The sequence below is a fragment of the Ochotona curzoniae genome, unplaced genomic scaffold, assembly GCF_017591425.1.
Source record: "Ochotona curzoniae isolate NIBS_2020 unplaced genomic scaffold, NIBS_Ocur_1.0 contig_883, whole genome shotgun sequence".
Taxonomy (NCBI): Eukaryota; Metazoa; Chordata; class Mammalia; order Lagomorpha; family Ochotonidae; genus Ochotona; species Ochotona curzoniae.
In genome coordinates, this window is record NW_024466599.1 from 17,950,337 (window position 1) to 18,002,062 (window position 51,726).

The window sequence follows — 51,726 nt, forward strand, 5'->3', positions numbered from 1 at the left end:
CTCCCTTGCAAAACATTCTCACTTCCTCCTGCCCAGCTGGAATATCGAGGTCGGAAGAGTCCGTTAGACAGAACACCCTTGTTGAAGGGAGGGAGCCGATCACAGAACACCTGGGCCAGCCCTGGATGCCTCAGCGCCACTAAATCCCACCAAATAGGGGTTTGCATTCCAGTGAATGAACACCCTGCTGTGTTAGGGCAACAGCGGAAAACCCAGGCCAAAAATACACTAGCAAGAAAATAAACCACAAAAATCAAAGAAACTTTGATTTTAGACCCTCAAAGCCATGAAGCCTTGCCAAAACAAACTAGAACACTCATGAAATGTGTCACTTAGAAACTGAGAGTCTTAAGGGGATCCCTTTCTAGTCATGGAATAAACCAGCCGATATTTTGATTGTGAGATGTTTAGATGTGTTGTTTTCTGTTCTTGCTTTTTTCAGTTCAATAATCATAAATTTTCCTATTGCTTTCTCGCACACAAAAAAGAAATATACAAAATGGGTATTTTACTTGAATGTGGGTTAAGTGTTTTTTTCCCCTTGGGTCACTTAAAAAAAAACTTTAGGGAGATGTAGTACAGTGGTTTAAGCCTCTGCTTGCAACGTCAGCACTGCATGCCAGAGAACAGGTCAGTCCCAGCCGCTCTGCTTCCAATCCAGCTCCCCGCTAATGCACACAGGAAGGCAGTGCAGGCAGAAAGTGTTGGAATGGATTCTGAGCTCCAGGCTTTGACCTGGCCAGACCTGTTGCAGCCATTTGGGGAGGGAACCAGGAGAAGGAAGAGCTCTGTCACTGTCTTTCCCTTCTCTCTCACAAGCTCTCTCTCATGTGCACACACTCTCTCTGATGCTCTGCCTTTCAAACAAATGAACATTTTAAAGGGTCAGTAAAGAATGGTCCAAGAAATGAACTATTACTCAGCAGTTGTAGGGTGAAAGTAAGGGTTTGAGAATATGGCTCCTGAACTTGTATGCAGACATTTAACCCCCAAGGTGATGTGAATGGTACCAACAGCGTGGACTTCAACCCAATTACCTGTGTTTGAGGGGTGCGCTTAATGGGAGGCCCTGAGGTCGCTGGGGTTTTATGCTCTTGAGGTAGTTTTTTCCAGAGGGTTGGCTGTAAAAACTGAGTTGGACCTCACTTCTCCACTTCCTGGTTTGTCACATGACTGCTCTCTCGCACAATTCATTACTGTCACCCTCCAGCCTCATCAGGTAGTCAAACCCAGCCTGCCTTATTTTGGACTGTGAGCTTCCAAAACTGTGAACCAAAATAAATGTTTTTCTTTCATTAAGTAGTTCTTCTTGGGCATTTTATTATAGTGATGAAAATCTAACAGAACAAACAAACCACAGATAATTTGATAATATCCTGCCATGTAGAAATTAAATGGATGACAAAGCCAGTACAATGGCTCAACTGGCTCATCTACCTTGCAACACCAGCCCCCCATATATAAGCGCTGGTTTGTGTCTTGGCTGTGGCTGCTCCACTTTTTTTTTTTTAAGATTTATTTATCTTTTTATTGGAAAGTCAGATATACAGAGAGGAAGATCTTCCATCCAATGATTCATTCCCCAAATGGCCACAACGGCGGTAACTGAGCCAATCTGAAGCCAAAAGCCAGAAGCATTTTCTTTTTTTTTTTTAAAGATTTATTTTTATTATTTTTTCATTGGAAAGGCGGATATACAGAGAGGAGAGACAGAGAGGAAGATCTTCCATCCGATGATTCACTCCCCAAGTGAGCGCAACGGGCCGATACTATGCCGATCCGAAGCCAGGAGCCTCTTGCGGGTCTCCCACGCGGGCGCAGGTTCCCAAAGCTTTGGGCCGTCCTCGACTGCCTTCCCAGGCCACAGGCAGGGAGCTGGAAGGGAAGCGGGGCTTCCGGGATTAGAACCGGCGCCCATATGGGATCCCGGGCGTGCAAGGCGAGGACCTTTAACCACTTGCGCCACCGCGCCGGGCCCCAGAAGCATTTTCTGATCTCTCACACGGGTGCATGGTCCCAAGGATTTGGGTCATCTCTGACTGATTTCCCAGGCCACAAGCAGGGAGCTGAATGGGAAGTGGGGCTGCTGGGATTATAACTGGTGTCCATATGGAATCCTGGTGCATGTAAGGTGAGGACTTTAGCCACCAGGCTACTCTGAGGGGCCCAGCTGCTCCACTTTTGATCCAGATCCCTGCTTCTGGCCTGGGAAAGCAGTGGAGGATGGCCCAAAGCCTTAGGACCCTGCATCACTGTTTGGAGAGTCAATCAGTGAATGCACGATCTTTCTCTATCTCTTCTTTTGTAAATCTGCCTTTCCAATAAAAGTAAATAAATCTTAAAAAATAAAAAAAGAAATTAAAAGAAGGATGGGTGTTGGGCATAGTAGTTGAATCCCAGCTTGGAACAGCTGTATTTCTATCACAGTTTCTGGTTCAAGTTTCAGCTATTGTATTTCTGATCAAGATAATAGACGATGATTCAAGTACTTGGGTCCCTGCCACCCACTTGGGAGACCTGGGTTGAGTGCCAGACTTTTGGTTTTGGCCTGACCCCAGCCCTGATGATTGTAAGCATTAGGAGAGTGAACCTACAGATGAGCAATTTCAGCTGTGTCTCTTTGCCTTTCAATTACAATGAAAAATCCAATAAATACAAATTAGAATGAATGAACTAGATCTCAGTATATGTCAACCTCAAAACTATGCTGAGTATAAGAAAAACGTTATGAGGTTAGAAATGGTACAATACCACTGAAGTAAGTAATGCACATACATAATACTGCACTGAGTCTGAATACTATTGCATATAATGAAAGTACAAAAACATGAATGGAAATGATACACAACTTCAAGGAGGTGATTGACTCTGGGGAAGAATAAGAAGGTGAGGGAGAAGATTCATAGTTGTAGCCTGAATATACAAACTCTGAACCCATGAAAGTTAGAATCTGTTTATGTACATGCCAAATACAGTCCCTTCCATGTGCTATAGTTGAGATGGATGAGGACGACGATGATGATGATGATAAGCAGATGAAGGAGCTTCTGTTTACAGACTGCCCCTGCTCTGGACTCAGATGCCATGTAGTTTATCCTTATGCCTTTTTCGCTGAAAGGTAGGTTTACGGCCACATTAAGACACATGACTTTTTTTTCCAGTTGAAAAAAATAAGTTATTTATGGATAGTGAGTGCTGGATCTTTTTTGAACATGCACATGCTGGTCTAACAGCTACACTGCCAGAGGAAATGAGCTCCCGGTCTGGGTCCCCAAAGTCCCATCCTGTGGGTCAAGTTTCTGCAGGATGCCCCTCCTCCTCTCCAGCACACACGGGAGTCCAGAAGGGCTGTTTCCTGTGATTGCCTTCACGCAGTCTGTCTACATCACGATGCAGGCACTCTACTTCTCCAATGTCTGGTTCTTGAAGAAAAAGCACCAGCTGGGTTGCTCACGGTCAGGGACACATCCCCTTGCCCTTGCCTCTGTTTCTGGCCTACAGGGGGGTAGTGATGAGAGCAGGTTGGCCAGAGCTGGAGCCGCTGTCTGCCCTGCAGCCTCTGGCATCAGCGACAGGGCACAGCTCAAGTTGCAAGTCTCTGAGATAAGGGAGGGATGACTCTCCCTTCAGGTTTAGGCAGATCAGGGTTTCAATGTTTAAAATAGAAATTAAAAATAATCCCCATAATCAGCAGCTCAAACAATACTGCATTTCCAGTTTCTCCCGCCCAGACTTCTCACATAGTGATCACATTCTAGGTCTTTCCAGGAAGTGAAGGGAGAGCCTAGGCCAACCCTTTGTCACCTCTGGGTTAGGCCCTAGGAACACCCACTGGAATCCACTGGCAATGCTTCTCAAAGGCAGTAGTATGTGCACAGCCTCTCCAGGAAGTCTGCAAGGCTGCCCTGGAAAGGCTGTGTAGTTTTTGAGTAACAAGGAGAGACTCAAAGTGACTCTGGCCAAGGCCAGGGAAACACTTCTGCCAGGGTTGCTTCTGTTAGGGTCCTGCTGTTGTTCTCTCCCAGCGCCTCCTCACTCTTCTTGGAGTCACCTCCCAGGAGCAAATAGGGAACAACTTTTATATCCTCTCTGTGCACATGCCGAACTTCTGGTCTCTGGCTGTGTAGAGTTCTGCAGCCTAATCAATACCATTCTCCCTTGATTTAATTCTCATGACCTGTATGCAGAAATGGTGTCAGATCACGCCACAAGACAGTCACTTACCACTCCAAATCAGATATCAATTTCTTTTTGTTTTTAAAATTTATTTTATTTTTTCAGGGTTGCTTGTGAGCCCCAAAATTAGTTCAGATGGACAGAGACTAATAAAGGTCAACTAGTTGATAATCATGCAGCCTGTACTTCACTGATCAGGCTTCCCATCTGGCTTTTCAGATAGACAGAGAGAGACAAACATATAGACATAGAAAGGCTGGAACAGTCAGGGAAATGGCCAATTAGCCTATAATCGCTCAGCCTGTACTTACTGGTCAGGCTCCCTGTTTGTTTTTCCTGGACTTTACTAGGTAGGATGTAGGGTTAAATTCTTCCTCACTCACTGGGTTGTTGGGGGTTTCCCTGCTCACCTGCCTAAAACTTTTCTATTCTTCAATTGTTAAAATGCAAAGTTCTGTAAAACCATGCTTAATCGCTATATACTGCAAAGTTGAAACTGTGGCTTAATTTTCTTCCCCCAAAAAACTATCAATTTATGTCTGTTAATGCTAAACAAGATGTAACAGTATGGAAACTTTGATGTTAAGTTTGTGCTTAGCTGTTATATACATGAATGGATGTTAATGTTGATGCTTCCACTGTTCCTGTGCCATACTGATTTAGGTTAAACTCAAAAACATGTTAGCCTGGGAGAAAAATGGGTTTATAGTAACTGGTTGTGTATATACTAAAGTTGATATGTCAAGGAATTATTTACAGGATACGGTTAAGAACTTGCATTTTCTGTCTACGGCCATACCACCCTGAACGCGCCTGATCTCGTCTGATCTAGGAAGCTAAGCAGGGTCGGGCCCGGTTAGTACTCTGATGGGAGAAGTTGCATTTTCTAACATGTTGGTCACTCAATACCATGTTGATTGGCTTCAAAAAAAAAATAAGAAATTATGCCATTTACAACAAGGTGGTCCCAACTAGACACCATTTTGTTCAGTGAAATGAGTCAATCTCAAAAGAACAAATACCATATGTCCTCTCAATCTAAGGAAACCATCATGGAAAGTGTAACTTCAATAATCTGATCCATACTGGTTTGTTAAAAAAAAAAAAGATTTTATTTTTATTGCAAAGTCAGATATACAGAGAGGAAGATCTTCCGTCTGATGGTTCACCCTCCAAGAGGCTGCAATGGCTGAGCTGAGCCAATCCGAAGCCAGGAGCCAGGAGCTACTTCCGGGTCTCCCACGTGGTGCAGGGTCCCAAGGTTTTGGGCCATCCTCGACTGCTTTCCCAGGCCACAAACAGGGAGCTGGATGGGAAGTGGGGCTGCCAGGATTTGCTTGGAGGTTTCATCATGTAGGCATAGTGGATTATGAACTCAAACCCAGCTCCTCTCCCCTCTCAGGAGGTGTGGCAGAGACTGGGTTGACATTTCCAAGCCTCTAACCACATGGCTGATTCCCATGGCAACCAGTCTCCCATACAAGGTAATCCGGAGGCACCCAGTCATCAGTCATCTCCTGGGCATATAAATGCTACCACTGTGCAGATTCCAAGGGGTTTAGAGCAGTGTGTGTGCCAGGAAACTGGAGCAGAGACCGAACACTTCTTACAATCCCAGCCAACTCAGAGGCGGCAAGGACCTTTCCCTAAGGAGAGGATCCTCCTTCCCCCATGTTTTCCTTGCTTTTTGTATGCTTTCCCTCTTTTCTATAGCCTATATGGGTTCCATATCAACAAATCATGCGTGCTCTTGGAAAATTTTCCTGAAAAAAATATGCTCTTATTTCTGGCCTACTTTTTCCACATGTCATTGGGTCTTATTCTGGGTAACTCAGATAAAGTCAGATATACAGAGAGAAGGAGAGACAGAGAGGAAGATCTTCTGTCCGATGATTCACTCCCCAAGTGGCTGCAATGGCCAGAGCTGAGGTGATCCGAAGTCAGGAGCCCAGAGCTTCTTCTAGGTCTCCTACACGGGTACAGGGTCCCAAGGCTTTGGGCCATCCTTGACTGCTTTCCCAGGCTGCAAGCAGGGAGCTGGATGGAAAGCAGGGCTGCTGGGATTAGAACTGGTGCCCATATGGGATCCCGGCACACGCAAGGCAAGGACTTCAACCACTAGGTTACCGCACTGGGCCCTTTAAAATTTTTTTTTCTGAGAGTTTAACTTTTCTGCCAAAGTTAAATTCTGAATGATTTCAAAGTTTTATGAGGACAAAAATGATTCCTACTCAACGGTGAAGATCCCTACATGGCTGCATGTTCAAACTAAAGTTGAAACAATTGTGGTTACATTTGGTTACCTCTGTAGGCATCAGGTGAGGCTAACTAACATTGCAAACAGAGATCTTATTTCTCAGGGAAGCCACTGTGGCTACTCATCTGAATGGTTTATATTGGGATGAGAGTTTTGTTTTCATTTAAGTGTGGTAGTGTGCAGAGGAGGAGGGGGAGGTGTGTGTGGGAGGTATTACTTCTGTGATCATAAAACACAGAGGCTGGACCATCACCAGAACTTCAAGAATGCTGATGATAAGGCTGTGTCCAGTGTGCTTGGCTCAAGATCAGATTCAAGAATAATGTTCCTTGTGTAATGCTTATAATGGAGAGACAATCACTTATCTTTCAGACAAGAATTACAAGTATGTAGACAGCCTAAATATACGAGTGTGAGCTGACTCTTGCCTCGTGTCACGTTGGGCCCCAGGCTCTCTCTAACCTTTATAGGGCCTCTCGAATTTGAACAATTGCTGAGACTACTGGTTCTGTGTTCAAAGGTTAAAAGTTAAAAAACGGCGAGACAGCTTCGAAGGGGCTGGTGGGAAAGACCTGACACAGAGCAGCAGGCACACACGTTCCTCCTTCGCTGACACGGGACCCAAGAGCTACTGATTCACGCTTGGCCTCAGTGTATCGCACAGGCCGTGGGCTGTGCCACAGGGTATGATTAATGACCTGCTTACACAGAGTTCCCTCTACATTCTTACCTAGGAAAACTACTACAGGAGAGGACAAACAGGCAGATAACCCCACCCCCTCGAGCTGGACGACTATAACCAGGGAATTCTCTGCAGCAAGAAGGAGCTTAGTGACTCTATTGAGCTCTCGCCTGGTTTTTGATTTTGAGTTTTTCTTCCAGCCTTGATTTAAAACTGACCTGGAACTTCTGTGTTGTTATTGACAACTTAGCTTGATAACTTGTAGAAACAGAGTGCAGTGGAGACATTAATCAGTTAAAAAGTTGATGATCTGTGCTTTTTAAAAAGGTATTTGATTGAGTCCAGTGCAATGGTTCAGTGGCTAAATCCTTGCCTTGCATATGCTGGGATCCCATATGGGCACTGGTCCATGTCCTGGTTGTTCCCCTTCCCTGTGGAAGGGGAAGCTCCCTGCCTGTGGCCTGGGAAAGCAGCAAAGGATGGCCCAAAAGCTTTGTGACCCTGCACCTATGTGGAAGACCTGGAGGAAGTTCCTGGCTCTTGGCAACAGATTGGCTCAGTTCTAGCCCTTGTGGCCACTTGGGGAATAAACCAGCACAAGGAAGATCTTCCTGTCTCTCTTTTTCTCTATAAATCTGCATTTCCAATAAAAACAAATAAATCTGGGCCCAGAGCAGTGGCCTAGTAGCTAAAATCCTTGCCTTAAATGCACCAGAATCCCACAGGGGTACCAGTTCTAATCCCGGCAGCTCTACTTCCCATCCAGCTCCCTGCTTGCAGCCTGGGAAAGCAGTCAAGAATGGCCTAAAGCCTTGGGATCCTGCACCTGCATGTGGGAAACCCCGAATAGGCTCCTGGCTCTTGACTTTGGCTTGGTTCAGTTGCAGCCATTGTGGCACTTGGGGAGTGAATCATCAGACAGATCTTCCTCTCTGTCTCTCCTTCTCTCTGTATATATGACTTTGCAATAAAAATAAATAAAATATTTTAAAAAAACTTTAAAAGATGCTTAACATGTAACACTTGTTTTTATGGAAGTCTATTACAATTATTTCAATATATTATATAGTAAAAACTAGTCAAATCAGGTAGTCACTATTTCCATTTCATCTCTATGTCTGGCGCCTAAGAGCTCTTCTTTTTTGGTACTTCATGTAGCATATAATATATTAAGATGACTTATTGTCACCCCACTGAGCTGTAGATCTGTGCTATTATTTTTAAAGATTTATTTATTCATTAGAAGAGTTACAGAGACACACACAGATAGTGATCTTCAATCCCCTTGTTCACTCTCCAAATGGCCACCCTGGCAGTACTGAGCCTGGCTGAAGGCAGAAGCCAGGAGTTTCTTTCTGGTCTCCCACATGGGTGGAGGGGCCCAAATACTTTTCCTAGGCCAGGGAGCTGGACTGGAAGTGGAGCAGCTGGGCTATCCCTGGCTTTTGGATGCTGGTATAGCAAGCAATATTTGAATCAGCTGTACCATATTGCTCCCCCCTTTATCTATAATTCCAGTTTCATTGGAAGCAAATTGGGCGACTTGTGGGCAAGATACACACATACCTTTTCTATTACTATGTTCTTTATAACTGGAACAACCATCTGCCTGGCCTACAGTCAAGAGGGATCTAGGAATGTTACACTATTTTGAGAAACGGATTTTGAAGCTAAGGCATGGCTTCTATCTTAAAGAAAGAATACATCTAATGTCTTTTGATAAACTTAAGACCTTTCTCATTGTGAAGACTTCCAAAACTTATACTGGGATTACTAATTGTATTAGCCCTTTAACTTCCGTTTTTCCAACTCTATTTATCTAAAATACTCTTCAGTTTAAACAAAACAGGATTTCCAAACATTGAAACTTTTTAAAAACAGGTTATATTACAAAGATGACAATATTGCTTCCATAATGAATTGGTTGATTTCTGTGACAATCATTCTGGAAGGAAAAATGCCTTTAGTGCATGAGACGTGGAAGAGATAAATTGTAATGGATGAGGAGGCAGACAGGGAAACAAGGCAACAAAAAGCCAAGCTCAGCATTGAGGGATAAAACAGCTCAGTGCAGACAGTGGAAAAAACCGGCCAACATAAAGCAGCTGCTGGCGGCTCTGAAGTGCCTTCGAGATAAAAGCTTCCTAGAAGGAAACTTAGGAAACCACTGAGAAAGATCCATTTCCTTGACAATTTTCTCTTTCAGGGTCAAAGTTCCTACTAGGGTTTATCCAGGCCTTAGATTCATGGAATTCAGGGAAGATGACATCTGCCAATTAGTTGAACTGGCTTAAATAAAATCATTTAACATGCGCTATGTAGTTACAGTAAGGAAGGGTATCTTTTTTTCCAGATGAGCTGATTTAGAGAGACTAAGTAAAACAGTTTCACTAATTTCAGACTACATAGAGATTGAGGCTCTCACTTTTTAAAAATGGGGGAACTGGACCTAAGTGAAGAAAGTTGTTTGGGATAAAAGAGCCAGTAACAGACTTGACAGCAATAATACTACCAATAATACAATTACTACTACTACTAACAGGGTTCTGTGTTGTGTGTTGGTTTAGGACACTGGAGCTCAGTTTCTGCTAACCTTCAGCAGGGAAGCAGCAAATTCCAACAGCTCTCACAGAATTCAAGTTGCTCTTTGGGAGAAATTCTGAAGAAAATATGTAAGGGGTTGGGTCTGCTGGCATCTGAAGGTATTACCAATAACTGCCCTTGATGAATTATTATTCGTTTGTACTCCAATCTTGTTTTATGGCTCTCTGCAGGTAACTGTGTTTTGCATGAATGAGGTTTATATCTCAAGGTTAAGTGCAATGCTTGCATTTAATGCCATTCGATGGCAGGTGTTTTCCCTTTTATTCTATTTATATTGATTAGCAGAAGCACGGTAGAGGAAATCAGCTATTTCTCATAAATAGTGGCATTTCTTGGCTGCACAGACTGATAAATAAATTGTCCCCGGCTCTGTCTGGATTCAATACAAAAGCTTGCCCATTTAGTGGTCAGGAGTGATTTAATTATAGTCCTTGCATAAAGGAGGAATCTTGGGGGAAGGATGCAGTTTCTTAGTTCTCCTTTCCTCTGAGCCCATTTTCTTTCAAAACCCGGTGAAATCTTTCTATTGCCTTTCTCCACAACTGGTCCTTCACAACATATCCTGATCACTGCACATATCCAATGAAATGAATTGATCATGCATTATTTGTGAGTAGTTGGGCAACAGGACTGTGGGGAAATGAAGAGGTATCAAGATACACATTTCCCCCTTGAGAGCAACTTTGACAAAGGACATTCAAGTGTATTGATGATCTACCTTGTGCCAGAAACACTAGATGAACTGCTATTGACTTACATCCTAAAGATGTTATCCTTTCAGAGGGGAAATAAGACATAAAGCAAGAATAATGGGCTTCATATATTTTGGGACTCCAGTAAGTGTTGAATAAAGGAAGGTGAGAAATATAGATGGTACCTCAAGGGGCCAGGGTAGGGCACAGCCATCCGTGCCTTGCATGCACCAGGATCCTGTAAGGGCGCCAGTTCTTGTCCAGGTTGCTCCACTTCCCTTCCAGCTTCCTGCTTGTAGCCTGGGAAAGCCATAGAGGATGGCTCAGGGCCTTGTGACCCTGTACCTGCAAGGGAGACACGGAGAAGGCTCCTGGCTTCAGATCAGCTCAGCTCTGGCCATTGTGGCCACTTGGGGAGCAAGCCAGCAGGCAGATCTTTCTATCTCTTCTTGCTGTATATGTGCCTTTCCAATAAAAACAAAGAAGCCACCATATGGCACAATATTGAGGTTCCTTGGTTCCCAATCAGGGGCTGCCTACTAGGGGATTTGGGTTTGTGATAATTGGCTCTGACCTGGCCCAGCCCTGATTGTGATGAGGGCATTTGGGTAATGAATTTGTGGATAGAAGATCTCTGTCTATCTTTTAAAAAAAAGTTAGTAAACTACAGGAACTGAATAAAAACATTTAAAAAAAAGGAGGGTCCAGTGTGATGGTTCACGCTGAGTGACTAAATCCTCACCTTGCATGGATGCGCTGGGATCCCATGTGGGTGTTGGTTCATGTTCCGGCTGCACCATTTCCCATCCAGCTCCCTGCTTGTGGCCTGGGAAAGCAGTGGAGGATGGCCCAAAGCCTTGGGATCCTGCACCCCAATGGGAAACTTGGAGGAAGCCTCTGGCTCCTGGTTTTGGATTGGCTTAGCGCCAGCCATTGTGGCCACTTGGGGAGTAATTCAGAGAATGGAGGATCTTTTTATCTTTCCTTTTCTCTGTAAAATCTGCATTTCTGATAAGGAAAATAAATCTACCAAAAGAAACAACAACAACAACAACAAAACAACCAGGGGAGTGGAGTCAAGCCATCAGGGGATGTTTTTACAGACCCAGAAGCTCACCAAGAAGGTGGCTTAACTGCTTTTGCTGTGATGCCTCTGTACGGGTTATGCAATCTGATTACATTTTCCTGAACTGAGAAGTAGACCAGGGACCTTCCACTGCATTATGCTGTCATGATGGTTGGCGACAATGTACGTCAGAGTTCTCTGTTCAGAAGGCGCTCTATTGAAAGTAGCAACTCTTATTAGAGTTGATTGTCACCAGATACACAGTATCCAGGGATCAACTGGGCTCCAGCAAACGTGTAAACACTTCTTGCCATGGCATGTATGGACCAGTCGGGGCTGAGATCAGCGCCTGGATCTGCTGGGGAGACTGCAGCTGTCTCAGGGACAGTCTGCTCTCTGGTCGGAAGCCGACAAGTGATCAGAAGCAGGTGCAAGGCTCACAGGTGCTGAGGGCCCCTTACCCAGCTTCTGAAGTTTTTTATGGGGCGCACAGAGCCTCACCCAGCTAGTGTAGGAGCCCAGCCTGCTCCACATCAAACCAGGCTTACCAAGGTGCCACCGCATACAGCAGGGCGGAGGAGCGGGAGCCCCAAGGCCGCTGTCCATAGACCTGTTCCGGCTGGCTCTTCACCGCAGGGAGGGGACGTCCTAACCGAGGCGACCCTGACCTGGCCCGCAGGCACTCACACCCCGGGCCACGCCTGGCAGCACTGTGGCTCCACATTCCCACCCACGTGCCCACCCAGCGGCTTAGGACCACACAGAGACGCACACACACACACACACACACACACACACACACACACACACACACACACACACACACACACACACAGGAACACACACACAAACACACAGAGACGCACACACACACAGGAACAGACACACACACAGGAACAGACACACACACACACACACACAGGAACACACACAGACACACACACAGGAACACACACACACACACACACACACACACACACACACACACACACACACACTCCACCTGCCCCTAGAGGCCAAGCAGCAAAGCCCACTGGGAAATTGACCTTGCGCTTCCGCTCCTTGCCTTACCTCAGCTCACCAATTTTGACGCTAGCGAATGAAAAGACGAGAACAGCCGGGGGGCGGGACTTAGAGTTGTCCGATCCGCGCCGATTGGACTGCGACGACGCCAAGCCAGGGGCCGCAGGAGAGGGCTTGGCAACCCTCTCTCGGTGGGCGGGGAGCCGTGAGGGCTGCGCATGCGCGCTGGCAGGCGACGGAAGAGGCCGCGGCGGCGACGCGTGCGCGGTGGGCGGAGCGCGGATCCTCCAGCCCTCTTGGCCAGCCCAGGTCTTCCCATCCTGGACCGCGGCCGGTGTGCTGTGCTGTGCTGTGCGGTGCTGTGGTGCTTCAGCGCTTCGTCGCAGGAGGAGAGTCGCTGCCGAGTGGGCGCTCGGCTTTCGCGTCGTCATGGCTGGCTATGAATACGTGAGCCAGGAGCAGCTGGCTGGCTTTGATAAGTACAAGGTAGCGAGGGCTGGCGGACGCCCCTCCTGTCCCTCCTCGCCCCGGCCTCGCCCAGGCGGCTGAGGGGCCGGCGCGGTCCGTGTCACCTTGTGCCGCGTGGCTCCGGGCGGGCTCCGGGCATGGGGAGTGGGGAACAGTCTTGCGAGTCCTGAGGTTTCGAGGGCAGGGAGCACCCCCACGGAAAAAAGGGAGCCAGAGGATTTTCTGATTCTTTTGAGTTTCCCTGGAAAGGATGCCATTCTCCCAGCGGTGCATTAATTGCTTTCTATTTGAATGGACCTCTCACCTGCCTCCCTTGCACTAACGACGTCGGAGACGGAGGTTATCTTTTGCGGGGTGGAGTTCGGGGAGGGGAGTGCGTACCTGAGACCACCCCACTGGTGCGCTGTCCCCTCCCATGGACGCCCGGGAAGTCAGCTTGCAAGGGAAGGACCCTGGTCTGCTGCCTGCTGCCTACCGGCCTGGTGCCTAAGGCATTTGGCCCTCCTGGGCAGGGCGCTTGAACCCCATTCAGCTCCCCTTTGACTTGGGTGAGCTGCGGGTGGGAATTTCTTCCGTGCAAAGGATGGGTCCGGGTTTGGGAAGCGCCTGGCACGTGATGATGATCTCCTTCGTGCTACTGGTTAACTTTCCTGCAAATCTGGGGTCTCCTTTGCTGAACTCTTTTTCAAAGACTGGCCACTCAGCAGCCAGACAGCCACTACCTGCCACCCACCATGATGAGTTCCATGCTGCTGTTAGTAGGGGGAATGAATGAGTAACCTGAAAAAAGTCTTAAGGCTTTGGCTAAACTGGGATTGGCTTTGGCTAAACAAACAAACAAACAAACAACAAAACTGTAAGTGGACCTGAAGGCCATGCAATATAATCCTTTCTTCCCAAGAACTATTGTAGTGTGATATGCTGAACACGGATGAGGTCCTAAAACCATCAGTGGCTCAAAGTGAAGTTTGTAACTCAGATGGGAGAGGGTGTGTGTGTGTGTGGGGGGGCCTTACAGCTTTCTGAAGCTGTTAACCAGACACTTCGTTTTGTCTTAACCTCCTGTCCCCCTTTTTTGTTATCTGTTCAGCACTGTAAATATTGACAGAGAAAACATTTTTTCGCCCTAGTAAATCCTGCCTTTGTCAGTAACTGCTGATCCTGTTTCATGGGTGGCAGCGCCACCAGGAATGTCATTTATCTTAGAGGCAGCCTTTCTTTAAACTTATTTTTTCTACTGGTTGGGTGTCGAGTGTCCTGTTACCAGGAAATTTCAGCGTGGTTTTCTGTTCCCCACTTTTCTCTTATCTTAGTCCCTGTGTCTGACAGCAGATTTCCTATCCTGGAAAACAAAGGTCGATTTAGCAAGTGTCTAGTGGTCATGAAAATACACGTTGCTGGTGGTGTTTTAGTCACAATGTGGAGTTCCTTGGGGGGGAAAAAAGGCTTAGGAGCTCTACATTTTTCAAGTATTTTCTTTATTTAGAGCTGTGACAGATCTAGAAGCGTCCAAAGGGAAAGAAACAAGTGGGGTTAATTTTGCTGGAATATGAGTTGTGCGTAGAAGCCTTTTTTCTTTCTGCTATTGAGGTGCCTTTTTTTTTTTAAGATTTATTTATTATTTTCATTGGGTAGGCAAATATATAGATAAGGAGATACATAAAGAAAGATCTTCTGTCTGCTGGTTCACTTCTCAAATGGCTGCAATGGCCAGAGCTGAGCTGATATGGAGCCAGGAGCCAGAAGTTTCTTCTGGGTCTCCCGTGTGGGTGCAGGGCCCCAAGGCTTTGGGCTGTCCTTTTTGCTTTCCCTGACCACAAGTAGGGAGCTGGATGGGAAGTGCAGCAGCTGGGATTAGAACCACTGCCCAAATGGGATCCTGGTGCGATCAAGGTGAGGATTTAGCCCCTAGGCTATCGCTCTAGGCCCCAAAATGATTTTTTTAAATATTATTGATTTTTTAAAATTAAAACATTATAAATGGGTAAGGACTCAAAATCCTCAAGAGACCTTTTTTCTTTGCTGTGACCTTTCATAGCAGAGTAAAGAGATGAGAAAAACTCATACTTTAAAAGCAGTTGATGAAAGAAATTGCTTTTCAAATAGCTTCATTTCTGTATCTTCCTTGGAGGTTTGTCTGAAAGCGACAGTTGCACGCCTGACAGTTAATGTAAGAATTATTGCTAAAAAGGGTGCTGTGTAGACTGTTTATTAGCTTTCTGTACCGGCTGCCAGTGCTGAAGAAAGCATGCACTGGATTGTGTTAGTGCCCTGCTAGCACTTGCCTTCCCCATTATGTTGCTTAACACAGTTTGATTAAACAGTCGACTGGTTAGTTGAATCTCTGCTTTCTCATTGAGGATAGGAGTTCTGGGAGGGCAGGGCCTGTAGCCATCTTGTTCAGCAAAATATTGATGGATTGAAAATGTAAAAGGGTGTGGAAGAAGGCGCTGGACATGCAGGTGATATGAGGAGATTTCTGTGTTTTGAATGTGAAGATGTCAGGGGTTTAAGGCCCCACTGGTCGCTGTCTGTACCGCAGATCCTTTGTTTGATCTTGAGGGTTTTCACTCTCTTGTGCCCTGTCATTCCTGCCCTCCATCTTACCTGACTTTAGTGCAAACCTTTGTAGCTGAGGGATTCCCCCCCTCTTGAGGGTTCACTGGCTGCTGCAATGTGCCTCAGCCATCCAGTCCAGGCTTACTTGCTAGTGTAGCTGCTGGCTTCACATTGTTTCATTTTGCTGCAGAGAGGTGTACTGTGAACCAACCTGTTTACTTTTTTTTTTAAAGATTTATTTATTTTATTACAAAGTCAGATATACAGCGAGGAGGAGAGACAGAGAGGAAGATCTTCCATCCAATGATTCACTCCCCAAGTGACTGCAACTGCCAGTGCTGTGCTGATCTGAAGCCATGTTCCAGGAACTTCTTTCAGGTATCCCACGCGGGTGCACGGTCCCAAGGCTTTGGGCCATCCTTGACTGCTTTCCTAGGCCACAAACAGGGAGCTGGATGGGAAGTGGAGCTGCCGGGATTAGAACCGGGGCCCATTTGGGATCCTGGGCATGCAAGGCGAGGAGTTTAGCCGCTAGGCCACGGTGCTGGGCCCCAACCTGTTTACTTTTAAGAATATAGTTTCATCCTATTATAGGAGTTCATTGACTTGGTTGACAATAAGAACAAACTGATTTCACAAATCATGGTAACTGGTAGTTTATTTACTAGTAAATTACAGTAATAATTACCAAGTCTTCAAGGGTAGACCATTGACATGTTGATGAACATGCTACACAGCCGGAATTTGGTCTTCAGCTTCGCTGGTTAATGCAGGTTTTTTTTTTAATATTTTATTTATTTTCATTGCAAAGTCCAATATACAGAGAGGAAGATCTTCCATCCAATGATTCACTCCCCAAGTGACCTCAATGGATGGAGCTGCACCTGTCTGAAGCCAGGAGCCAGGAGCTTCTTCTGGGTCTACCATATGGGTACAGGGCCATCCTCAGCTGCTTTCCCAGGCCACAAGCAGGGAGCTGGATGGGAAGCAGGGCTGCTGGGATTAGAACTGGTACACATATGGGATCCAGGCACATGCAAGACGAGGACTTTAGCTACTAGGTCACTGCACCGGGCCCTTGTTTTGGTTTTTAATGACTAATTTATTGAGAGCTGAGACATACGAGAGAAACAGAGACAGAGAGCCCCATCCACTGGTTCACTTCGATGCCATCTGCTCCCCCATACAGTTTGATTTTGTTTGTTTGAAAAGTGTTTATGAAGGGACTGCTCTGTCAGGTGCAACACTGAGCCTGTAAAATTAGCTGAACTGCAGTTTCTCACTTCAGAGAACCCAGTTTGGTGGCATCTGGGTGTATAACTAGACAGTTATAAATAGTTAAGTGATGGCATTAGGGAAGGGTTGGGTGTTGTGGGAGGGGAGAGCAGGCAGCTCCCAGGGCGTGGATGGATCAGAGCTGAGAAGGACTTCAGAGGGTGTGGAGGTCAAGGGGCAAAGGTTAGTTTGAAGGATGAAGGCTGAGCAGGTTCCGTGTCGCTGAGTGAAGGGGGAAGGCAGTGGAGTGCAGAGACACAGCCGTGTGAGGGCTTGCTGGGACCTGGAAAAGAGGGAGCGTGTTTAGGCACAGGAGGGACAAGGGATGAGACTGCAGGGGAGGGGGAGTCCTGTTGGAGGGGATGATTTGACGTGAAGAAGTTTCGCATTTAGCAAAATTAGCATCTTTGCCATCCAAGAGCCACTGGTGTCAGAGACATCTGGGGAAGGTGTTTGGTAAATTCCTAGGTGCTTTTTAGCTTTACGTGGGACAGTGTTACTATCTGCAAATGGAACAGATACCACAGGAGGGTTTAGGCACATCTTTGAGCTCTACAGTCTGAGCAGTCACTGAAGAGCTTCAACTGGATCAGATTTGACTTTAGAAAGCTGCCAGGTAGCGTGGAGGATGCATGGGTGGGAGTGGAGTTGGGGATTGAGGCTGCTGTGCATAAAGCGAGGTAAGAAATGTTGAGAAGGCCTGCGTCAAGGTGGTGGAGACAGGAGGGAAGGAGTGGGGGTTTGATTAACTTGCTCCCTGACTTTGGTCACATGTAGGCTTACTTTGGCCTATACTTTGTTTTAAAATTAGAATGTTTAGGAGCGGGTTTAAAATGCCACTTGGGATGCCCACATATCGGAATTGGTCCTGAGTTAGTTGCTGCTAATGCACAATCTGTGGCAAGCAGATGGCTCAAAGCAGTTGGGTTGCTGTCATTCCCGTGTGAGACCCAGGTGTCCCTGGCCCCTGGCTTCAGCCTGACCCAGTTCCAGCTCTTGTGGGCATTTGTTTAGTGAGCTAGCAGGTGGAAGATATCTTCCTATCTCTGCATTTAATTTGATAAGTAGACATAAAAGCAAAATTAATATCTTCCTCACAGAAGTCCCTCTTTCTGAACTCTGTAGAGAGTAGAAATTGGACAGCACTGGCCCTGAACTTCCTCTCCACAAGGATCAGCTAGAGCCAAGTAGTGCCTGACCTCTGGCAGAGTGGATTCGCTCTCCTGGCGTCCCTTTTCTGCCAGTGCTTCATGCAGATCTGCCTTGTTCAGTTTATCTGCATGATGTTTGGAACCCTTGAGTTAACGTGGTAACTTGACTAGCTAGCCGCAAGTGGTGTGGAGCTAAGGAGTCTGAAATGACTCAAACTCTCTCGTAGGATTGACTGGGTGGTACAACTGATGAGTTACTAAGGTTGGGGATTAGGAATCATCCTACTAAAATGCTTTTCAAAAGAGTTACAATAACCTTTTGTACAGGGCACTGAGTATTGGATGGGGTCACAAGAAGGTATGGCCTGTGGGCTTGTAATTAGAGGAAACTTGTTTGAGGGGCCCAGTGCCGGGGTTGAATGGTTAAATTCTTACCTTGCAAGCTCTGGGATCCCATATGGGATCCGGGTTTATGACCTGGCTGTTCACTTTCTATCCAGCCCAGTGCTTGTGGGCTGGGGAAGCAGTAGAGGACGACCCAAAGCCTTGGCGCCTTGCACCCACGTGGGAGATCTGGAGGAAGCTCCTGGCTCCTGGCTTCAGGATCAACTCAGCTCTGGCTGTTGTGGCTATCTTGGGAGTTAAACCAGCAAATGGAGGGTCTGCGTCCATAAATTTAATATGCCTTTCCAATAGAAATAAGTAAATCCTTTACTGCTTCCTCTCCCAAAAAGAAAAAAAGTTGTTTTGAAGAAGTGTCACTTTTTGGTGGCCAGTGTTATAACAGACCATTATACTACTGCCTGTGTCTCCAGAATGCTAGTTTAAGTCCTGGCTGTTCCATTTCCAGTCTAGCACCCTGCTAATGTCCTGGGAGGGCAGGCCCAAGTGTTTGGACTGGGATGGGGTTCCTGGCTCCTGTGGCCTGACCCAGACCTGGCTATTGTGACCATTTAGGGAGTGAACTGGTAGATATATCTCTCTGTACCTCTGCCTTTCAAATAAACAAATCTTTGTTTTCTTATATTCTTTTTTTTTTTCAAATGATTTAAAAAGAAATATCACTTGAGGAGGAATGGTTTTGAATATTTGAACACTTTTTCCTCCTGAGAAACAGTATGAAAAGTTATTTTGTAAGTAATATGTATTTATTTGAAAGGGGGATAGAGAGAGACAGAAAATCTTGTGCTTTGCTTGTTTACTCCCAGATGCTTGGAACAGCTAGGGCTGTGCCAGGCTGGAGCCAGGAGATAGGAACTCCATCTTCGTCTTACGTGTGTTGGTGGGGCAAGTGTTTGGGTCATTTTCTGCTTCCTTTCTAGGTATTTTATCAGGAAGCTGATTGGAAGTGAAGCAGCTGGGACTCAAACTGGCACTTTGGTATAGGGTGCTACTATCACAGTGCTGGCTTAACCCACTGTGCCACAGTGCTAGCGCTGAGAAATTCTTGATCTTCTGATTTTTGTTTATTGTGACTGCAAATTGATTGTAATATGTTAATGAGCATCACCTGGATGCTACAGTTAATTCAAGCACAACTTATCTTTAGTTATACCCTCTGGTCTCCTAGCTGTGGGGAACTGCCTTCTCTTCCAAGTAAGTACATTCATAAGGCTTGACAAATATCCAAATGGTCTTAGGGTTTTATACATGCCCTGTCGAAAGGATTATTTCCGCAGGTAGGAGAATGAATGACTGAAAGAAGAATGTGGAAGAAACTGCTGCAGATTTGGGGAGAGAAAGCTTTAGTGGAGGGGTGAAAAGTTCTACCTTTTTAGGTATTTATTTGGAGGAAACATATGTAACTGGATCTTTTACCACCTTCTGAAGACCGGTTGGTTGATGATGGCTTGCTTCTGCAGCTGCTGTAGTGCTGGGGTGTGTAGAGCTTCACAGGATACGGATTTGCCCACTGCTTGTTGTAGACTTGAGGAAATACGTTCTTATCAAAGTGACCGAAGAGAAGTAAGGTGTAGAAACCCAAAAGACCATAGTACACGAGGAAGGCAGTGGGCGTGTGAGGGCACAGGCCCTGCCTCCGGAGCTCCGTGGAGGAAGGCTGGCAAGAGCAGCATCATAAATACTGGATGATAACAACGATAATAAACATTTATCAAGTACTGTGTGCCAGGCATTATTTAAATCCTTTACGTTATCTCTTGTGATATTCGTAACTGCCTCTGGAAGTGAAGGCACTATTATTTTCCCTGTTTTGCTGGGACACCAAGGTTAAGTTGCTTGGTCAAGGTTCCACAGTCAGTAGTGGAGCTGAGAGTTGAGCCCAGGCAGTTTGGCTGTGAAGTCAGTATTCCTTATGCTGTGCCGCCTCTTCAAGCAAAGAATGAAATACCAACTTTGCCTGGCAGGTGCTACCTGGTTTTGTATGACGTCTATAAATGTTAGTGCAAAGACCTTCAAACTTACGTGCTTAATTGCATGTGTGTCTAATGTTTGCATTTGGGAAAAATGCACTGTGAGGAAAAAAATGTTTATGTTTAAATTGGCATAGCAGGCAAGTGGGCTTGTGTTTCCTAGCCAGACATTTGATTGAGTGTGGTGCTCTCTCTGCTTGTGTTCAGGGCATATGTTCTAAGACCCCCACAGGCTGCCCAAAGCCTTGGATAGTACCAAAACCTGTTATAGGAAGGTTTTTTTCTATATATCCATATATCCTTATGATAACATTTAACTTATTGATTAGGCACAGTAGGAAATTGACAGTAACAACTACTAATAAAATAGAACAGTTTTAACTATGCTGTAATGAATGTTATGTAAATGCAGTCTCTGTGCCCCTCAAAGTGTCTTGTACACACCCTTCTTTTGGATGAAGGGAGATGACAGCGTAGGTGACAAGAGGTGGGCATTATGACACAACCTTAGGTTACTCCTTAGGGCTTACCAGAACATAAATACTGCCTGGGGTCTGCTGTTAAGAGAACAAATGACAGGGGTGCTGGAATGGTTCACGCGCCTGCTGCGATGGAGTGAGATTTCATTACACTACTCAGAATAACACACAGCTTAAAACTTGAATTATTTATACCTGGAACTTTCCATTTATTATTTTCTGCTAACAGTTGAGCACAGGTAACTGAACTACAGAAGGCAAAACTGCAAAAAAGGAGGGACCGTGGAACTAAGAACATTTCATTTATGGTCAGCTCTAATTGAGATGAACTAATTAGCTTTGGGGCGAATAGTAAAGGAACTCACATACTAGCAGTGTGCTCCTCAGGAAGTAACTTCGTCTCTTTAACTAGATTGCCTTGTTTGAAATGGTGTAGTACCTACTTTGTAGAGGCATAATGCTTGAATGAACTAATACATTTTTTTTAAAGATCAATTTTTATTAGAAAGGCAGATTTACAGAGAGAAGGAGAGATAAAGTCTTCCATTTGATGATTTACTCCCCAGATGGCCACAAGCTGGAGTTGAGCTGTTCCGAAGCCAGAAGTCAGGAGCTTTTTCTGGGTTTCTCACACGGGTGTAGGGTCCCAAGGACTTGGGCCATCCTGCGCTGCTTTTCCTAGGCCATAAGCAGAGAGCTGGATTGGAAATGGAGCAGCTGGGACACAAATTGGCACTCATGTGGGATGCTGGTGCCATAGGGTGTAGGATTAGCCAGTTGAGCCACGGTGCTGGGCCCTGGGTTGAGATTTCTAAAGCATGTGGCACATAATTCTACATTAGTGAAAGTAAATCAGACACAAACATGCCAGACATTTGTGCTTCCCTGGTTTGGAGCATTAACGGATACGTAACGTGTTCCCTCCTGCAGACCTCCCAGGAGGAAGAGCAGGGGGCGTATACTCGAGTGAAGGGTCAGGGTTGCAACTTGCTGGGCGGATGGAAAGGGTCATGAGGGGCCTGTGTGTAGTTAAGGTCCCACAGATAGTCTTTGACTTCAATTTTTTTTTTTCCCAAAAGAATAATAATTTGTTTTGAACTTTAAAATCTCCTGCCCTTGGTTGTATTGATGGGCTTACGGATAGGATTTCTGGTAGCGAGTTCAGGCACCAGGGCCTATCTATGTTCTGGGCTCCTTGTGATGGAGTCAGCTACCAGCAAGCAAGCCAGCCCAGCCGGGGGAGGATGGATTTGATCTCCTTGGAAGCCTCATTCACATATTTCTGGTAAAAAGCCACCAGAGCTTTGGCAGTGGCCTGGTGGGTAGGATAAACCTGAGCCACACAGCCACCACCTTGCACTCGGACTCGGGTTACCACACCTGTGAGCTCCTATGAGCTGTTCCCTGCCCTGAGGCAGAGCAGGTTCCAGGCCCTTGTATCACAGTGTAGCGTGTGGCTCAGTCATGTCCAGAATGTTCACCTTTATCAGGCTGTCATTGCCCAACTTGTGGCACACCCTGGCTGAGCTGTCTCCTTGTACAGGAAGATCTGCATGGACTGTAGTGGGCCTTAGTTGCTATGGCTTGTGGGCACAGAGTAGAGAGCATCTCCATGGGGCACCAAAACCAGTAAAAGACCTTTTTCGTTCTTTTTGTAGTCACATGCAATAACAGTAGATTGGTCAGAGTGAATGGTTTTTCCTCTAATGTTGTCCTCCTATTTAAGCAACTGCTGTGGCTTCCATGTGTTTATCATATATTTGAGCTATAGATTTCTCATGAGGACTTCAAGTTCCTTTACTAAATTACTCCGCCTTTTGTCTTATCTTCTTATCTCTTGTTAAAGCTTACTTTCTTAAGCTTAGCAGGCAAACCTGTTTGTCTTCTAATTTGCATATGTTTGTCTAATTACTCTAACTCTTCTGCCACACTGCTCTCTTCACTTGTTAGCAGATTAAAAAAAGAGTATTCACTGAAATGAGAACTGGGTGCTCACTGAGTCATGTTCTCCGTGGGTGTAGTTCTTGAAGTCTTGGTTGATTAAAAAGTAGTTTAAAGAAACTTTCTGCTTCCATTCCATTAATATATGCCTTCCCTGTTCTCCCTTTTCATTTTAAGCTTAGATTTGGTGGTTTCATATCTTAGCTTGCTGGTAGCACCGTGCCTGCATTTAGTGGGCACTTAAGGAATGCTTGCCGAGCTATATTACACCTCTTGTTTGCAACGCAGTGTTTAATGTCATGGGAAGGAGGTAGGTGTTGCCCACTCAATTGTGACTAGTGGCTTCTCCTTCACCGTAGCAGCTGAGGGAAGCCCCCACTTGCTTCTGTTATTAGTGGTCTTCAAACTTGAGCATGCATCAGACTTGCCTGGAGGGCTTGTTCCAGGGTGAATTGCTGGTTCCCACTCCTACAGTGTTTGAGTCTGTAGATCTGGAACAGTGTCCAAGAATTTGCATCCGTTTTGGAAGCTGCACCTTGAGAACCGTAATATCAGAGAGAGATTCTATTACATTGCAATCTGAAGAGCAGTTAAGAAAACCAAGAAATGAACTTAAATGAGCAAGAGGTTGTATTATTGTAGTGTTCATGTGTTAGTTCTCAAATGTTAGGTAATCCTGACTTTAGAACTTCAGGATATCTCTAAAAAGAAGATCTGAAAATGTGTGCTAGAAGGTATGTGGAAATACCCATTTCAAGATATGGGATCCAGGTAGTTTATGGTTGTGTTTGAGTCAGGATAGGGTAGTTTGGTTCAAAACAAGTGACAGTTTCATAGACGTGCACCAAAATCATTTGAATTTTATTAGACTCAGAAAGGACTTAGTTCTTGCTACCACTCGGTACTCTAACCGCCCATATCAGATTTCTGGTTCAGGTTCTTGGTGGTGATGTGCCCAGGAGGGCATCGGAAGATGGTCCAGCAGCTTGGGCTCCTGCCACTCCATTGGAGAGTTGGATGGAGCTCCTGGCTCCTGGCTTCAGTGTGGTCCAGATCAGGCTGTTGTGACCAGTTGGGGAATGAAGCAATGAATGGAAGATGGCTATTTCTCTTTCTGCCTCTACTCCTTCTCTCTGTGTTTCCCTCTCTTGTTCATGCTCCATTTTTCAAATATATGTAAAATTTTTTAAAGAGTTCTCAACTTGCTGCGGCAGATGGTGTTTTGCAAGGGAATAGCACTGACAGGTTAAATTGCACTGCTACTTTAATAGACATGCAAATGAGTTCTTACCTTTATTCAGATGTGCAAATATTCTGAATGTTTATTAAGTTTCTACTTTGTGCCAGAAACAGAAAGGATCTGGTTGAGAAGCTTTTCATGCTCTCAACCCTTTATGTCCTTGGGCTCAGTGAAGGCTCATATTTCTCTGTGAAAATTAGCTCTTTTGGCTTCCTTGATATTTATTTTGTATTAACATTTTTAAAAATTTAGTGTCTAGTCAGACACTTTGCATTTTTAAAAAAGTTTTATTTATCTGTATTTGAAAGGCAGATTTACAGGTAGAAAGAGAGACAGAGAGACAGCTTCCATCCACTGGTTCACTCCCCAGATGGCCCGTATGGTCAGAGCTGAGCAGATTGGGAACTAGGAGCCAGGAACTTCTTTCTGGGACTTCCCCCATGTGGGTGCTGGGTCCCCCACGTGGGTGCTGGGTCCATCCTCAGCTGCTCTTCCAGGCCACAAGCAGGGAGCTGGATTGAAAGTAGAACAGCCAGGACTAAAACCAGTATCCATATGGAATGCTGGTGCTGGTGTGCCAGACCCTTTATTAACAGTTTTTAATGATTGGGTTCCCTTATAGTTTTGTGTTTAAGTGACCTAACTTAGCTGGAGGAAGGGAAACTCATCTGGAAAATTGGAATATTCTGGCTCAAGAATTGACTTGGTAGATGGTGGGACTCACATTGACCTCTGTGGGTTGTGATTTTTTCTCTCTTTTTTAAAGATTTATTTATTATTTTTATTGGAAAGACAGATATGCATAGAGAAGGAGATACAGAGAGAAAGACCTTCCATCTGCTGGTTCATTCCCCAAGAGGTCTCAGCAGCTGGAGCTGAACTGATCTGAAGCCAGGAGCCCGAAGGTTCTTCCAGGTCTTCCTCATGACTGCAGGGTCCCAAGGCTTTGGGCCATCCTCCACTGCTTTTCCAGGCTACAAGCAGGGAGCTGGATGGGAAGTATAGAAACTGGGATGTGAACTAGCTCCTATATGGAATCCTGAGCATGTAAGACAAGGATTTAACCACAAGGCTATCACTCCGGGCCCTATTTTATTTTTATTGGAAAGACAGATATACTGAAAGGAGATACAGGGAGATATGGAGAGAGAGATCTTTTGTCTGTTGGTTCACTCCCAAGTGGCCTCAATGACCAGAGCTAAGCTGATCTGAAGCCAAGAGCCAGGAGCCTTCTTCAGATCTTCCATTAGGGTGGCAGGCTCCCAAGGCTTTGGGGCATCCTCGACTGCGTTCCCAGGCAACAAGCAGGGAGCTGGATGGGAAGTGGAACAGTAGGGACACAAACCGATGCCCATATGGGTCTCAGCACGCATAAGGTGAGGCTTTATGGGTTGTGAATTTGTAAAGACTTTATGCCTAAGCCCAATAGAATAATGATAGCTGTCCTCAAGGGAGGGACCCTAGTACCACATACCATACTAACTGTGGTGCTTCATTTTACACAGGGAGGGGGAAAAAAAGCCCTCTTTGGCTGCTGATGGCTCCTGCCATTCTTTGGCTATGGCTTTCTCCCTCTGTCTCCATCCACTCGGTTGTCATGGTACTCAGTATGGCTTGTGGTTCTTCACTTGTTCTCTCATGCTAGGCTTTAGACATGGTAAACACAGGAAACCTCTGGTCTTGTTTTTCTTCCCTGAGGTCTAGCACCGACCCTGGCGGAATCCTAGGCATTGTGTCATGAATGTCCAGCTCCCTCCATGAACGAAGAATGAGCTATTCCTTATTTCCCAATTTGGGCTGAAGTAAAAAGAAACAAAGTTTGATGTGTTAGAGTGTTGGAGAGGGTCAAGGAATGGAGGACAAACACTTCAGTTGTTTTTTCTTCTCCTCTTGCAGGAGGGAGAAGGGATAAGGGCCACTCCGAGATGTCAAAATACATAAACACCCAGGGTTGGGAGGTGGTCATGTGATGGCATTAGAGACTTGCATGTGGCTCAGCCTAGCCTGCTCCTAGTCCCACCTCTCGCTGATGCAAGCAACAGCCTTGCCCAGCCTGCCTCATCTGTAGCCCTCATGTTACCTGGCGGATATTGCAGCCAAGTTGGTCTGACCTGCAACCTGTCCTGACTCTCACTTATGCCAGTGTGTGTTGCAGCCTTGCCCAGCCCTGTCTGCTCCCAGCCCCAGTTGTCGAGCTAACCCCAGGGACCTGTGGCCTAGCAGGGGAACTCTGCAAGTTCCCTTACCAGCCAGCTTCCAGATCTGTATCTCACTTGTGCTGTGGGCTGTGCCAGGTTGGGTGAGGTGCAACACATACTGGCAGGAGCTGAGACTGGGCCTTGGCGGACTGGGTTGAATTACCTGCTAACATGTCCAAGATCTGGGGCTCAGAATGGATCTGATAGGGGAACTGAGGGGAGTCTCCTGCTAGGTTGCCGCACCACTGATGAGTACAAGAGATGGGGCTGTGGGCAGACTGGGCTGGGCGAGGCTGCAGCACCCATCAGTATGCGTGTGAGCTGGGTGTGAGGGTAGGCCAGACTGGTCTAGGCCACAGTAATCCCTGGCGTTCACAAGAGCCGGAATCTGTATGGGCTAGGCTGGGCTAGGCCTTTCCCACGCCACAAGCAGTGAGTGGAAGGAAAGTGGAGCAGCCAAGATATGAACTGGCACCCTTATGGGATCCCAGTGCATGCAAGGCTCTTAGCCAGTAGGCCATGACGAGGAGGCATTATGAGGAGGCATTATTAGCATAGGCAGATGTGCTTGCTCTGTTTCCTTTGGGAGTGTAGCTGCTTTCTTGGAAAACAGAGTTAGGATTTGAAGAAATTGTGAGAGGAAATGGGTCAACTCTAATAAGAATGATAAACGTGTTCTTATTGTTATGTTAGTTCCTAGCCTCACATGAACAGAGAGCAGGATGATTTAGCAGTTTGTACTTAAAGTCCTGATGGGCTTGGATGACTGTAAAGTTGATTTTTTTTGCTCCAGGAAATTAGCATCTTGAGTAGCATATGTTGTTGAGAAAGAGGGGCTTATTGGCAAATTTTCATTCTCATGCAACACTTGGAGTGTTCCTTTGCCCTGGATCATGCCTCTGCCAGTTTAACAAGAATTAGGGTGTCTGGAACAGGGATTGTCAGACTAAAGTGCCAAGGCCACCTGCTTTTATAAATAAGTTTTGTTGGAACACAGCCTTGTCCTTTTGTTGACATGTTTTCTGGGACTGTTCTGTTGGAATGGCGGTGCTGCATTTTTGTTACAGAGACCATAGGGACTACAGAACTGAAAATTTTGGTCCTTTTTAGAAAAACTCTCCCGACTTCTGGTTTGGTGAACCAGACTTAGATGAGGGAGGTTGAAACTATGGTTTGAGGATTTATTTATTTATTTAAAAAATTATTTGTTTTTTGAGAGGCAGAGTTTTGAAAGTGAGAGCAAGTAGATACTGCCATCCGTTTATCAGATGGCTGGGGCTGGTGCTGAGGTCAGGAACCCAAAGGCAACAGTGTGGGTCTGCAGGGTCATGGGTGTCCAGTCACTTGAGCTGTTGCTGTTGCCTCCCACGGTCTGCACTAGCAGGAAGCTGGAGCCCAGGGTCTCTAATATGGGTTAAAGGTGTCTGATGGCCTGGCTGAAAGCCTGTGCTGGCTCTCTGGTTTTGCCTTAGGTTGGTTATCTCAAAATCAGGTTATGATGTTATGATCTTCAGTCATTTTTTTCAGGGTGCTAATTTGGCCTACTAGTGGTCAAGTCCAGCACGGCACACTGGGCTTTCTTGGTGGTTTACCTGGTGTTAGGTTTGCTGCTGCATGCCAAATATGGGCCCAATGGAAAACAAGCATTAATATCTTAAGTCTAGTTTAATTCACAACTTTAAGTTTACAATTTTTTTCCATGCATGTGGGAGATGTAAATCATTATTCCTTTATTGATTCACAAGACATTTTAGAGCGTCTTTGTTCATAGAGAGTGATATGTGACTTTGAGAAGTACTGAGGTGTAAACAGCCAGAGCAGAGGAACCGCAATTATTATGTGGCACCTGTTGTACTCTCATGTTAATCTTTCTTCTTATACTTGAGCTCATTGGCTGAAGCCCAGTTAGGTAAACTGACCTTCTTGTGTTTAGTTCTATATTCTTTTCTCACTTCTGTTGTTCTCCTAAAGTGGAGATTTAGAATTAGTACTCTAGAATTGAAAAAGGGCAGCTTTTCAAATCAAAATACCATTTATAAAAGAACCTCTTTCAAATCTAAGTTAAAGTTATGGGAAGCAGCTGAATGAGACTCATTGAGAAAACATTTGAATTAAGAACATTGTACTTTGTGTGCCGCATTAGCGACTCATGTGATATCGTAAATCATTTTTCTCTGACCTGAACTTGACTTTCAAGTTTGTACTTTGCAGTAGATGGTGGGCGGCTTTGCGGTGTGTCTGACTTACTGCGCATGCTTCTAGGTGCAGGGTTTTATGAAGTGGGGGAAGATGGACCCTCCTATCTTCTCAGTATCAACCTTTTGGGATTTGTGTTGATCCCAGATCCATAAGTCTGAGCCTGAAGTCTACAGTTTTGTTTACATAGGACTCCATCCTGCAGAAGTTCTGTTGTAGTGACAGTATGTGGGAAAGCTCCTCAAACTGTAGATGCCAAGCAAGCGAAAACTGAAAGCTTACTGAGAATTCAAAGTTTAGTAGCACAGCGATGCTAATTTTGGCAGACTCCTGCAGTGTCTGGGTGGATTGTCATGGCTTCTCGCTGTGGCCAGCAGAAGCAGAAGCGAACCAAAATCATGTTCTTCATCGTCATTTTCTTTCCATCTGTCTCAGTTTTTGTTTTGTTGTTGTTCTCATTATCCTCTTTTAGTCAGAATGAGTTGATCAAATGGAGGGACCTCAGACATGGAGCCATCTTACTGGTTAAGATTTTACTAACAGGTTTTGTTTTGGAGATTTATTTATTTTTATTTGAAAGGCAGATTTTTTTTAAGATTTATTTTTATTTGTATTGGAAAGGCAGATATACAGAGAGGAGAGACAGAGAAGAAGATCTTCCATCCGATGATTCACTCCCCAAGCGGCCGCAATGGCCGGTGCGAAAGGCAGATTTTTGAACGAAAGAAAGACAGAGAGAGGTATTCCAAACACTGGTTCAATTCTCAAATGGCCACAATGGCTAGCATTGAGCTGATCCAAAGCTGGGAGCCAGCAGCTTCTTCCTGGTCACCCATATGGGTGCAGGGCCCAAGGATTTGGTTATCCTCTGCTTTCCCAGGTTGGAAGCAAACAGCTGGATTCGAAGTAGAGCAGCTGGGATATGATCCAGCACCTACATGGAATGTTAGTGCTGTGAGTAGAGGATTAGCGTACTCTGCCACTCCCTCCCAACCACACTCTGGTTAAATCACAGTTTTAAAAAGGTTTATTTATTTATTTATTTATTTATTTATCTAAGTCAAATTTACAGAGAGGAGAGACAGAGAAAGATCTTCTGTCTCCTGGTTCTCTCCCCAAGTGACCGCAATGGCTGGAGCTGAGTGAATCCCAAGCCAGGAGCCAGGAGCTGCTTCTAGTTCTCCCACACAGGTGCAGGGTCCCAAGGCTTTGGGCCACCTTCGACTGTTTTCCCAGGCACAAGCAGGGAGCTGGAAGGGAAGTAGAGCCGCCGAGATATGAACCAGCACCAATATGGGATCCTGGCTCACACAAAGCGACGACTTTAGCCAACAGGTTACTGTGCTGGGCCTTTAAATTACGTTTTAGACTTGAAACATTGAAACTGTTTCTTGAGGTTTCTGAACATTTTATGAATTCATAAATGAATTTTGATAATTAATTACAATTTTAAAAAATCTTAGAGGGGCCTGGCATGGTTGCCTAGTGGTTAAAGTCCTCACCTTGCATACACCGGGATCCTATATGGGTGGGGAATCCTATCCTAGCTGTTCTGCTTCCCATCCAGCTCCCTGCCTGTGGCCTGGGAACGCAATCCAGAATGCCCCAAATCCTTGGGACTCTGCATTGTGTGGGAGAACCAGAAGAAGCTCCGGCTTCTGGCTTCGGATCGATTCAGCTCTGGCTGATGTGGCCACTTGGGGAGTAAACCAGCAGATGGAGGGTCTTTCTCTCCGTATATCTGCCTTTCGGTTAAAAAAAAAAAATCTGTACTAAGGTAGGTGTTTTGCGCAATGGTTGTGATGCTGGCATTGCACATAAAAACGCCTGGCTTGAATCCTGGCTTTATTTCTCGTTCTGGCCTCCTGGTATGATGCCTGGCCTAGGAGGCAGCAGTTGATGTCTCAAGTGATGGGACCCTATCCCTCATGTAGGACACAGATTGAAGTCTCGGCTTGTGGCTTGACCCTGGCTATTGAAGTACAAAGCATAACCATGTGCAGCTGTATTACAGCAAGCTAAGCCCCACTTGGGGTGCTGGCATCTCACATCGGTGTCAGTTTCAGTCTCAGTCCCAGGTGTTCCACTTTTGATCCAAATCCCGGCTATGTTTTGGGAAAGTGGCAGAGGCTGGCCCAAGTCTTTGGGTCCCTTCACCCTTGTGGGAAACCTGGAAGAAGCTTCTGGTTCCTGGCTTTGGATCATCCCAACTCCAGTCATTGGTGGCCATTTGGGAAGTGAAGCAGTAGATGGAAGATCTCTCTGTGTGTCTACTTTCTCTGTATCTTTGCCTTTTCAAATAAAAAAAAATTTTAAGCGCTTTACTGATTTAATATCATTAAAATGTTAGATGGACTTATTAGCCCAGATACCACTGTGAATTCATTGAGGATCTTTTACCGATTTTGTGTCTCTTTTGCCTTTTATCTGGAAGAGTGTTTTTTAAGCTCCAGGTGCTGCTGTATATATATGTTGTGAGTTTTACACATTTGTATATGTGCATCTATTAGAATTTCCTTTAGATTGTTACTAAATAGAACAATCATTGGAAAATAAGCTTCATTATCATACAGTCATAACCTGTTTATCTTCCTTTGCTTAGTTATGGGATCTGTTTTCCTGCTATGGGAAGAACTGTCAATGCCTCCATCCTTGCAACATGTTTTAATAGTTAATACTTAGCTTGCCCTGCAGAATAGGTGCTGTTTAAGCACTTATTATATGTTGTTAAGTTGCCTAATGCTTATGGCAATCACCTGATGTAAGGGCTCTGATGTTCAGTTTGTAGGTGAAGAAACTAGAGAGGTTAAAAAACTTGACCAGGGTCGTGTGTGACCAGTGTGTGAATATATTACTAATGAGAACCTACAAGCAATACAAATGCAAAGCCTGTAATACTGTAAATGGTAATCACAAGGGAGGAGTGAGGCAGTGGGTGTCCTAATCATGGGGACTTTGCGTGAGTATGTGTGTGGAACAACTGCTGTGTGATTGGAGTCAGCCTCTAGGGCCTTCTCTAAGACCCTCTGGCTCTCCCCCCGGCAGGTACATGGGGGGACTAGGGCCTGGACTGACAGTCTCTGCCCCATTGACTTTGCTGTCATATCACACAAACAGATGTGTTCCCTGGGTTGTTTCTGTGTTGTTATTGTCAATGAAGAAATAACGTTTTGTATGTTAGTATGCCAGGGTTCATTGCATATTTGATTTCATCTCTTTACAGTACAGCGCTGTGGATACCAACCCACTCTCTCTGTATATCATGCATCCGTTTTGGAACACTATAGTGAAGGTAAGATGTTCTGTATGTGTGTACCGATTGATTTACTAAGTTTTAAGTATTTTTAAATCTATTTTATGAGTGTTACAGATGCAGTCCATGCAGTTGGAAGCCACCCTTTCTTCCCTTAGTCACATACCTTTTGATTTATCTCTTTCCTGAGATTTGTCATTTCTGTAAAATACCTTTTAAAGTTTTCTGGAATAAATGATTTTAAAACCTTGTTTACATTGAAAATGAAGACAGCAGCTAGAAGAAAGAAATGTTTGTTTCTATCCACTAAAGATTATTGCTTACATTTTAATACATACAGTTCCTGCATATGGTCTTCCAAATTTTTTGTTTTCATTTTTTTGTTTCATTAAGACTTAAATTTGTGTGTATTTGTTCGAGATTCCTCTGATTGTTTTTTAAATTGTTTTGACAAAACAGGTATTTCCTACTTGGTTGGCTCCCAATCTGATAACCTTTTCTGGATTTCTGTTGGTTGTATTCAATTTTCTATTTATGGCCTACTTTGATCCCGACTTCTATGCTTCAGGTAAGAATATTCAGTACAAAATTGTGAGTGTCGGAAAAGTATGAGATGTGCTTAGCTGTTTTCTGGTTCTAGTAAGGTGATCGTATTTCTGCCAAGGTTTGGATCTGAAAGTGGTAGGTAAGGTATCAGACTGTATGTGGAAGGTGTTGTTTTTTTTTTTTTTTTTTTTTTTTTAAGTTTATTTGTCTTTGGAAAGGCAGATTTTGAGAGAGAAGGAAACAGAGAAAGATCTTTCATGTGCTAGTTTTCTCCTAAGATAACCACAAAGGCTGGAGCTGGGCCGGCTTGAAGCCAGGAGCTTCCTCCAGGTCTCCCATGCAAGTGCAGGGTCGCATGACTTTGGCAATCCTCTAATACTTTCCCAAGACACAAGCAGGGAACTAGATGGGAAGTGGAGCAGCTGGGACATAAGCTGGCACCCATATGGGATCCTGGTACATGTAAGGCGAGGACTTTAGCCACTGAGCCATCGCACTGAGTTCTGTACATGGGAAGTTGTATTTGCATGAGGCTGTGTGTATTTCTTTTAAGTCCTGTCAGTTATAGGAATATGTTTTCCTCTTGTAGCCTTGGAAGAAAAAAATTCTTTTTTTTCTGAATAGCATTCATTCCCTCTGCTCAGCCCTTCTACTTGTCTTTGATGTTCTTAGATTGTAAATAGTTATTGACAGAAGCGTGGATCTTTTCTGGGAAAGGAAGGAAGGATGTGCTTTTTGAACACGTGTCAGCCTGTTCCCACTCTCTGCTTGAGTATCTTTGACATCTATTCCCATTTAACACCGTCTGATACCCAGCTTCTGCTGCAGGTCCTAAGAGACAGTCTGGAGCGTATTTCTGCTGGGGACGATAATGGAAGACCGTTTATTTTTATTGCTCAGTCAGTTGATTAAAAATAACAGGGAGATGAGGTTTTTTTTTTTTTTTACCTTCTAAGATACAAATTCCTTTTCCAAGAGGAAAGCTTATAAATAATGGAGTCAGTTTATCTGTGAAGTGAGTTCAATAGACTTGTGCTCTGACTTGGAGACATTAACATCATTGACAACATTGTTTTCATGGAAAATCTGGGGTTTTAGACACTTAGAACTTGGATAGTATAGATATTGAGATTATATATATATACATATATATACTGAACGTTGACAGCTGAAGTTTTTAGCTTTAACTTCTGTACATGTATTAAAATGGTAATTCAAATCCTAAATGTCAATGTTACAGGAAAAGAAAATCATAAAATACTACATAAATAATAAATGAGATTGAATTTCATGAAGCATGGTTTGAGTATTATGTTTTTGTTGTTTTTTAATCCTAGTACATCCCAAGAATTATGTTTGTAACTGGAAGTATGTTTTCCTCAAGTAAGACTATTTATCTAATAAACTAAGTACTAAATACATGTACATGTTGAGAAGTGTGTTTCTCCAAATGATAGAATGTGAAGGACTAAATTGTCTAGTCTTGGGAAACACAAGTCAGGAGTGGTTAAATAAGGCATTCATGGTCACAGTGCTGGTTGTTTAGAACCCCTACTCCTTAATTCTCAGTTCTTTTATCGAAACAGGACAACTTGGAGTACAGATATTTCAGAGTGATTGTGATACCTAAAGTGTCCAATTGAGATACTGAATCTACATCCAAATTGAAAGAACTTTTGTTTAGCTAATTATGAGTATAGTGAAAAAATATAGGATAGAGGCTCCATGCGTGTTTGTAGTATAGTCATAAACAAGAATTAGATTGAATGCAGTCATTTTATATATAGGAATAATTTCCAAGTGAAGGTGAACACTTAGTTTTATCCTGAAAGCTCAGAATAGATGTCTACTGTCTAGGAGGGACTGGGCAGCTACTTTGACTTCGTCAGTTTACTGATGTACTTTAGTATTTACCTAGTTCTGCATTCAAAATATACTGTTAAGTACTTTACCCTCTCATTTACAAACAGAAACCTTTTTTTTTTTTAAAGTTTGTGCTTGTACATATTTGTACATGTTTATAGGATAGAGTGATGACGTAGAAATCTTTGAGAATGTGCTGTGGTCAGCTGTGTTGTCCTTAGAGTGTATTGAGCTGGGTGTGTTTGCTTTGCAGCACCAGGTCACGAACATGTACCTGACTGGGTCTGGATTGTAGTGGGCATCCTCAACTTCGTAGCCTACACTCTCGGTAAGCAATTGCTGAATGCTTGGTCTCGATCTGGGGGCTCAACAAAGAGAGTAACCAGCTGCAGTAGCATCTTTTATGGTTAGCTCTTAACTAGGGCTTGTGACTGTTGTGTTCAAACTGATAAAGTGTTTTTGGTTTTTCTCAGTAAAATATATTGTCATCCATTGTTAGGGATGTACAGAATAAGGTAGGTGTTGGATACACTCCTACTTAGAAGCCGGATCTGGCCTATTGCCTCTTTCTGTAGGAAAAGTTTTACTGGGATGCAGCTGTGCTTGCTCCTTTCCATATTTTCTGAGGCTGTTCCCCTGTAATAAGGGCATTATTATTGTGTAGTCATAGCACAGACCATGTGGCCCACACACCCTAAAAGATGTCTCTGGCCTTTAGCAAAAATGTTTGTCAACCTCTGGAATCAGTTGTCATTTTTGCCATAAGTTTGAGAGAAAGAGATACAGTAATGTGAGTGGAAGCACAACAGAAGCACAGTTAAGAAGTGATCAGTTGCCAGTAGGTACCATTGAATTGCGTTTCTTGGCATTGCCATGTGGTTCTCCTGCAGCACTTCAGTTTCAGTGTCTGAGGTTGTACTCTGCCTGGGCAGGGTGCCCCCATCCCACATCAGAGCTCCCATTTCCCGTTTCCTGCAAACGCAAGCCCTTGCAGGCTACAAGTAGTGGCCCAAGGGTTTAGGTGCCTGCTACGCACGGGGAAGACCTGGACCAAGTTCCAGGATCCTGGCTGCAGCCTGGCCCAACCCCCATTGTTGTGGGTATTTAGGGAGCTCACCAGTGGCTGGGAGCTCCCTTTCCCTCACCCTCTCTACATCTTTTCTGTTGTGGTTTGCTTCTTTATTTGACTTCCTTCCTTCTATTAATACTACTGCTCTCTTGGTTACCTTACTAAGAACTTTGGAGATAGTCTTCTTGTTCTTAGTTCTGCATCTCATCTTCTGCTGTATTCTGTAACTTTTACTCCCTAAAAGTCTTTCCTGAATCCGACACAGTAGCTGAGTTGCTAAAGTCCTTGCCTTTAACGTGCCAGGATCCCATATGGGTGCCGGTTCTAATCCCGGCCACCCAGCTTCCCATTCAGCTCCCTGCTTGTGGCCTGGGTTGGACCCTACACCCATGTGGGAGACCAAGAATAGGCCCCTGGCTCGTGGCTTCAGATTCATTCAGCTCTAGCTGTTGCAGTCACTTGGGGAGTGAATCATCGGACAGAAGATCTTCCTTTCTGTCTCTCCTCCTCTCTGTATATCTGACTTTCCAATAAAAATAAATACATCTTAAAAAAAGTCTTTTCTACCTCCAGCTTTTCATTTCCTCTGCACCTCATTTCAGTGTAGATCTGCTAAATAGTGTTCCTCTCCAACCTGTCATTTCAGATTGTCCCGAAGAATTCTCACTCTTGTTAATCTTCTATTTGGGACTCTCAAAGCTCCATAAAGCTTTGGTTCTGACTTCAGATTTCCTTTCCAGCCTTTTTACATTACTCCTCACTTACTAATCAAACTATGAAGCATTGTCTGAATATACATTGTGCTTTCCTGTTTGGTGTGATAGCACACCCCTCTTCCTGAAATCTTTATCTCTTTTATCTCTTACCTACTGAAATACAACTCGGCCCTTATGTCTCCACTCAGATTTCAGCTGGATTCTCTTAGCCTAAGGAGAGCCCTTCCCTCTCCTGTGCTCTTTGTGGTTTGTGAAATAATGTACTTCTTCATTATTGTGTTTAGTCCCTTTCTCAACTGTAAACATTGAGAGGGGAAGAAAAATCCTGATTTATTCTAAGATTCTCATAATCTTGGCAGCACCAAGAATTGTACATTGCACACTTTCAGCAAATTTGATTCTTCTGTTTGATGAGCACCTGCCATGTGCTTTTTCTGAAAGCATTTCTGGAGTGGTATATCTGTTAAATGATTATAACATCAGATGGGATGAAATAGGTGGTAGAACTCAAGTACTCTGGATCCTGCAACAAGTCGGGCTTGGTTAATTATAATGAAAAGCTGTTAATTGTTCTCTGGAAGCTTGAGAAAAGCATGACTTGTAGAATATCCCACTTGTTAGCTTTGAGAGGATTCAGAGTCCAACTGGAATATGGAATACTTCTTTCCCAACTCTAAATTTGGCAAAACACAAGACAAGACCTGATAAAACACATTTTGATTTTTTTTTACATTAACCTTTGACAAATAAATATGGAAATGTTCAGATTGTAGAAATTAAGTTGGGTTTTGATGGCACTGGCTGGCAATCTATATTTAACATTCCTGTGACACTGTGGCTTCCCCTCCCCTCACCCAGCTGATTAAGCAGCTTTTGTTCGCATTGGTACTGATGCTGACCTTTTCCTGTGTTTTTGTTGCAGATGGTGTGGATGGAAAGCAAGCCCGAAGAACCAACTCCAGCACACCCCTAGGGGAGCTTTTTGACCATGGCCTGGATAGTTGGTCATGTGTTTACTTTGTTGTAACTGTGTATTCCATCTTTGGACGAGGGTCAACTGGAGTCAGTGTTTTTGTTCTTTATCTACTTCTATGGGTGGTTTTATTTTCTTTCATCCTGTCCCACTGGGAAAAATACAACACAGGAATTCTTTTCCTGCCATGGGGATATGACATTAGCCAGGTGGTGAGTATTCCTCCTTTATTACCCTTGTACTTTTTTGGTTAGAACTGATGTGTGCTTGTCAACATTTAAATAAAAGTTATCTTCTTTTATTGTTACTTACCAATGGAAAATATATACATACAAAAATAGAGTGTGATAATTTAAACCCTCATGTACCCATTTTAGCTTCAGCAGTTAGCAGCATGTAGCCAGTTTAGTTTCATTTGTACCTTCCCTGGCATTATGTGAATAAATATTTGTTATATGTCTCTAAATGATAAGGGCATCTTATAATTACAGTGCCATTATTATGCCCCAAATTAGACAGCTTCATATTGTTAAGTTTTCATTTGAACTGTTGATTTTCAAATGAAAGCTATGCACAATAATTAAATTGTTGGCTTTTTGTCTTTGTTGCCAGCTTTTCAGTGAATGGAGAAAATTTCTTTCTCTGACCTTAACAGGCTTGCTAATAGCTCTCTGCCTTTGACTCCCAGCTTTTTGTGCCACTGATTTGCCCTTTGGCACTCAAGCCTCCAGTGAAGAACTCAGAAGCTGGAATGTATTTGTTGGAAGGGGTGGTGGGTTGGACCAGCTGGATCATCGGATGACCCAGCTAACTTAGGAGGTGCCTTTCACCAAATCTACGTAATAGCCAGTTGCTCATGTTATCTAAAGCTTAGTTATTTTATGGCATTGTAGGTTGAAAAAAAATATTTCTAAAGGTAGGAATTGTCACATACCAAATTTATGTGTACTTATCACATACCAAATTTAAGTGTACTTCTTGCTTTTGCTAAAACTGACTAGACAGAATGCTGCCTTAAGTGTCGCTGACTCCTTGATCTTTGTAGCTGTTAATGCCTCTGTATGCTTCTGTCTATGTTTTCCTTCCAGACAATTTCTTTTGTCTACATAGTGACTGCGGTTGTGGGAGTTGAGGCCTGGTATGAACCTTTCCTGTTTAATTTCTTATATAGAGACCTATTCACTGCAATGATTATTGGTAAGAAGCTCCATGTTGAAGCCTGTTTTAACCATCACTTTGTTTTTAAAAGCCAGTTTTTAACTATAACAAGCAACAAAATCTTCTCCTTCCCAGCAAGCCAAACAACCCTATCACCCTATAGGATTTCAGCCTAACTATTAGTAATGAGGTTTCTTTGTTTTGGTGTTTTTATCTGAACAAAGCTAGTTTTCATCAATGGGAAATACCAGAATAGGTCACCTAAGGTCTGTAAACTATTCCAATTAGTCTGGACTGTCTTGCGGGATTTGTGTTTAGGTGGACAGTTGGGTTTCATACTTACCTCGGGCTTGGGAATTATTAGTCTATGTGAAATAGAATAACTGAAATGGAGAAATTATTTATAACCACTCTAAAAATTAAGCTGTACCACTTAGGTAACCCGCTTTTTATCCAAATGAGTCAAGTTAAAGGATCTGTTAGTGATATTTTTCCCTGTTTGATTTAAGCCTAAATTAGGTGATATGTAGGACAACTGACTGACTGGAGGTGAGTGGTAGTGGTAAGGAAAGAGGTGAAGAGGAAGAGGACTCTTTTGGAGGTTTGGGGCAGTGGGAGCAAACACCAAAAGTTAGACTGAGGACATTTTTAGAAGTAAAAAGAGCATTAAGTATAGGTTATTTTTCTGTTTCCTTATCTGGAAAATAACTTTATCTTTCTTTTGGTGAGCCTTGGTTGTGGATTGGGACTAAGATTGAGTTTAGCAACTGTTGAGAAGGTGATGTGTTCAGGCATTGGTGCTTAGACAAGAGTGATTTGGGCCTCTTTCTATGGCTCTGGGTTGTACATATTTTGGAATATACTCCTATATTTTAAAAAAATTCTAAAAGATTTGGAAGGCAGATTTACAGAGAGAAGCTTTTTCACAGAGAGATTTACAGAGAGAAGGGTTCACTTCCCAAATGAATGCAACAGGCAGAGCTGAGCTGATCTGAAACCAAGAGCCAGGAGCTTCTGCTAGGTCTCCCACATGGGTACAGGATCCTAAGGCTTTGAGCCATCCTCTGTTGCTTTCCCAGGCCACAAGCTGGGAGCTCGGTAGGAAGTGGGACAGCTGGGACCTGTGCTCGTGAGATGCTGGCACCACAGGCAGAGGCTTAACTTGCAACAGCAACACCATGGCACCAGCCCTAAGGGATGTGGGTTTCTTAACTGGTGTGTTGACTGCTAGGCTGATGGCCTACCTTTCATTCCTTTTATAAGCTGCCTGTTCTTTCATTGTGTGGATTCAGCTTAGTTTTCTTTTACCAACTTTGGCAGACATATGGATCATTTACAGACTTCTGCTGTTACACAGATTGCTACAGTGAATGGTCTTACGTCTTTTCATGTTTTTGCTAGGATGTTGTAGAAGATGTCACTAGAAATAGAATTGCTAGTAGAGGACAACACAATGCAGTTTTGTTAAACATTCCTGTACTCCCCTCCATGTAGATTGAATGATTTTGCATTTTCACCAGCCATGAATGAACAAGTGCTTATTTGCTCGCAGTTCTGCCAGCATAGTATATTGTCAGATTTTTTGGATTTTTGTCAGCATGATAGATAGAAGATGATGCACTCTTTCCTTTTCCCTCCCTCCCTTCCTTAATTCTCTCTCTCTCTCTCTTTCTCTTTCTGTCTTTATTCTTATTTGAAATACAGGGTTATAGAAAGAGACAAAGAAACAGGGAGCTCTTCCATCCTTCCCCTGGTTCACTCTCCAAATGGCTGCAATGACTGAAGCTGGGCCAGTCTGAAGCCAGGAGCCATGTGGGTGCAGGGTCCAAGTACTTGAACCCTCTTCTGCTGTTTTCTTATGCTTGTAGCCAGGAGTGGATCTGAAATTGGGGAGCTAGTCTCTGACTGGTGCTTGTGTGGGATGTCAGTGTTTCAGGCAGTGGCTTTAGGTGCTGTGCTGTGACATCTGCTATAATTGTTTCAAGACTTTTAAAAATAAAATTGTTCTAGCTGGAAAATCTTTTGCTACTTTTTCTTAGCCTATTTTGGACACTTCAGGGCTACAGGTAATTCTGGGTGAATTCATTTAGTTTTGGCTCCACTCTTGTGCTCTTCAGCCTGTGTGAATTAAACTGCTAAAAATTCCCAAGGACACTCAAGACTCAGCTTGTTTTCCCTTCACCTAATTTTGGGAACGTTGTTTGGTAGGACCCAGAAGTGGTAGAATAATTCGTCTTTAGAAAAAGAAATTTTGGGGGGTTCCTGTTTGTATGTTTTTAGTCAAATGTCTTAGGAGCTGTTCGTAGAAATGCTAAGTATGGTTGTTCTTTAAAGTTACCAGAGTACATTGATTCTCAAGTCAAGTGCAGTCACCATCAGCCCAGAGCAGACATGCTAGGGTTAACATGTTGCATAACAGCATGGTGTCCAGAATGTCGCTGAAAGCATTGGTTTGGAGTTTACAAGAGTGAAGATCAGGAATTTAGAGCTCTATAGGTTACAAATCAGAGTTTTAAAGATGTCAGGGACATTAGAAATAACCCCTCATTGTAGAGCTGCAGTTAGCAGCACAGCACTTATGTACTCTTTGACTTGCCAAAGAGTACATAAGTGAAAATAGCAGAGTCGTCTGCAGGGAGCTTAAGCCTGAGCTGTAAGAGATTCTCTAAGGAGGGCGAGTGAGTATGGTGCAGTGTCCAGTTAAGAATATGTAGGAGGCAGAGCTGCCCATAGAAGGTACGACATGGGAGATGGCTGGCACTGACAGTATCCCGTCTTCCTTTCATGGATCATTTGTAACTTAGTCACTCTTGAATGATAACTCATAGTGACTTAAATATTCTTCCCTTTAGGTTGTGCATTGTGTGTGACTCTTCCAATGAGTTTGTTAAACTTTTTCAGGTAAGTGTGCGGTTTTTTTTTTTTTTTAATTAAGCAAGGACTTTGAAAATCATTCACAATTGTTGCTTAGGTAGATTTAAGGGTTTTTCTTTTGGAGTCTGAATGTTTTGGAAAGGTCATAAATTCTGTATGTTGATTCTTGGGTAAGGTGTGGATAACCTGTGGTAACTGTGGTGACTAATGTGGTCAAGTCAACCAAAGCTACTAATCAAACAGAGCTGCTAGTCATTTTGTTATGGTTTTGGGTTCACCAGTCTCCTAATCTGTCAGTTTTTGTGAGTAAATTTATCAGGAGAGTATATGCCTGTTGATAATCTTTGTTTTGTTTTATAAATGTATTATACGTCAGTTTGTTTGGCAATATATTATTTCTAAATGTCTGTGGGTTAGGGCATAGAAGAATTCTTTTGCTGTAGCACTTGCTTCTTTAAAAATTCCTGCCTGTGTGGTGGGAGGAGCTGCCCAGGTGGAATTTGTGTGTCTGCACCGTGGCTCAGCACAGTTTACTCACCGTGTCTTGACTCCATTTTCTCCTCTCATCAGCAATTTTGCTCCCACTGTGTTCTCTGGTCAGAGCACTCTTGTACCTGCCACTTCATCCTTCAGTTGTGAAATATTCATATTAAGCCACGCTCTGTGAAATTTCCCTATTTGCAGGTGGCAGTCATTTATTGAAGCCATAAAAGGTTTTATGGATTCACAGAAACTGAAAGTGATAGTGATTCCTTGAGTCATTTCCTCCTCATAATAATGGGTTTTGATTGGGTAACATATTGCCCGAGGTCATGTAAACACTGGCAGAACCAAGACTAGAATTGATAAAGGGAATATATTGGGTTACCTCTCATGAGCCTGGGGAGCTGTTCTCTTTTTAGGTTCTGTATTTGTTCAAGTCTCACAAGGACATCCTCTTCTAGTCTTTTCTGTTTGTTTTGTTCACCCTCTGATAAAACAAAAACCAAGTTTTATTTATTTTTACATTCTAAAAAATTAATTTTTATGTGCTTACTTTTTAATTGTTAGAATACAAACAGAGAGGATGGCTCCTTTCTGCTGACTCTTTTCCTTAATGATTACACATGGCTGGGACCTGCTGAGAGATGGGAACTCAATCCAGGTCTCCTGTATGGCTGGCAGGGACCCAACTACTTGGGTTGTTGTTTACAGCTTTCAAGGATCTGCATTAGTGGGAAGCTGAAATCAGAAGTGAAGCCAAGACTTCACCCACTGGTATTCCAAAATGGGACATGGCCATCTTCACTGCTAAGCCAGACATTGACCCCCTAGCTTTACAGTCTTCTCACGAACAACAAGGCAAATGGGGCCAGGAGTGAAAAGACTTTGATTTTTTTTAAAAAAATGACAGATTTATTTATTGAAAAGTCAGAGTTATATAGAGAGATCTTCCATCCAGTGGTTCACTTTTCAGATGACCACAATGGCTAGGACTAGGCCAGCTTGAAGCTAGGAACCAGGAGTTTCCTCTGAGTGTCCCACGTGTGAAACAGCAGCTCATACACTTGGGCCGGCCTCTATCTCTTTTCCCAAACCATTAGCAGCATTAGCAAGGAGCTGGATCTGAAGTAGAGCAGCTGGAACTGTGGCTGGTGCCCAGGGGGTGATGGCAATACAGGTGATGGCTTAATCCACTTCCCAATATTGGTTCCAAAACTTTTTGTTTTAAAAGATTTATTTTGTTTTATTTATTGGAAAGTCAGCTATACTGAGAGGAGGAAAGACAGAGAGAAGAACTTCTATCTGCTGATTCACTCCCCAAGTGGCCACAATGGCCAGGGCTGAGCCTATCCAAAGCTAGGAGCCAGGAGCTTCTTCTGGGTCTCCCACGTTAGTGCAGGTTCCCAAGGCTTTGGACTGTCCTCAGCTGCTTTCCCAGGCTACAAACAGGGAGCTGAATGGGAAGCTGGGCCACTAGAACAGGAACCAGCACTCACATGGGATGCCAGTGCGTGCAAGGTGAGAACCTTAGCCACTAGGCTACTGTGCCAGGCCCTAACTCTTTGTTTTTATTTCTGGTCCTGCCTCTGATTAGCAAGATGTGTGTAAATGTAATTATTTAATTTCTTTTTTTTAAATTTAAAACACACTCTCATTTGCTGGTCAGTAGAGAGGAGAGCCCTTCCATTCATTTGTTTACTCTAAGCCTAGCCAGAAACTGGAATTGAGCACAGCTCTGCCGTGTGGGTGTTAAGAACTCAATTACTCGAACCATCATTGCAGGCATTAGCAGGAAGCTGGATTAGGGAGCCAGAGCTGGATACCAAACCCAAGTACTCCGATATGGGATGTGAGTGTCTTAACCCTTAGGTTACATGCCTACCCCAAGTTACAGAAATTTAAATTTTCTTATGGTCATTTATTCTTTCTGTAAAGCGAGGCTAATGATGTTGGTTCTGTCTGTGCCATGTTGTAAATATAAAGTGGGGACACATAGGACAACACTTTGGAAATCTATGAAGTACTGTGAAATATGTTTTTATGTAATGACCTCTATGCTACTTGATTTGTTTTTGCAGAAGCTATAAAAATAACACCTTGAAACACAATTCCGTCTATGAAGCTATGATTCCCTTCTTTTCTCCATGTTTGCTGTTCATTTTGTCTACAGTATGGATCCTCTGGTCACCTTCGGACATTTTAGAGCTGCATCCTAGAATTTTCTACTTTATGGTTGGAACAGCCTTTGCTAATATCACAGTAAGATTTTTTTTTAAAAAAAAACCTTTATGTATATTTAGTTGGAAGGTGGTAGTGGGGACAGATGTATTAAGAGACCTTCATATGCTGGTTCACTCTCCAAATTCCCACAACAGCCGAAGGTGGGCCACAATGAGGGTGGGAACCAGGCAGTGTTTCTCCAGCATGGGTGGCAGGGACCCTAGCAGTGCTGGCATCACCTGCTGCCTCCCAGGGTGCATATTAGCAGGAGCTGGGTTGGCAGCAGATGCGGGGCTTGGGCTCAGGCACTGTGATAGAGGTCCCAAGTGGAGACATAACCAGCCGCTCAGTGTCTGCCACATTTTTTTAAAATCATAAAATATGTAGTATATGATGGGATTTGATAATTTAAGAGATTTTTAAAAAAGATTTATTTTTGAGAGAAGGACAGGCATTTTCTATCTGCTGCTTTACTGCCTAAGTGCCCACAGTGGCTGGAGCTGAGCTGCTCTGAAGCCAGAAGTCAGGATCTTCTTTCAGGTCTCCCATGTAGGTGCAGGGTCCCAAGGCCTGGTCTGCCCTTAACTGCTTTCTCAGGCCACAAGAAGGGAGCTGGATGAGAAGCGGGGCTACTGGGATTAGAACAAGCAATTCATACGGGGTTCCGGTGTGTTCAAGGTGAGGACTTCAGCTGCTAAGCCATTGCGCTGGGCCCAACAAACTCAGCTTTTAAAACTCAGCTACTTTTAAAATTGAGAACATTGGGTAAAAAAAAAAAAAAAACTATATAAAGGGTATTACTGAAAGAATCAAGCAGTTGGAGGAAGATACTGGAAATAGATTTTGAGGTGTTATTTATTTGAGTTGTTGGGGAGGTCTCTGGCTGGGCTAGATCCTGGTTCCTGTCTCCAGGAGGAAGTCTTCAAAGAGGAGACAAGGATAAAAGGATAGCAGGAAAGCAAGATTTATTTAAGGGAAAGTACACACCTAGAAGGGAGTGTGGGCAACTTCCAAGGAGAATGATGCAACAAAGTTTGGGGTTGTCCTTGTGAGACTGGTATCTGAGGGAGGGCCTGATGGTACGTTCAAAGAAGGCAGAGTTGGGTGGGACTTGAGTATTGTCCATTTCCCTGCCCCCTTTTTATGACTCTTATAAGGGTAATGGTGTCAGATACATGATGGAAAGGGGAGTGTCACTCATGATTTCATTAGTATAGGCACCCAGCCTGCATCCATGTTGGATATTTCTAGCTGGTACCTCCCTGGTAGCTGCATGCACAGGGTGGGGTGAGATGTGGGTGGTGTGGAAGTCCTCAGTCCGTCCCTGCTGGCGGCCTTGCTGCCTGCACCAACATGACTAAATTTCAGATGGAACTTCCTCATCATTCCTGCAGAGAAATTTACTTGTGTGTAGCTGCGGGAAGCCGTTTTGGAAAATGTTATTCCTGTTTATCATTAAGAATGCCTTATTTAACAGCTTCAGTGGATTGTCTTCCGGCCTCTTCTGAGATACACTCAGGGTTCATGAGTTTGGGTGTGGGGTGGAGGCGCAGTCACCCCCACGGTTGCACTTGAGAGCTTCTAAACTTCGATGATATGAAAGTGTTGGCTCAAGTGCTTGACTGCCTTTCAAATGTTGGAGTAATTAATTTTGGAAGTGCACTGCTAATTAAGCATTTCTTTCCTTCTTTTAACTAACTTCAAGTGTCAGCTGATTGTTTGTCAAATGAGCAGTACCCGTTGCCCAACTTTGAACTGGTTGCTGATGCCGCTCTTCTTGGTGGTCATGGCAGTAAACTTAGGAGTAGCCTCTCACATCGAGAGCATTCTCCTGTATACATTAACGACTGCCTTCACTCTGGCCCACATCCATTATGGAGTACGAGTGGTGAGTACTTTGGGGGAAATTGGTGCCATTTGGTTCTTAAAAAAAGTGGAAGGGAGACATTAGAAAATTTCAAAAGAGCTGTCCACTGTGGTTCCTGGAAGGGGTTGGATACTGTCCAGGAGGTAATTTCTGTAATTGGATAGTGTAATAGCTAAAAATTATTTTGAATCATGATGCTTAGTATGAGAAATTCTTGTTTTAAGTGAATTTATTTGTAAGCTCTTTTGGTGAAAAACATTAGACACTGTTATGCTAAAGTTGCATGAGTGTGGGAAGCAGTTAATCTCATTTGTGGTTATCTCTTTGCTTCAGTTGCTGAAGCTTTGAATCTTTTTTTTTGTTGTTGTTGTTCATTAACATAGTTTGGAAAGAAACAAAAGATGTTTTGTATCCTTTGCATTCCTTGTTAATTCCATGAGCAGTGTAATATGGGAAACGGATTTCAGACTATAGGAAGGCCGTCACTTTCACTGAGGTTTTATAACATCTGTATTATTCTTGAGCCCACCACACCTCATCAGCAAACATCACAAGTAAAGGGAAATATAGAATATGGATTTGGGAAGTATTTTGCAGCCCTCAATATTCTGGTGAATCCTTGTAAATCTACTGTTTCATCAGGATTAGAAATGATTACCAGGAAATGTTTTGATAAGATCAGATTGAATCTAAGTGTAGTTGAAATCATTTACTCTGTTAGATATCTTAAGTCATTTGTTTCATCTAGATGGACCTGGAATGACTAGATTTTGGAATTGGACAGGTCCAGGTTCAAGTCCTAATTCCTAGTATGGTTCCAGTTCTCCTGTTCAGCTATTTAACTCTCTTTAGAAATCTTAATTTAGAAAAAAACTTTGTTGGGGTGCAAGACAGGCAGGCCTTGTCAGCAAATCATTATCTTGCAAGGAATTCTGTGTGCTTTAAAGATTTATTTTTATTGAGAAATCAGATATACAGAGTGAAGGAGATACAGAGAGAAAGATGTTTCTTCCACTGGTTCACTCCTATGTGGCTGCGATGGCAGGCACTTAAGCCGATCTGAAGCTAGGAGCCTGGGTCTCCCACATGGATGCAGGGTCCCAAGGCCTTGAGCCATCCGTTACTGCTTTCCTAGGCCACAAGCAGGGAATGGAAGGGAAGTGGAACAGTAGGGTCACAAACTGGTGCCCGTATGGGATCCCAGCACACACAAGGCAATGATTTAGCTACTAGGCTACCACACTGGGCCCTCTGTATGTTTCCTTTTTTTTTTTTTAATTATTCGCTTACTTGAAAGGCAGAGTGACAGAGTTTGATGGGTGAAAGAGAGATCATCAGTCTGCTGGTTCACTCCCCAAATGGCTACAACTGAAGCTAGGCCAGGCTGAAGCGAGGCACTCAGTATCCATCTAGACTGACCACCTGAGTGGCAGGAGCCCCAGCACTTGAGCCATCCTCTGCTGCTTCCCAGGATGCATTAGGAGAAAGCTGAATTGGCAGCTCAGTTGCTGAGACTTGAACTGGCAGGTTAATATGGGATGTAGGCATCCCAAGTGGCAGCTGAACATGCCTTATTATGATGTCCACCTGCTCTGTGCACTTTGAAATGAATAATAGCGGTGTTTGGCTTAGTAGATCAACCGTCTGTCGGGGTGCCTCTGTTTGAGCTCTGGCTCCCCTGCCAATTCCACCTTCCTGTTAATGCAGACCCTGCGAGGCAGCTGGCATGGCTCAAGTAATTGGGTTGCTAGTACCCCTGTGAAAGACCTGGCTCAATCCTGGCTGGTAAGGGCATCTTTGTTCTCTCTCTCTACCTCTTAAATAACAAATAAATAAATGCAAGCATTTTTAAAAGGAATATATTGTCACTGTCTCCTGTTCTGCTTTTCCACAGGTGAAGCAGCTGAGCAGTCATTTTCAGATTTACCCTTTCTCCTTGAGGAAACCAAACTCAGATTGACTAGGAATGGAAGCAAAGAACATTGTTGTGTAACCTACAGGAGGAAGTACTGTAAATAGATGCTTGTAAATATTTCATCCATCACCATTGAACTAAACCGACGTGCTTGATAGGCGGGGGATCTCAGTGTGTTTGGTATCTGGACCGCAGGAATGAAACATGATCTGAACTTGTAGAATTGTGGACTGACGACCAGCTTATTTTATTTTATTTTATTTTATAAAACCTTGTGCTATTTTGGTTAAATGTAATGAATGTTAGGCCAGCAGAATGTTCCTACTGATTTTAGCGTCATGAGTCCATAATGTTTTGGTTCCTAGAAAGTTAAAGATGCTTGGTTTTAGTTTGTAAAAGCCCCAGCTTGGTTTATGAACACTAGTAACGTTGAGGAAACTATGATGAGTTTTCAGATTTAGTACTTGGTAACAGGCCTTTGATTAATAGCCCAAGTCTGCTACTGCAGGGCACAGAAATGAAAGGAATTACTGTCAGCAAGAGATGCCAATGAGTACGGAGCAGCGCACAGTTGCCAAATGCTGGTTTCTCTTTCCCATGGAAATGCATTTTTTTTTCCTCACTTGCTAAGGAGATTATCAAGTATTCTTGCTTTCTTTGTTTATGGAATAAATCTTGATGAATGGTTTCATTTTTGGGGGGGGACTTGATGGAGAATGAATTATAGTAATAGCTCATCTTGGGCATAAATCATTGTTTACACGTGACATTTTTATCCCCCTCAGCTGTAGACTGATGAGATTTGGTGCCTGTGAGCTAGAACTGTAAAAAAGCACGTGGCCGTCCAGGTCTGAGGAGTATTACCTGTGAGGCATGCAAATAAAGTACACTGTAAGAGCAACTTCAGTTGGAGATGGGAGTCTCGTGAACCTCACTAGGACCAAAATGAAATTTTCAATTCAGTTGATTCTCTGTCCTTGCTTCCTCTTTCCTTCTCTCTCTGTTTTGCAGACAGGGCACTGTGGTGTTCTTTTGTGTGTGTTTGTTTGTTTTGTTGATGTTGTTCTGTTTTTGTTTCTTAGAAGATAAAACAGTTTATTTTCCACAACTTTCCCACTTGGCCATTTGCAGAAGGCCTGTGATGTTAAATGCCTTATTGAGTGCCTCTCCCTTCCCGGGACTCGCCAGCGGTGCTTGAGGTCTACTGACAACGTTAACATCCCTTTAACTTACATGTGGTTTTATAACTCACTTCTCTTTTTCTATTTCTTCAATTGCCTTTTGACAATGTCTTTTAGTTTGGTGGTGGTGAAATTTACTTGCTGTTCTTTTATTTTCTATTGAATCAAGTTTGTGCTTGAATGAAAAGTGTATCTTAAACCCATTTGTTTTTGTGGACAGGTTGCACTTGGATAAAATAGGCACCACTGTGTTGATATGTAATTAGATTTATAACCATTATTTATCTATGGATGTCATCATTTGAAAATTTAATTATAGCATATTTGTGATTCTAGTCTGCTGCTTTGTAAAAAAAAAATTAACTGATATTTCATTTAAAAATTTTTAAATGTCTAATCATTGTTATCCAGGTTATTAAAAATGAGCCAGGGAGCTAGTTCATAGTTCCATACTCATTTAAAAAAAATTGTAAAGGCTGAGCTATATTTGTTGATCTTCTTTGAGATGATAATGAACACTGAAATAGATGAGAAATCAATGGAGAAAATGTGGATAGTGATTTCATGTTTTTTTCTTTTTTTAATAAATTGCTACATGTAGAGGAAGGGAACTGCTATTTTTTATAATACCTCATCTGTGTCATCTATAAAATTGATCTGGATAATGTATTAAGTTTTGGTGAGATAAATAAGATCTCCAAACTATAACCCTTTATTGTTTTGTTGACCCTGAGTACAGAGATAAAAAGAGAATTGAAAAATGTTTGTAAGATGACATACTTGGACTACAGGGCCTTCTCCACTTTGTAGTGTAGTGAAAAAAATACCCTTTGCTTCTGGCATTAGGGTCCTGTAATTTTGGGTATCTTCTGTTTCAACTGTATTTATGTCCTTTTTGTTGTATTTACCTGTTTCTGAAAATTGCTTTGTGCCTGTATTTTGTGATATTTCCCGATGGCAGTAAAGGATGATGCCATGGTCAGTTCATTGATGTTCTTGGTGGAACGGTGTGGACAGGGGGACGTGAGGCTGAGCAGGTGGGTCTGCGGTGTACTCTCAAGCCTCTTGTTTTGCTCTGTCTGGAAAGTGCATCTGGAAGCCCTTGATGTAGTCATACTGCAGCTAACCTGGGGGTTTGTGATCAGTCGCTCTGTGCAGTTCTGTCCTGCCAATGTACTGTTCCAAAGCATGAAAGGTAACTCAAGGCTTAGGTGCACTTTCCTGGGCAGGTTCACAGCCTGGCCCCTCTACTCCCCGCATGCACTGAACTTTCTTCTGGTGGTGAGGGACACACACACATATTTCTCTGTACTTTCAAAATAGAGTGCCTTAGCCAGGCCATAGGTTTGCTTTGTGCTGCTGCTGACCATGACTACATGAATCAGTAAGACAGTTCAAGTTTGGGTGTGAAAAACATCCTTTTAGGCTTGTCAGAATTAATTCCCTTGTATTTGAGGGGCTAGAGAGTTTGGCATGGAAAAACAACACTTGGATAGAGTATGCTAAGGCTGTCTTTTGTAACCCTTTAATCATATTCATAAGCTTAGTGCAATTTCAAATGTTCTTTTTCCATAAATAGGTAGTAAAGCTTATGGGTTTTAATCTCAAGTGTAATAGAGTTACTAACACCCAAATTTAAAAATATATATTTTTCCATTTCAGTACAATTAAGATACTTTTAAAAGATGTATTTATTTTATTGGAAAGTTTTATTTTACAGAGAGAAGGAGAGAGAGGAAGATCTCCTCTCTGCTGGTTCATTCCCCAAATGACCGCAACAGCCAGAGTTAAGACGCTCTGAAGCCAAGAACCAGGAGATTCTTCTGGGTCTCCCACATGGATGTAGGGTCCCAAGGCTTTGGCTTATCCTCAACTGCATTTCCAGGCCAGAAGCAGGGAGCCAGTTGGTAAGTGGAACAGCTGAGACAAGAACCAGCACTCGTATGGGATCCTGGCACATGCAAGGCGAAGACTTTAGCCACTAGACTACTGCACTGGGATCAATTAAGATACTTTTAATTCTAGTTTTAAAATGGTCAGTCATTGGCTGTGGCCTATGATTAATACTTGTGTGTCATGCATTTTAGTAAGAGGAACAGAGGAGAGCAGTATATGTCTAGAGCTACCCACATTCTGAGGACATACCGGAAGTGCTGATTGTGACCAGATCCTGGGCACTGGTGGGATAAAGAGAGGAAGAAGTGGGTATAGTGTTCACTTCCAAGGAAGAAGAGACCACCTTAGTCATGCCCTGTCGATTCGAAAGTTTTCTAAGTGTTCCTTTTTTTTTTTAAGATTTATTTTATTTTTGTTGAAAAGTCATATACAGGGAGGAGGAGAGACAGAGAGGAAGATGTTCCATCCCTTGATTCACTCCCTAAGTGGCTACAACGGCTGGAGCTGAGCCGATCCAAAGCCAGGAGCCCAGAGCCTCTTCTGGGTCTCCCATATAGGTGCAGGGTCCCCAGGCTTTGGGCTATCCTCAACTGCTTTCCCAGGCCACAAGCAGGGAGCTGGATGGGAAGTGGGGCTGCTGGGACTAGAACCAGTGCCCATTTGGGATCCTGGTGCTTTCAAGGTGAGGACTTTAGCTGCTAGGCTACTGAGCCTGCTCTAAGTGTTCAGTTTTCATTCCCACTCAAAAAGCATTTTATTCTCACTCAAAAAGCATTTGGAATGTACCTTGTATCCCTGGGCAGTCTTTGATTCTGTGATCTGTGGATAACAAATAATCCAAAACAATATATCATCTACTTTTCTTTTTTGTATTTGAGCTAGAAGCCTGTTTGTCATTCTTGCTCTTAGCTAGCCAGGGCGTGGGGCACAGACAGCCCACATGAGCCCTGCTTTGTTAATTCTTGTTCTTGCTTGTCCAACACTTGCTGGTCACCTTGGATCTCAGGACTAGTCAAGGACTAGGAACGTGCCAGAGGAAACAGGGTAAACATGAGGGCTGGAGATTTGCAACAAGCCAAAAGCTGATACAGAAATCTTTGGTTGTATTGCTGCCTTTGTTTGGAGTGGCCTTATCTTGACCTTAATTCTGGGCTTGATTAAGCTCTCTAGTGAAGATTGTGAAGTCAGACCAGACTTTTCTTTATTCCATGAAGTGTCTGTAAGGCAGCATGCTCTTTATTGAGTACTCTGTGGATGAATAATTTTAACAAGTATACTACATTTGAAACACTTTGACATACATCTTGAAAATGGCAGCTTTGATAGTAAGATG

The 51,726-nt window shown here is 43.6% G+C and overlaps 1 protein-coding gene across 1 annotated transcript; it reads left to right on the forward strand.

The window, feature by feature from the left end:
• Positions 1-12,791: 12,791 nt before the first annotated feature.
• On the forward strand, positions 12,792-49,099 carry SELENOI (selenoprotein I). Its single transcript, XM_040992943.1, has 10 exons — positions 12,792-12,986; positions 31,603-31,671; positions 32,092-32,200; positions 34,295-34,369; positions 36,749-37,011; positions 37,888-37,996; positions 40,810-40,858; positions 43,393-43,573; positions 45,240-45,422; positions 47,296-49,099. Exons 1-10 carry the CDS (start codon positions 12,930-12,932, stop codon positions 47,359-47,361), a joined length of 1,161 nt encoding a protein of 386 aa, XP_040848877.1. The 5' UTR covers positions 12,792-12,929; the 3' UTR covers positions 47,362-49,099.
• Positions 49,100-51,726: the final 2,627 nt, after the last annotated feature.

Coding starts and splice junctions, on each gene's coding strand:
- SELENOI (XM_040992943.1), top strand. CDS start 12,930: ATGGCTGGCTATGAATACGTGAGCCAGGAGCAGCTGGCTGGCTTTGAT. Junction 32,201..34,294: donor TCCCGACTTCTATGCTTCAG/GTAAGAATATTC, acceptor TTTGCTTTGCAG/CACCAGGTCACGAACATGTA. Junction 37,012..37,887: donor GATATGACATTAGCCAGGTG/GTGAGTATTCCT, acceptor TTTTCCTTCCAG/ACAATTTCTTTTGTCTACAT.